The sequence below is a fragment of the Panthera leo genome, chromosome C1, assembly GCF_018350215.1.
Source record: "Panthera leo isolate Ple1 chromosome C1, P.leo_Ple1_pat1.1, whole genome shotgun sequence".
Classification (NCBI taxonomy): Eukaryota; Metazoa; Chordata; class Mammalia; order Carnivora; family Felidae; genus Panthera; species Panthera leo.
The window spans coordinates 19,470,361-19,534,255 of record NC_056686.1 but is presented as its reverse complement, the minus strand read 5'-3'; the positions used below and the strand labels follow the sequence as shown (position 1 = coordinate 19,534,255).

Genomic DNA, 63,895 nt, shown 5'->3' with positions numbered 1-63,895 from the left:
CAAATGATTACCAACAGGGTTCAGTGGATTTAGGCTTAGATATTCCACTTTGGGGAATTATTTAGTAACCCACTCATGCATTCTTTCAACAAAGGTTTCCCACTGTCCCGACAGTCCCTCCCATGGGGGTGAGAGATGGAGTACAGGGATGAAACGTACTCTAGTTCAATGTGGACCCCACTCATCTCCTCTCACTTATTACCTGCCTGACCCTAACCCCCTACTCTAAGTCATTTCTGTCTAGTCTCAGGTTCTGACAAAGTGTAAAGCTCTAACTGTAAGTACCAACAACCCCCAATGACAACTCTGCTGTGTACTGCTGAGGAATCTGAGACTCTAACTGGGTAACTGACTTTTCCCAAGTCACACAGAGATGAGCAGAGATAGGATCCAAGACCAGCACCAGTCAGAACCCAGTGTGCACCCCCCCAGACCCTGGTGCACCAGCCAGAATTTCATACCAATCTCTGTGTACCAATCTGCCAAACACGTGCTGCTGGAGGCATTGAACTCAAACCACATAGAAAAAAAGATTGAACTCCAGGAAACATTCTGACAGGATTCCCATGGTTGCATCAAGATTGGGCAAGAGGGCTGACCCTTTGTTGAAGCAGGGCCTCACAATGGTGTGATGATGAGTCTTCTGCCTCTAATAAGAACGGACTTACTAAGATAGGCTTTTCCATGAGGGTCGGAGTTTTGGAGGACTGTTATGAAAGGAGAGACTGTTCCAGACCAGCAAGGAAGATACACAAAAGTAGGCTGGCACAAAGGACAAACAGACTACAAGAAGAGTGAGCTGGTGTGGCGGGAAAGGTGGGAGTGGGAGGAGAGGAGTAGAAACTGAATGAGAACATGATCCGTGAGGAGAGGGGACCCTTCCTGAGCAGAGGAGAAGCTGAAGAGGATATAGGTTTGGGGAGGATATGGACCTGGATTAAGAGAGGAATGTGAGGACATGAAGGTAGGAGGGGTCTCAGAGCAGGTCAGTGGGATGCTTTGCAAGAGGAGTCAGAGAGGCCCCGAAATGACCCAGTTACCGCTAATCCGGATGGGCTCCGAACACCACCCAGCCAGCGCCGGTCTTCAAGCGCCCTTGCATCGGAATCTCCCAGGCTCGATTTCTCCCAGGCGAACTCTTCTGCCTACTGGTCGGCGGGGGACATGCAAGCCTGAGGGTAGCGAGGTCCCTCCCCGCCCCAGCAAGGGCGGGCATTTGCGCGAGACTCCGGGGAGCCAGGTGTGTTCCCCCAAATCCCGCCCCTTAGGTCAACCACTGGTCCCTTGCAACACAAGCCCCGCCTCCGGTTCCTGCCCCCGGCAGGATAGGCCAATCCCCAACACCACCATCCTCCAGGCCCCGCCTTAGTCCCGCCCCCAGGATGGCAGCATTGGTATTGCTACGTGTCTGGCTCCAGTGGGCCGCCTCCACCGGCGCCAGGCGTAGGCTAAGGAAACTGCCAGGATCCCCCAGGGCTGCCAGCTCACCGGCTGGCAGGGGTGTCCCTCCCGCTTGTCTCACAGGGTCACTCGGCTGCGTAAGTAGAACGTGTCGCTGGTCACGAAGTGGAACAGGTTGAAGGCCCGAGTCACCTGCAGAGAGGCCCCGTTGACCCGCAGGCCTCCTAGCAGCCGGTTGCTGACTGGGCAGCTGTGGAAAGAGGCTGCAGTCATTGACTGTTAGGAGTCCTGGCTTGGGCCAGCGGTGTGGACGGACAAATACTGATTTCCCCCTTTTCGCTTGTGCTGTTTGTGAACGCTGCGTGTCGTACTGAGAACTTTACGTGCATTATTTGATTTCATCTTCACATCAATCCTATATACTTTATATACTTTTGCCTCTTCCCCTTTCTCTCCTCCGACTCCTTTCTTCCCTCCATTTCTTTCTTCCCTTTCTTTTCCTTCCTTCTTTCTTTCTTTCTTTCTTTCCATCTTTTCATTCCTACTATGTTTTTATTTCTTCTCCTTCCCTTCTCTTCATCATTATTTTGATGGTGTGTTAGGGGTGATTCATGGAAAGATGATCTTTTAGTTTTCGTTGTCTTAGTTTTGTTTTTCTAAGGCTCTCTCCTTTCAATAATTTTTTGCTTGACTGGGCATAGTTTATCAGTGATCACTTATTTAGCAATAATTGTTCCAAGTTGAAAAAAGAAACTTCAGTTATTGATGGCAATGTAGGGATTAGTGGCAAACTCTGATAGACATAGAAAATTCTGAGCTAAGGGATTAGGAGCCAATGGTCTGAACTGTCCATGCTATTGTCATGGTGACTTTTTTGAGGTGACAATAACCTAAATGTAAATGCTTCACTATAACTAGTAATATTTGGATCGGCCTGTGCTATAGACTCCATGGTGGAAGGAAATTCTTACTATATACAGGTTCTGTTCTAGGTCCTAGTTCCTTGGGAGAATTAGGGAACATGAGTGAACAAAACAGACCAAAACCTCCTATTCTCTTCTGGTTAAGGGAAGACAGACAGTAAATAATTTAATTTTTTAAAAAGCAAATTATCTCATGTAATATAACATATAATTAGGAGGTGATACACAGAAGAAAGAAACTGATCTAGAATGGATGAGGGGAGAGTAGTTGCAATTTTAAATAGCATGGGCCAATAGGCTTCCTTGAAATGGTAACATTTTATCAAAGACTTGAAGGAGATGACAGTTTTCCCTATGGGTATCTCAGTTGAGGGTTTGTAGGAAGAGAAACCAGCCAATGCAAAAGCCTAAGGGACAGCAAATTACTTACCCACTGAGTTACCTGTCCACACAGATGCTACCTCCTTTGGGCATTAGGGAGTCACCTGTCTGATCTCTGTCTCTTGTACTCCTCAAAGCTCATTTAGTCTTTTTACTCCATGGTCTTTATTCTGGGGCTCAAGCTCACCATCAATAAGTCCATTCTAGGTACCACCTTGACAGACCCTTTCCTTTTTAAGGAGATAAGGAAACTGAGGTTCAGAAAGGTTAATTAGGTTGCTCAAGTTTCTTCAGGGAGCAGCCTGGCTGCTGTGCCCGCCCATACCTTTAATCACTAGGTTCTATTTCCTCCTGACAAAGGAAGAATTACATGCTAGGACAGATTTGGTGGTATTTCAGAACCCGGACTCTAAAGTGTGAATAGACCAACGGTGTGCCCTTGGTCAGGTAATTTCAACTCTCTGAACCCACTCTAATCCCCTCATCTGTAAAGCAGGGGGAAATAATACTTCCTAGGTCTATTTTCAGGAATCAGTGAGTTAATGAATGATTCACTGTGCTCTGTGAAGATCTGTTAATATTAATGAAATACAACCTAGAAGTCAGGAGACTCAGCTTGTTCTTCTGACCACAAGCTGTTAAAGGTAAAGGACCTGGCCTTCCCAGCACCGAGAAAGGTCTACCAGTTGTGTGAACTGAGCCTCAGTTTCTCCATCTATAAAATGGGAATAAAAATGCAACTATCTTATACAGTGTGTTGTGAGGCTTAAAGGAATTAATATACGTGAAGTAATTTGAACATGCCTGGCATGGGGTAAATGCTGTGTCAGTATTAGCTATTAAATGTAATGCATGTCAGGTATATTGCATAGTGTGTAGCACTTTGAAATGTCAGTTTGGGTTTTGGTTTTTTACATTTATCATTGTAGGCCCTTAATATTTGAAGAAAAAGTAAAAGGAATGAATGTTATTGGCTGTAATCTTGGACAGGCTTTAATCTCCTTGTGCCCTAGTTTACTCATCTGCAAAATGGGAATGACAATACTTGCATTCATTCAACAAACATTCACCCAGTACTTTACTTTCTCCCAGTGTTTATGTACCCAGGATATAGACGAAAGAGACAGGATCTGTGCTCATGGGAACAAACACACTCAGCACAAGCCATAGACCAAGAGCTAGTGTGGCATTGGTAGGAAGTTACTGTGGCCTGACAGACACCTCTCCTTCACAAAGTGGTAGATGGACTTAATAGTACCAGTCCTGGAGATCATCATCTGGCAAAGGCCTCATTGGCCACCAGGGCAAATCTGTCTGGATCAATGCTTATGACTCTGAAAACCATATAGAGACGTTTGCCAAGAGGAAATGGTCTGTTCTCAAGTACAGATGAGAGCTGAGGGTCCATGAAGATGCCCAGGATGATGATGACATCCCCAGTGCACAGAACAGGGATGGTGGCATATCTGGAGAGTGACCAGAGTGAGACTCTCACCATGAAACTGCAGAGGGAGGGACAGTCACTCACCTTCTGCCTTGCACCCAAGGTCACTGAACACTGGTAGCCATAGTAAATAAGGGGACAGGAGGAGCAAATCTGCTAACGTTCCTCCTGGACTTCTGAAAAATGAGGGGCCACCTAGGACCATTGAAGCCATCCAAGGCAACCTACCTCATGGTAATTTACATAAAGGACCCATAATGCATTACTTCATGGGAGCATTTTCTTTCTTTTTTTTGTTTTGTGATCTCATATATTTCAACCTAGACTTTATATTGTTATATTACGTACTTTCATTTAATTAATTAAAATATAATTTATTGTCAAATTGGCTAATATACAGTGTGTAAAGTGTGCTCTTGGTTTTTGGGGTAGATTCCCATGGTTCATCGCTTGCATACCACACCCAGTGCTCATCATTGGAGCATTTTCTTTCTTCCACAAATGCTTTGAGTTTCAATCTAAGAGGTGCCTATGATTGGTGGTTGGGCATAGGGGGCCAACATCTTCAGAGTATTGACTCCTTTTGCCTGGATTAGAGGTAGCAATGAGAACTCAGGAAGCTTTGCAGAGCCCAGCCCAAGAGGCAGTTGACAGAAAAGAACTCACGGGAAGATCTCTGGGTTGGACTGAAGCTGAGCATTGTGGAGGCAGTATTGATGAAGGCAGGGTGAACCTGCAGAAGAGGCATCTCCAGAGAATAAAGGTTGGTCTAGGAAGAAACAGGGAGGCGGCCATTACCTTCAAATCTCCAGGGGAGACACCTCCCATCTTCATTGGCTGCAAGTTGTTTATTGAACTAAAAGTAATGGGCCAAGTTTACTGAGCATGAGCTGTACGTCAGGCACTGGGACCTGACCACAACTCTCTGAGGAGGGTTATTAGTTATTAGTTCCTATTTTACAGAAGAGCAAACCGAGGATTAGAAAGTTAAAAGACTAGCCCAAAGCAAGTAACAGAGCCAGAATGTAACATCTCTCTGATCCCAGAGCCCATGTTCTTAACCTCTGTGCCAGTGGTTCTTAAATTTCAGTGTACATTTTCTCTTGGAAAATATACGGTAAGGAATCACTGGAGTCCGTGGTTAAAATTGCCAACTCCTGGTCCCTATCCCAAGATTTGGATATCTTTTTGGTATTTTATTGTTTTCTCTAAGAAAATCAAAATGATGTTTTTTGTTGCTATGAACAGGCAGTTTATTAAAAAGAACACCGATAGAGAGTTCTGGGGGCAGAGCAGTGGACTTAAGTTATTGTACACTGAAACTGCCAATTCTGTCCATGACCTTAAGCAAGACACCCCATGACTCTCTGGGTGGCAGAACTAGACATAATGGTAGACGCTGAGAAGAACTAAATGATCCCTTTAGGACAAACTCTGGTTTTCAAACTGATTCCAGGAGCCCCAGAACCTCCCTTGAAGGGACAGGAAGCCCGTCTACACACTGGGGAGCTGGTTTAGCAGAAGTCACCCTTCCTCCTCCCCTATTCAATCAGAGCTCTCCTGTTTTTATATTTGGCTTTTATGTAAGATCTCTTCCAAAGAAAGGAGGTGACAGCATCAGTGAGCAGTTAGGAGCACAAACCAGCCCTGTTAGTAACTAATTGTGTGACTTGGGAAAAATCCCTCTACTTCTCGGAGCCTTAGATTGTTCATCCGTAAAATGGGAACTTCACAGGATTATCGTGAAGCTTTAAGGATAGGGCATAAAAAAAGATTTTGACCCACAGCACATGGCAAGAAACCAATAAATATTGGTTGTGATTGCAGTTGCTCTTGTTTTAAAGGGTTTTTGTGGCTGTCAAGTTTGGAAACCAATATCTCAATCCATCAAACATGGCGTCATTTATAAGGACATTCCCAGTCTGATGGGGGACAACATGGTCTTTTCCCCAAAAAAGACTGGTCTGATAGCTAAGACTTGACTCCATTCCAGAGAATTATTCCTCAGTCAGATGGACATAAAGTCACAACTGGTGCCCAATCACCCATTTCTCAGTCCTCCCTGCACCCCACTCCTCCCCTAGACACTCCCCCATTCTTAACAGGTAGCCCGTCCCAGCTTGCTTACAGAGAAGCAGAGTCCACAAGTACCCTCCTTCTTCTCCAGCACGAAGACCTGCACACGGTGATCCTCCTCTATCTTGCTGACACTGGGACATCCTGAGAAGGTGCCTTCCCTAAGGATCCGGCGGTAAGTCTTCAGGAAGCAGCTGCTCAGAACCACCTCAACTGTCTGTGGCTGGCAGTGCAGGGCCACCAACACTAGGGACAGTTCTGCAGGAGGACAAGAGCCAGTGCAAGGGCTCCTGGGATGATGCCATAGGAAAGGGTACTAGTTCTAATCTGGGTAGAAGAGACATTGTGGGTGTATTAGCCTAACCCACAATGACTCCCTTAAACAAAGACTCCCCTCACGGGAGGTGAGACCCTTATACCATGATGGCCCTGGGGGACCCTGATCCCTGGCCTCAACTGATCCACTCACAGTCTCTTTCCCAGGAACTGAGCCTAAAAGAAGGTGATATAAAGCTTGAGATTCTGAGACAGCAGTTCTCGGTCATGCGTGCTAAGAGGCAGGGGAGCCAGTGTGTGGAGAAAGGAACAAAGTAGGTGTAGGTGCAGAATGAGACGAGAGGCAACTCCCTGGTTCCTGCCACTTTGACAGTCCCAAGTCCTAGACCCTGGAGAACCTGCTTGGAGCCTATCCGTGGCCTCCAGGAGACACCTTATAATAAATTCTCCTGTCTTCCCTGAGCAGCCCAACCAAACAGTTGGTTTCTGTCACTTGTCTTGCAAGATTATTTTTAGAGATGCTAATTTGTTTTGTTCTTTGATTTCCCTCACATTCCAACAGGTAGCCTGGGCCTTGGGGATTTTGAAGGGCTTACACTGCTTGAATCAAGGCTCCTGTCTTATAAAGGTCGAATCTGAAGAGACAACACTGGGGTGCTTGGCTGGCTCAGTCGGTGGAACATGTGACTTGATCTCGGAGTTGTGAGTTCGAGCCCCATGTTGAGTGTAGAGATTACTTAAAAATGAAATCTTTTTGGGGTGCCTGGGTGGCTCAGTTGGTTAAGCGTCTGACAGTTGATTTCAGCTTAGGTCGTGATCTCACAGTTCCTGAGATCAAGCCACAGGTCAGGCTCCACACTGACAGGGCGGAACCTGCCTGGGGTATATCTCTCTCCCTCTTTCTCTGCCCCTCCCCTGCTTGTGAGCCTGCTCTCTCACTCTCTCTCAAAACAAATAACCTTAAAAAAAAAAACTTTAAATTTTTTCTTATTTTAGAGAGAAACAGAGCTGGGGAAGGGGCAGAGGGAGGGAGGGAGGGAGGGAGAGAGAGAGAGAGAGAGAGAGAGAGAGAGAGAGAGAATCTCAAGCAGGCTCTGTGCTCAGCACAGAGACGACATAGGGCTTGATCCCATGACCCTGGGATCATCACCTGAGCTGAATTCAAGAGTCAGATACTCAACTGACTGAGCCTCCCAGGTGCCTTCCCGAAAAAAAAATCTTAAAAAAAAAAAATGAAGAGACAACCCTGAGGGAGGGGAGGAAGTGCCTTTGGGAGCCAGGAGCAGGAGGCTGGGGTGTTTTCAAGCCCTCTTCAGGACTTTTTAGTCTCATGAGCCAACAAATTCTGTTTTATTTCATGGTTTCAATTTTATTTATTATTTATTTTGCTCAAGCCAATTGGGAATAGGTTTTCTGCCACTTGCAACACACTGTGTCCTGATACCTTTTTTTGGGTGATGAATGAGAAGCTGATACTCAACCCTTCCCTCCTTTCTGTACCTGCTCTTTCCACACTTTCTACTGAATTTGAGATGACCTGTTTAAAAGTCATTAAAAAGCAAAATGTAATGGAAATATCAGTGTAAAATATTTCTGGACTTGTTTTATTATTTTGAATTTAAAGACTTTACCCCCTTTGCTTTTTTTTTTTTTTTAACATTTATTTATTGTTGAGAGATGGAGAGACACAGAGCGTGAGCAGGGGAGGGGTAGACACAGAATCGGAAGCAGGCTCCAGGCTCCGAGCTGTCAGCACAGAGCCCGACGTGGGGCTTGAACTCACAAACTGAGAGATCATGACCTGAGCTGCAGTCGGCCGCCCAACCAACTGAGCCACCCAGGCGCCCCACCCCCTTTCCTTTTTAAATAAGTTCACTGTTTCTGTTTTGGCAGGCATATTTGGTCAGAGGGATGGGTTACAATTTAAGGGCAGGTGTGTGAGACGGGGCAAGGTGGGGGTTAAGTCAGCCACATAACTTTCTGCTATTGCAATCAATAGTATATTGTGATACAGAATGCCAAATAATAATATTGATAACAGCTAACCCTCAAACATGAATGCTATGCAGTAAATGTGCTCTTAACCCCGGCAGAAGAAAATGAGGCACAGTTCAAACCCAGACAGTCTATCTTGCCGACTTTATGTTCTTAGTAACCTGGAAAAAAATTAACACAAAAAGAAAAGCTGTCTCATCCTTAGTGCATGAAAACACAATAATATGCTTCATAACTTCTGTGGAGGGATACACACAGTATTTCACAAGTGAGCACACTATCCTGGTCTCACCAAGACAATTTGTTGACACGGGACAACCTTCTAATGAGCCAGCACCTACTCGGGGCTTGGCTAAAACCCCCTGGGTTGGACTTGTCACCCCAGTCACTTCTGCCTGCCCAGCACTGCTCTACTCTCATCTGAATTCCTCTCCTCTGTAGCCAGGTGTATTCCAAGGTGCTGCATAAATGTTCCTCAGAATGAGGATTCTGGGGACAGATAATCTTGGGAAATGCATACTATAATCTGCTTTCAAAATCTGATTTTTTTGTTTAATTTTTTTTTTTTAACGTTTATTTATTTTTGAGACAGAGAGAGACAGAGCATGAATGGGGGAGGGTCAGAGAGAGGGAGACACAGAATCTGAAACAGGCTCCGGGCTCCGAGCTGTCAGCACAGGGGCCCGATGCGGGGCTCGAACTCACGGACCGCGAGATCGTGACCTGAGCCGAAGTCGGCGCTCAACCGACTGAGCCACCACCCAGGCGGCCCTCAAAATCTGATTTTTAAGGGAGTCATGGTAGATGGTGCAATATTAAAGGCTCTAAAAAGTCCCGAGTCAAGAAACCATTTTGTTTAATCCACTATTTCCTCCAATATATTTAACAACAGAACACCACCCTTTTTTTGTGTAATGTCTATTGAAATCCCAAAGCACTGGTGTCCCACAAAACACAGTCTGAGAAATACTGGCCTGTAAGTTAAACACTGCCTAGCTGTGAATGTAATGGAAACTTCATCCCAAGGCTAGATTATCCAGAGACCAGAAGAGGAATGCTAAAGAAGTATTTTTTGAAGGAATTTGATATTTGGAATTTTTTAATGTTAATTTATTTTTGAAAGAGAGAGAGAGAGAGAGAGAGAGAGAGAGAGAGAATGAGTGGGGAGGGGCAGAGAGAAGGAAACACAGAATACCAAGCAGGCTCCAGGCTCCCAGCTGTCAGCACAGAGCCTGACGCCGGGCTTGAACTCACGAGCCATGAGATCATGACCTGAGTCAAAGTTGGACCTTTAACCGACTAAGCCACCCAGGTGCCCCTGAGTTTGAGATTTTAAAAAGCAGAGTAGTCATTTTAGGAAAATAAGAATTTTATAAAATTGAAAGGTTTGGGAGTTAGAATTATTTTGACTATGGGGGACATAGATTTGGGGGATACCATCATCTTTTTGATTCCTAGGACCCAGCTTCTGCCCTGCCAGAGGGTGAGTCTGGGAGTTAGTTGTGCCACGTGAGGGAGGCCCTGTGAACTCAGCCTCTCTGTAGTATCTGTCACACTGGTCTTGTCCCAACAACTATCTAGCCCCTCCTGGCTTCTTCTGGGGGCTACAGCCTTTGTCTTTCATGGATCATCAGTTCCTTCCTCTGGGAAGATTCATTCTCTGGACAGTATTGGGGTCCTGGGAGCTGATGAATTATCCATTCTATCTCTGATACGGAGTGAATTTTTATGCTTCCCCCCCCCCCAGCAATCCATATGTTAAATCCTAACACCTAATACAACGGTATTAGGAGGGGAGGCTTTGGGGGTGATTATATCATGCACATGGAGCCTTTATGGATGGGATTAGTGCCCCTATAAAAGAGACCCCAGGGGACACCTGGGTGGCTCAGTCAGTTAAGCAGCTGACTCTTGATTTACATGCAGGTCATGATCTCATGATTTGTGAAATCGAGCCCCACATCAGGCTCCACCCTGACATCAGAAAGCCTGTTTGGGATTCTCCTTCTCTCTCTCTCTCTCTCTCTCTCTCTCTCTCTCTCTCTCTCTCCCCTCTCTCAAAATAAAATAAATAAAAAATATTAAAGAAAATATTTTCTCTCTCCCTCCCTTTCTCTCTACCCTCCCCGCCCAACCCAGAAAAGAGACCTCACAGAACTCCCTTGCCCCTTGCACTATAGAGAAGATAGCTGTCTATGAACCAGGAAGTGGGCTCTTATCAGATACTTAATCTGCCCGTGCCTTGACCTTGGACTGTGAGCCTCCAGAACTGTGAGAAGTAAAATTCTGTTGTTTGTAAGCCACCGGGTCTGGTATTTTGTTACAGCAGCCTGAACTTACTACAACAACCTCATGTGCTCAGCTACCTAGCCTCTTACTAGAAATCACCTCTACCCCAGTGGACTCTTTAGAGGCCAATGTCTGACCAAATCTCACTGGCCCTCCCATGGCCTTTGGACACTCATTTGTCTGGGACTTCACAGAGTTCTGATGTCCACTCTGCCCCCACCTCTTCTTTGCTGTACAGACACGAGTTGTTCAGACTCACCCGAGTAGGCATAGTAGCTGTCATCAGCTACTCCCCCTTCAGCTGGGTACTTGTCTGTTGTCTCTCCCATTGCTGGATAGAGCTGAGGTTGTCAATGAGGATACTGTAGGTCCCTTAGGCAGAGAGACTTTTGTGGAGTCTGCTGTATTTGATTCAACCCCCTGGGTTGTAATAATGCCTGTAAACGAAGAAACAAACAAAAAGAATCCAATGCACCTATTCTCTCCACCAATCCAGAGTTCTTTTCAAATGTTCTCACTTAACCAAGTATCTTTTTTAAAAAAAATTGTTAATGTTTATTTTTGAGAGAGAGAGAAAGAGAGAGCATGAGCAGGGGAGGAGAGGGAGACAGAATCTGAAGCAGGCTCCAGGCTCCAAGCTGTCAGCACACAGCCCGATGTGGGGCTCAAACTTATGAATCATGAGATCTGACCTGAGCCAAAGTCGGATGCTTAACCGACTGAGCCACCCAGGTGCCTCTTAACCAAGTGTCTTTATTAGAAGATTCAATAAAGGGGCACCTAGGTGGCTTAGTCGGTTAAGCGTCTGACTTTGGCTCAGGTCATGATGTCACTGCTCGTGAGTTCAAGCCCCATGTCAGGCTCTGTGCTAACAGCTCAGAGCCTAGAGCCTGTTTCAGATTCTGTCTCCGTCTCTCCGCACCTCCCCTGATCTCTCTGTCTCTCTCTCTCAGATATAGCATAAAAAAAATTAAAAAAAGAAGATTCAATAAAAATAATATCAGCACCAACTACATTATTACTGCCTCACATTCATTTATGTGCCAGCTCTGTGCTAACACATAGTAACTGATGCATGATCTTAATTCATCTTATTTTTTAAATGTTTTATTTTTATTTTTGAGAGAGAGAGAGAGCAAGTGGGGGAGGGGCAGAGAGAAGAGGGAGACACAGAATCCAAAGCAGGCTCCAGGCTCTGAGTTGACAACATAGAGCCTGACGCAGGGCTCAAACTCACGAACCGTGAAATCATGACCTTAGCCAAAGTCAGATGCTTAACTGACTGAGCACCCAGGCACCCCGTCTTAACTCACGAATTTAACTAGTGCTGGCAACTATGTCTTCTGCTCAATAACCACTCTAATTTTTTTTTTCTTAACATTTCTTTTTGAGAGACAGAGACAGAGCATGAGCGGAAGAGGGGCAGAGAGAGAGGAGGACATAGAATCGGGAGCAGGCTCCAGGCTCTGAGCTGTACACATAGAGCTTGACGCAGGGCTCAAACTCACAACCATGAGATCATGACCTGAGCCAAAGTCAGACTCTCAACCGACTGAGCCACCCAGGCGCCCCTCAGTGACTCCTCTAGAGATAGCAAAAGGCAGAAATCTGCCATTGCATTTTGTCTTTGGTATCTGGCTGCCTTTTTTGGTGTGAGTTTCCTACTGCATTGAATATGGTTCTAATATTGAAAGATATATGTTATTTTTTAAGAAGGCTCCAACATCCAGTGCAGAGCCCAACACAGGGCTTGAACTCATGACCCTGAGATCAAGAGTCAGATGCTTAACCAACTGAGCCAACCAGGCACCCCAACAATATTTTGGTATAATGTGAACCCTAACTGCAAACCAAGTGCTTTATTTAGTGCAATAGCAGTCCAGGAGTCCAGGATAGTTTTGACATCATTCAATTTCACCTTGTCCAAGTAAGGCCCTGCTTCAATGCACGAGCATTGGTATGGTGAATCCTGACAAAGAACCTGAGGTAAGGATTATTATTTCTTAAAAAAATTTTTTTTAATGTCTATTTACTTTGAGAGAGAGAGAGAGAGAGAGAGAGAGAGAGAGAGAGAGCAGGTGGGGGATGGTCAGAGAGAGGGAGACAGAGAATCCCAAGCAGGCTGGGCACTGTTAGCGCAGAGCCTGATGTGGGGCTTGGACTCACAAACTATGAGATCATGACCTAAGCCAAAATCAGGAGTTGGATGCTTAACCAGCTGAGCCACCTAGGCGCCCCAAGGGTTATTATTTCTATTTATCAGATGAAGAAACTGAGGCTCAGACAAGTGAAGAGGTTTGTGCAAGGTCACACAGCCAGGAAGTGGTGACACTGCATTTGAAACAAGGTCCATCAGATTCGGGAGCCCGGTGTCTCCCCTAACACACTGTACCAACTTGCAAAAACACAGCTTCCTTCTCATGGTTGAGCCAAACCACTCTCTCTAGAGAGAAAGGCCCAAATCAGCTATCCTGAGCTGGATCCCTTGGAAATCTTCCTCTTTCCCCTGGGCGAAGGGCAGAAATAGGTCCTTGACCTGATGCTCTGTCATTGCATCCTTGGCACAGTAGCCAAAGGACTAACTCAGAAAACTAGAAGTTGACTCAGCACAGGTAGCAGGCTCGTCCATCCCACAATCTAGGTCTGAAGAGGCACTGACCCTTGTGTTCAATTCTGCCCCCACACAGCACCTGCTCCTTCCACACTCCACTTTATTCTAGCTCTGTGCAGAGCTGAGGGGTCACAGTAGGGCAGGAGAGCTGGCCAGAATGCATGAAAGAGTAGACCAAGGCTCTAGACCTGGCTCTGTTACTGACTTGCTGTGTCATCTTGAGGAAGACCCAAACCTCTTGGTACTTCCATGTCCCCTCAAAACGGTGAGGAACAGAGAAGTCCTTTAAACTCTAGTGATCTGTGGGTTTGCAACATAAATCCTGGCTGTAATGAAGAGATGTCTTGCCACAGGCGTCTCAAGGTTTTATTTGCAGGGAGAGATGTTTCCATCGGATCTGATTTTGTTTTTCCCGCATCTGGTTAACCAGTTGTTCCTGCTGCCTTATGGAAAAGTCCATCCTTTCCCCAGTGATTTGTCACGCTGTCATTATGTATCCAGACCAACTTCCATGCTCTTTCATCCCATTGGTCTGCTTGTCTATCACTGTACCGGCACCATGTTACTTTCATGTAAATCTCAGGATCTGGTAGAGTGAGTCTCCCATCTTGCTCTTCAAAATTATCTTGGCTTTTGTTTGCCTTTGGTTCTTCCATATATGTTAGAATCTCCTTATCAAGTTCTACACAAACCCTGTTGGGATCTTGTTTGGAAGTGTGATACTTAGTAAGAGCTGATAATTTCATGATACTGAGGTTCCCTGACCACAGCATTTTTTTTGAGAAGCAGTGGAGTGTAGACTGGCCTCTGAAGTCAGACCTGGCATAGAATCCCAGCTCTGTGATAGGGGACAGATCACTTCACGTCCATGAGTCTCAGTATCCTCAACTCTACAACAGGGATGATAATGGTCACTGATGGTCATGGGGGTTAAATGAGATAACACCTGTAAAGCACTTAGCATGGTTCTTAGCATATAGTAGGTGCTCAATGAATAGAACCTGTTGTTGGTAATGACTGTCCCCTTCTCCTCTCGCCAAGATTGGTATCTACTTCCTGAGTGCTTTGCCAAGGATACTTCCCCTTGCAAAAGCTATGGACTTGTGGGAGTGGTGAGATGTGCAATGTCCTGCCCTTTCCCAATATCTACCTTCATACTGTCCTAGGAGCTCAGTGTCCAGGGCTGTACTCCTTCTTCAGGCTCGGTGAGGCATTGGAGGTGGCAGTTGTTCTTTGTTGGGGGAGGGCAGGGGATGGCAGCAGGGGTCCAAGATCTTGGGTCCCCAGTTCTGGGCCATCTTGGAGGGAACTAGTTTGCTGGAACCCCAAGCTCTTGGCCAGGCCCAGATGGGAAGGATAGACAGCAAGGGAGACACAGCTGGGATGATAGACAAGATGGAGTAGACAAAGACAACATCCTGGAAGAGGATAGAGGGGCAAAGCCAGAAGTCCCTTGAAGGTTATCCTGTCATGCTCCTGCCTCCAAACTCATCGGTGCCTCAAGCCTTTCAGACAATTTAGGATTGGGGCTAGTGATGGCTGTGCTCACATTGCAAGATTTTCCTGGGTACACTACCTTCTGTCTCTTCTTCTCTTGTCACCTTCTTCCCTTCTCTGGCCAGCCAGAAGAGAGGCTATGAGAGCCCCCCAGAAGAGGATAGATAGAAAGGGTATATGGGGGTACTCACCAGGAAGACTGAAGGCTCCATCCCCAGTAAATAGCAGTTAGCAGTAAAAGCCACTGGATGCCCATGGCTCTGCCCATGTTGATGGTCCTGGAAAGCACGGATAAGGAGTCTCAGCTTGAACAGGGGAACAGACAGCAGCTCCAAGACAGTGAGGCACTGCTGGCACTGGTGCCATCTCTCATCTGCCTGCTGAGTTACCACCCCACCCCCAGCTGTCCAGACTCCTTCCCAGCTGGCCCCAGGGGGGGCTTTACGGGGCTGGAACCAATGCAGACCAGAGGGGGATAGAGGGTGGATTTTCTCATTAGTTGCAATCAGTGGGCCTCTGGGGACTCCCATTCCAACTGGTGAATATCCCTAAGGCCCCTAACTGTTAGCCTTTGTTGAACAGCTGGACAGAACTCTCAGCCTTCCAGGCTTCTCCCCAACCCAACCCAAGGGAATCTGAGTCTCAGGGACGTGGATGATCTTACTGGTCTCCCAACTCTTGAGCTAAAAGTTGGCCATTTGATTTTAGAGCTGGAGAGCAATCTCACCCTCGCCCCACTGCACAGGTGGGAAAAATAAGGCCCAGTGACTTACCCAAGGATGAGAATCCAGTCCTCCAAGGCAGTTCTTCCTATTGCCCATGACTTCCACAGCTCTCTCAGACTCTCTGCATTACCCAGCTCAGGAATTTGCTGTGGCTGTCAATGGTCTTTAGTGTGAAGGTCCCAAGACCTCACAGGTCCTAGGTTCCCCACTAGACCTCATTCACTGGACCCACAGACTCCTCCTGCTATCTTCCAGCAAGTTCCAGTGCCCCTCTCCTCCGAAAAGCCTACCAGGACCCATGCTTTGCCAGTCACTCTCCATTGCCCCAGGATAAAACTGCTTGTATTTGCACGACTTGATCAATGGTGACCTCAACAGACTAGGGCTCCCCAGAATAAGGACCAGTCTTCTCTACCTTCAGAGAGGGAGGGTAGGGCTGTCTCCATCAGACCAGGCTCCTAACCATGAGGACCAAATTCCCACCCACTGCCACCCCCCCAACCAAAAAAAAAAAAAAATTAGAACAGTAAGGGCAGAGATTATATCCCTACCATTAAGTCACACATTTTCAGGGTGCAGATTCTCTCTCCCATTAGATTAGAAGCTCTAGAGGGCTGTCAGTAACTCTCCCACCAGACAAACAGGCTTTTGGCAAGAATTGCCCCAAGGGGTTTGTAGAGTCACCATTCAGACATATTGATCCCAACGCAAAATTTTATTGTCAATACGCAGATGCCTGGCCCCACTGGCCTCACCTTTCTCCTCTTGGTGCTTAAGCCCACTTAGGCCCCATCTAGCTCTGGCCTAATGCAGAGGACCAGGGATGCCCATCCTTAGGACAAACCCTGGCTGCCTTAGCCAGCACCCCCGCTAGGTGCTCATCCTTGCTGTGGGGCTCCCTCTCTCATCCAGCATCCTTGTCCATCTGAATTCCTCTGAACCTGGGGCTCACAGGTACAAGCCCTGGACATGCCACCCCCTTCTCAGCCCCAGGCATCTGCCGAGGTGTAAGGGAGAGGATGGGCTCAGACCAGGCTGTGCCAAGTCACACTAGAGGTGCAGGAAGATGCAGCAGCTGGGTGTGTGTGCGCAGGTCCCTTGGCTCCCGTCCTGCCTCTCAGCGGCTGGCCTTGTGTTTATTAAGGAGCAGGTTTGTGTTGGATTCCTGAACCTGCAAACCAAGGGGTTTTCTTGTCGATCCCTCACCTTCACATGGCAAACACTGCCTTGCTCCCCTCCCCTCCTGGCAGCTACCCTGCCAGGCCTCCCAGGGAAGTCCTTCATATGTCTGACTCTAGCTGCCTTAGTATCCACTCTGAGCTTGGGAGCCCAGGCTGTGGACATTCACAAGGTTCCAGGCCATTCTAGCCCAGTCAGGTGGTTTGGGAAGTGGAGAAAGGAAATTAAGTTATGTGGGTGTGTGCCTTTTTCTCCCTAAAAGCTTCCTCCCTCAGGAGGAGGCTGTGTGTGTGTGTGTGTGTGTGTGTGTGTGTGTGTGTGTAAAAAAAAAAAAAAAAAAATATATATATATATATATATTTTTTTTTTTTTTTTAAGAGAGAGAGAAAGGGAGCACAAGCAGGGGTAGTGGGGCAGAGGGAGAGAGAGAATCTTAAGCAGGCTCTATGCTTATCCCAGAGCACAACACAGGGCTCAATCCCATAGCCCTGGGATCATGACCTGAGCCCAAATCAAGAGTCAGACCCTCAACTGACTGAGCCACCCAGGTGCCCCAAGAGGAGGCCATTCTTATGCACCCTGGAGAGAACCCAGGGGCCCTCTGCCCCCAGTGGGCCTAGGTATCTGCCACTAAGCAGAAACTGAGCTGGCTCAAGCCACCCTAGGAAGGGGTAGGTTTGAAGGCATTAGAAACATAAGTGGCTCCATGGGAGGAGCCTGAAGGGAGCCGGCAGAGGCTCTCTGAGGAGGAAAGGGTGGAACCTAACTGATCAGCTGTGGCTGAGGGAGTGCAGTCCGTGCACAGAAGTCTAGAAGGTAGACCTGTCTTGAAATCGACAGAAAGTTTGACTAATGGGGCAGAGGCTGAGCTGGGTGGGGTGGCTGGACGAGCACTTATTGGGTAGGAGAGGGAAGCTGCATGCACCTTATCCCTGTTGATGAGCGCAGTGATCAAGTCTTGCTGGCAAGTCATGTCGTGGATGTCCAGGGAGGACCCACTCGCCACCGACAGGCTCAGGGACACATGCTTGTGCATCAGCTCCTCCTCCTGCTCCTGGTTGAAGCGGATGGAGCGCACCTCCTCTACTATCCTGGGGGCAGAGGGGTGAGTACTTTCCGAGGGCTGAGGGAGTTTGGAGGGGAAGGAGAAAAAGGGGGGCAGACCCCACATCTCTTCCCTGGCATCCACCCCGCTTTGCCCTCCCCCCTCACTCCTATGGAGATCCAGCCAAAGTTGTGCGCTCACTTGGGATGGAAGAACAGGGAGGTCTGGGGATTCTAGCTCCTGCACCCACAGACCCTGGTCAAGTAGGGCTCCAGGGCCCGTGTTATAGAATGGTGATGGCCCCGAGGTCTGCGCTCAGCCCAGACTTCTGGGACTCGGGGTACCCCCAATACCCGGCCTACATGTTAAGCTCATCTCGGATCTCCTTGTACTGCATCAAGTTCTCCTGTATTGCCTCGAGCACCAGGTAAAAGTTGTCACAGGTGTTTTCCGAGAGGTTAGACAGGTTGCCCCCCGTAAGTGGTTCCTGGGGGAGGCCAGACATCTCCAAACGGGCGACCGCACAGTGCACCAGTGGCAGGTAGTTACTTCCATCCTCCTCCTCCTTGCCTGTCTGGGAAGAGGGAAACGGGGAAGGGACAGAGCTCAGCCGACACCCCTCCCCCAGTCCCTTCCTGCTTGGCTTTGGGGAGGATGAGTCTCCCAGGATACCAGGGTTCTAATGCCCCTCATTGAGCTCCAACAGATCTTAGCCTCCCTACGCTGTTGGTGGGAGGCTTCAGATGCATAAGCCCTTTCCCTACCTCTTTGAAAATTCTTAGCCCCTTTTCAAAATTTAGCACCCAGTTTCCCTCCTGATAAATCCTACCCGGCCAACTTCTAAAGCCCTGTCTACTCTGAAGTCATAGCCCACAGCCGTCAACATTGTGGAAGTACTCCACCCTCCACCCCCACCGACCTTTTGGAGGTTCTACCCCTGAATGAGTAGCACTGCAGCTAACATTTAATGAGTTGTATGTGTGTGCCAACTACTGTTCATTTATCTCCATAATTCTCATGATAGTCCTATGAGAAAAGAACTATTATTATTCCCATTTTGCAGAAGAAATTGAGGCTTAAATTGGTTATCTGCCCAAAGGTCACCCAGCCACTCAGTTTTGAGTTGCCATAGACATAAGGCATCTAGGGGGCGCCTGAGTGGCTCAGTCAGTTAAGTGTCAGCTCTGGTCATGATCTCAGGGTTCATGGGTTCAGGTCCCACATTGAGCTCTGTGCTGGCAGTGTGAAGCCTGCTTGGGATCCTCTCTCTCTAGCTCTCTCTCTCTCTCTCTCTCTCTGCCCCTCCCCCGTTGTGCACGCGCATGCTCTCTCTCTCAAAATGAAAAAACTTTAAAAATCTAGGAAATCCATACCCCTCAGATGTCACTCAAGGTAGGGCATGCTGCCCCCAGGTCTCAGGCTTGACTTTCCCCAGGCCCTCAAGTGTGGAAGCATGTGCATGTGCGCTCACATACACACATACACACACATATGTGCACATATACACAGTCAAGTCAGTACATTCTGCGCCCTCCTCCCTTCTGCCCTCCCATCCCACTCACCTCACGGAAGGTTGTCTGATGCAGTTGTCCGTGCTCGCCTGCCTTCATCATTTGCTCCAGATTGGTGGTCACCACAACGACCAACAGGTTGATGCCAATGAAGGCACCGATGGTGATGAAGACGGCGAAGTAGACAGCACCCCCAATCTCCATTGCGTACTCTCTTGTCTCCATCCTGGAGATGGCAGACAGGGGCCCTTTGAGCCTCGATTTCCCCATCTAGGAAACGGGGACACTACCTCAAGGCCCACTGGGTCTTCTGCTACCTCACTGCTGTTGTGCTGATCGAATGCCTGTTCCTGACTGTCATAGCAGCTGCTCTTTGTTGAGCACACAGGGCCTCAAGCCAGCCCTCTAAGGTGGGGATGTGTCCATCGGCATTATCAAGTTTAATCTACTGGCTACACTCTTTATTCACGATTTTCTTATTTTAAAAAATAACTCAAGCTCATAATAGGAGAATTAGAAGGAAGATATATAGGAAAAAAACCCATCTACTATTAATACCTTGTTATGAATCTCCTATAAGATATTTTCCTAAAGAATAGGTCTTTCTTTCTCTCTTTCCATACACACACACACACACACACACACACACACACGCACACACGCACGCGCGCGCATATAGAGATACTCTGTGCCAGGCTCTATGCTAAGAGATTTAAATAGATTTTCTCTGTTGATCCTTACAGCAATTCAGACACAGTTAATTACAATAATCCCCAATCAGCAGGTGAGGAAGCTGAGGCTCAGAAGAGAGATGAAGGAATTTGTCCAAGGTTGCATGGCTAGTGTGATGGAGCAAAGACTCAAAAGCCCAGCCTCCAGTATACCTTTATTTACACTCTATGATTTTCCCACTACCTACATCATAGTGGGTGGTGCCCACAGAAACCCTTTCCCAGCTGTGCTTCTAGTCTCACAAGAGATAAAAAGAAATCAGTCAGGAGGACCCACTTCCTAGAGTGCACTGGTAACAAATAGGGTAATGGAAAAGAACAGAACCTGGTGGCCATCTATGGCCCCAAATGGCCTTGGGCAGCAGGTGTAAGAAAGAATGAAATGAGGCTCTGAGTTCCCAGGAATCCAGGCAGCTTGGTGGGCTCAGATGTGGGCTGGGAGGCTGTCCTGAAACCACAGAGCTGCTCTCTTGCTCATGACCTACCCAGTTGTTTAGCATGACAGGAGAAATGATGAACAGGCCTGCAGTAGGACTTTGAACAGGTGGAATTTCAAGGGGAACAAGGCTTTAAGCAGGCCACAAACCCAGAGGCCCCAGTCTCAGGGGTCTCCCTTTCCCCAGTTTGAAGTTCCAGGCACCCCCTCCTGCTGGGCACACCCTCATCCCAAGCTCTGGACCACCCACTCCCACTGCCTCGCCCCACTGGGTTGGGGGCCCGGAAGCCCCACAGACACTCACTGAAAGTCCCTGTAGATGTCCACCCAGCCATCTTGGGTGATGCAGATGAAAAGGGTGTACAGGGCAACCTGCATGTTCTGGAAATGCATGGGCACAAACGCACCAAAGAGAGTGACCCCGAACACGGAGAACACCTGCCAGAGAAACCAGAGAAGATGCCTGGACTTCACCCAGGGACCTTGGGGACAGGACATGCACATGCCATGCAAATGAACACCGCCAAGGGAATGACAGGGATTCAGGCCCATAGGCCTCTCCTCTTCTTCCAGACACCCCTGTATCCCCAGTGACCCAGGGGCCCTGCTCAGGGAAGGGGAGGATTGAGGGCAAGGGAGGGCACTGACCAGCATGAAGAAGAGGATGAGGGTCATGATATTGGCCATGTCAGGCACCGACTGCAGGATGACACGGATGATCCGGGCCAGAGGCTCCACCGCCATGCACACGTGCACCAGACGAAGCGCCCTGTGGCACAGCCTCTCAGGGGTGCCCCCTGGCCCCTCCCAGACCCCTCCTCCCCCCCGCCCCCTGACCTGCCCAGACAGGCAGAACTGATCCCCACCTCATCTCCTTCCCGGGGTCCAGACAGTTCCCCTTCTTCTCCCGAGTTCCCAGCTCACCTGAGGGTATAGGTGATGGAAATGGAACTGAGTTCATTAATGAAGAACCCCAGGAGCAAGATAAAGATGATCAGGAAGTTGAGGATGTTCCAGCCGTCCTGGGGGGGTTGGGGGGGCCAGCCCCAGTGGGGTCTATCAGGCCCAGCCTGTGGGGACATCCTGGGCCTGCCCTCCCACTGCCCCAAGATTGGGAGGCTCAGTGTTCCTCTCAGAGCAGGGCCAGTCATCTGCCACCCACTGCTGTTACTTATCTGCATTCCCCAAACGTGCCACAAAACACACAGGCACTCCCTGTCTCGTACGTGTGTCCACGGCCAAGTGCAGTCTCAGAGACACACAGTGGAGACTCTCACGTATACACAGCTAGTTCCTAAGCTGAGCAGCCACCTGGGCTAGCGCACTGCTGAAAATGGCCTTGCCCTACGGTTAGGTGACAGGAGAGCGTTCGGATGCTCCAGGCTTTGTGTGGCTCACACTATAATTAATAATACAATAAAAGTAAATACTAATAAAAACATTCAAGAACACTACTTCAGTAGCCAGTTCAGAAGTACACTAGCCCTCACTGTATGAGAGAGAGAGAGAGAGAGAGAGAGAGAGAGGAAATTTTTACAAGCCCTCTGTCCAGTAAGGCACAAAGTTACATAGGGGTGGGGACTGAGGAAGGAGCCTCATGTATGAAAAGTTCAAGCACAGCCACGAAAGGGGGAATTTATCTAACAAACAGTGGATACATTTATGTTTCAGCCAGTGATCCCACTACTCAAATCTGACCCACGGAAACTCTGGTTCAAGTACAAAATGACACCTGTGTAAGGTTGAAAACAACTAAAGTGTCCAGCAATGAGACACCGATTGAATAAACCACGGAGCATTTATTCAATGGAGTGCTGTGTAGCAAAAAAGACAAATGGGAAATATCTCCATGTACTGATACAGAAAGGTTGCCAGGATCCATTAAGTGACAAAAGCAAAGTGCAAGGGAAGGGAGGAGGGAGGCAAAGGCAAAGGAAGGGAGGGAGAGGAGGAATGGAGGACAAAGGCAAAGGAAAACTAAAGTATACACATATTAGCTTATGATCGCAAAATACACACTGATAGGCTATAAATCTAAAAAGATTACCTGGGGTGGAGGGGAAGAGATGAAGGGAGGGAGTGGAAGGAAGAATTCTCTGTGTACCTTTCAAAGTTTTTTTTGTTTTGTTTTGTTTTTTTTTGTTTGTTTGTTTTTTTATTTTTGGGACAGAGAGAGACAGAGCATGAATGGGGGAGGGGCAGAGAGAGAGGGAGACACAGAATCGGAAACAGGCTCCAGGCTCCGAGCCATCAGCCCAGAGCCTGACGCGGGGCTCGAACTCACGGACCGCGAGATCGTGACCTGGCTGAAGTCGGACGCTTAACCGACTGCGCCACCCAGGCGCCCCTCTGTGTACCTTTCAATATAGTTTTCGACCAATCTATATCTGCATTAAATATTCAAAAAGAAAACTTTTTCTTTTTTTTTTTTTTTTTTAACGTTTTATTTATTTTTGAGACAGGGAGAGACAGAGCATGAACAGGGGAGGGTCAGAGAGAGGGAGACACAGAATCTGAAACAGGTTCCAGGCTCTGAGCTGTCAGCACAGAGCCCGACGCGGGGCTGGAACTCACGGACTGCGAGATCATGACCTGAGCCGAAGTCGGCCGCCCAACCGACTGAGCCACCCAGGCACCCCAAGAAAACTTTTTCTAATGGGAAAAAAAAGTTCTTAAACGTATCAGGTAGAACAGTGAACACAAGCCCTCCTGGAATCCCACATTCGGCGTGCCTGTGCCTACACGTACATCAGGAGACGCAAGTCAGCCTGGCCACAGATCCAGCGCTCTAACCAGCCAGTATTAAGCTCCTACTATACGCCAGACCCTGCACCGGATCCTGAGGATACAAGGAGATTTCTGCCCTGCAGGGCACACAATTTCCAGGAAGACAGACTGACAGTAAATTGAAACTCCATGTGAGAGAGATTGTCAGGGAGACATAGTAACACCTAACCTGGCCTGGGAGAGGTGGGAGGACTTCCTGGAAGAGAAGATCTCTGAAAGAGTCTGAAGCTGTAAGCAGGAGTAGAGCAAATGAATAAAGTGGCAGGGATCTTTCATAGACGAGAGGTCAGCTTGGACAAAGGCATGGAGGCGAGAAGCAGCAGTGTGTGCGGATGCGTGAGGGTGCGTGTGCATGCGTGTGCGGATGCGTGCGTGTGCAGGTGCGTGTGGGTATGCGCTGGGGAGTGCAGCTGCAAGCAGTCTGGTAGCCGGAACTTCAAGGGCAAGGCAGGGAAAGATGAGGCTGCAGAAATAAGCAAGGGCCACATCGTGGAAGGCCTTAAGCACTATAAAGCCTTTCGACCTGATCTATAAACAACAGGGAGCCAGGGCAGGATTTTAAGGATACTTTGGCCTGTGCCTTGGGGAGATTACTTTGATGGGGGGGGGGGGGGGGGGGTGGGGAGGGGTATCCTGGAGGCTAAAGCAACATCCTAGTGGGAGAAGACCAGGCAAGAGCTAGAGAGGGGTAGCAAAGAGGCAGAAGTGGCAAGACATTTGAGAAATCGTTAGGCGGTGAAACTGATTAATAGGCTGTGGGGGTAAGGAGGAAAAAGGAATCCACAAGAGTAGAAGAAAAGGAAGAGCTGGGGACAAAACTTTGGGGATTCCTACGTGGTGGGGTCATATTTTGAGATATTAATTTACAGGCTTTCCACTTTCCTGCATTTCCTCTTTCCCTCCCCCAGTCTCCCCCCTCCACAACAGCCAGGGGGGTGAGGGAGAAGGAGGCAGAAACAATCTCTAACAAACCCCGGTTTTCACCCTGGTCCCTGATGAAGGTTAGGGTTTAGGACATGAGTTCTCAGCCAGGGATGATTTTGCCCTCCAAGGGACATTTGGCAATGTCTGGGGACATTCTTGGTTGTCACAACTAGGAAGGTGCTAAGTGGCATCTAGTGGGGAGAGGCCAGGAATGCTTCAGAACACCCTCCAGTGCACAGGACAGCCCCCACAACAAAGGATCGTCCAGGCCAAAAGGTCTATAGTGCTGAGGTTGAGAACCCTGGGTTTAAGGGACAAGCAGAGTGACTGGGAGGAGCACAAGATTCTCAGGCTTGCTTCAGTTCCCTTGTCCTAGTGAGAGCCTGGGGGTTAACCTTGAAAGTGCAGGCCCCCTGGGGTGCCTGGTTGCTCAGCCCATAGAGCGTGTGACTTGCGATCTCAGGGTCCTTTGTTGAGTTCAAGCCCCACACTGGGCGTGGAGCTTACTTAAACAAAAATTAAAAAAATTAAAGAAGCATTGCTAAGAAAGTGCAGACCCCCTACTGCTGCTGAAAAAAAAAAAAAAATCTCAAGAAGATACAAAGGAAGAAATGTTTTCTCTTATGGAACAGATGTCTGCCTGCCTCCAGGGCTAATTCTGATAAAGTGGACCATTGAAATGTTCACACAAAGCACCGTACCTACTCCCCTCCCCTCGAGTGAGGAAACACTAAGGGTGTGCACCATGCCTTCGATTTTCTGTTAATGAACATCCTTGCAAATGTTATTTGCACAAAGCAGTCTTTAAGACGCCCAGACTTCAGCAATGTTGTTCTGGGTTCAACTACACCGTGTTCTGTGAACCTCTGACCCCTGGAAAGCTTAGAATTCTAACTGGTTGTCCTGGTAATGGTATTAAAAAAATTTTTTTTAATGTTTATTTATTTTGAGAGAGAGAGAGTCAGACTGTGAGCGGGGGAGGTGCAGAGAGAGAGGGAGACACAGAATCCAAAGCAGGCTCCAGGCTCTGAGCTGGCAGCACAGAGCCCGACTCGGGGCTCAAACCCACAAACCGTGAGATCATGACCTGAGCCGTGAGATCATGACCTGAGCCAAAGTCGGCCGCTCAAATGACAGTCACCCAGGCGCCCCCTGGTAACTGTATTTAAATGATACTTCCTTTTTTGAAAGGTATAAAGACTTGATAGTCTTGTTGTTGTTGTTTTCTTAATATTTTATTTTAGGGGTGCCTGGGTGGCTCAGTTGGTTAAGCAGCTGACTTTGGCTCAGGTCATGATCTCGTGGTTCATGACTCGAGCCCCATGTTGGGCTCTGTGCTGATCGCAGGAGCCTGCTTTGGATTTTGTGTCGCCCTCTCTCTCTGCCCCTCCCCTACTCATGCTCTGTCTCTGTCTCTCTCAGAAATAAACATTAAAAAAACTGTTTTATATGCTTGAAAAAAAAAGATTTTATTTTAAGTAGTCTCTATACCCAACATGGGCTTGAACTCACAACCCTGAGATCAAGGGTTGCATGCTCCACTGAGTGAGCCAGCCAGGCGCCCCTAATAGGTTTTCTTAAAGCCTCTTCTCAAACATGGCCAAAGGCAAAATAAATCCCTGGACTTCAGAAATGACTTGACCATAGGGGTTTGCACAAGTGCTCACAGAGGAGGGGCAAAGAGAGAGGGGTAGAGAGAGAATCCCAAGCAGGCTCCATGTGGTCAGCTTAAAGCCCAATGAGGGGTTCGACCTGGGGCTCAAACTCACGAACCATGAGATCATGACCTGAGCCAAAATCAAGAGTCAGACACTTAACTGACTGAGCCACCCAGGTGCCCCAGTACAAATTACTTTCTGCTGCATCACAGACATCTCAGAAGTGGTTGGTCTCTCTCTCCACACAACACACACACACACACACACACACACACACACACACAGACCCTCGGCTCGTAGGACCAGAAGCCCAGGGGTGGGGTGCAGTCCCTAAGGAGTTGGGGTGATGGCAGAAAGGACCCAGGATCTCACCTTCCAGAAAATCCAGAAGCCATTTAACCAGCCGAGGAGGACCTCACAGATAAGGATGGTCAGCACAATGTCATCTATGGTAGAGAACAACTCATAGTGTTTCTATATGAAAGACAGAGAAAAAGAGAGGGGCAGAGAGGTCAGTGGCACAGAGCCTGGGCAAGGCTGGGCAGGGCGGCATCTGTCGGGGGAAGGGCAGGCCCGTACTCCTGCTGCTCTTCATCAGCAACTTTGCAGCTGCCTTTAGTACACATTGTCCATGTACATGCCAGGCACCGTGCTAAGGCCCCACATGTGTCATTCATGTCAGCATCACCATCGTCCTCCAAAGCGGGCTTTATTCCCGTCTCACAGATGAGGAATCAGAGAGGTGCCTGAGGCCACAGAGTTCGCAATAAAGACTGTTGTCTGACTATAGGGGCGCCTGGGTGGCTCAGTCGGCTGGGCGTCCGACTTTAGCTCAGGTCATGATCTCGTGGTCCGTGAGTTCGAGCCCCGCGTCAGGCTCTGTGCGGACAGCTCAGAGCCTGGAGCCTGCTTCCGATTCTGTGTCTCCCTCTCTCTGGCCCTCCCCCACTCACACTCTGTCTCACTCTCTCTCTCAAACATAAGTAAACATTAAAAAAAAAATTAAGAAAAAAAAAAAGACTGTTGTCTGACTATAAACCTTTGCTCCTAACCTCTGGAGCAGGGGTACTTGAGAAAGGGAGGTGGCTGAGAGGCAGAACAGGCTCCAGGATTGGAAGGAAAGGCCCTGGCCGCTGAGACAGAGGGCACCAAGCCTCATCCTTCCTTCTCTGGTTGTCCCAGCGACTCCTGCTGCTTTGTCTCCCAAATCTCCCAGACAAGGCCTGACCGACTTCCTGCATATGCCACCCCCGGCCCCCCCCACCCCGCCGCCGGCCTACTCACGGGTCCAGTTCCCTGGGTGGATGGACTCATGGATGGATGACCATGACCTTGAATTCTGTTTAAAATCCAACTCACTGGGGCGCCTGGGTGGCTCAGTCAGTTAAGCATCCAACTCTTGATTTCGGCTCGGGTCATGACCTCCCAGTTCGTGGGACTGAACCCCACATTGGGCTTGGCACTGACAGCATGGAGCCTGCTTGGGAATCTCTCTCTCCCACTCTCCCTGCCCCACTCCAGCTCTCTCTCAGTCTCTCTCAACATAAATAAATAAACATTAAAAAAAAAAAATCCAACTCACTTTCCCCCAATCTCCCATGAAGCTGTAACCCTACTATAGTTTGTGACCCTGTTAACAGCTCCCAGCCTCCAACTCCACCCTGGCAGTTACCAAAGTCCCTTGGACTCCTCTCTTTCTCCACTTCCATGGCCAACAGACTCAGTGCCTCAAGGTTCACTACCACACGCAGAGGCCTCCTGGTACCCACAACCTTGCCATCACCCATATCCACCGGCCAATGAGAGGCTGGGCAGAGTTTCTTAAACCCGGATGGGAGATTAAGGTTTTGGGCTCCCTGCCTGTTCCAAATTCCCTAAGGGTGTCATGGGCCAGGGATGTCGGTCTATAACAAGGAAGACCTTTCTGTCCCCTCAGCTCCACCCCGCTGACTCCCGGAGGCAATAAACTCTCTGCACTATTTGCTGCAAGAGCTTCCTAAATACTCCATCCGCCTTCTCCAAGTCATGAGCATCCATGGCTAAATCAGAGTTGCTTCCTCCACCCACAAGCCTGCTATGGCTCCTAATGGCATAGGGACAAGGTTCAAAACCAGTCTGGTATTCACAGGCCATGACTTTCATGGACACATATCCTACACCAGAGGTTTTAGCTAGCATTTTTTGACTGGGACCTATAGTAAGAGGTGAATTTTGTATTTCACATCCTCCCTCTTTCCCCCTCCCTCACTCTCTCTCGCGTGCACACACGTACAATTTCTATTTCATTCTTTTTCATTCTACTTCATTCTGTATCAGAATGCTGGTATCTGCAGTCTGAACTGATTTCACGATCCGTTGAGGGGTTGAAGCTGCCTTGTAGTTCTACTCGTGCTGCAATCTTGGCTGTTGGGTGTCTGCCTCCACCGCATGGGAGGCAGCTCCTGTCAAGGCCACAGGAACTAAATCCAGGGGATGCTCCATGATCCTTCCCTGGCCTCCTCTCTTGCCATTTCTGGCCCCAGACCAGACAGCACACTCTCCTGGGTCCTCCCCACTCTACTGGTCACTCCTCCTCAGTCTCCTTTCATGCACCTCCTCCATTCTCTGTCGTTCAGTTGGAGACTCTCCTCAGAGCTCTGTCCTGGCGTTCTTCCCTTCTCACTGGATATGCTCTTCCCAGGTGACCTCGTGTACTCCTTTAGCTTCTGGCAACCATCCACCCAGACGCTGGCAGCCCTCACGTTGGAGTCTCCACCCCCCAAGCTCTCAGCAGGATCTCAGAGTTGAGCTCTAACCTCTCACTAGACATCTCTATGTGGATATTGCATGGGCGCCTCAAATGCTACTCAATTCAAAGTGACCTCGGCATTCTCCCCAAACCTACTCATTGTCCTATGTCCCCACGTCCCAACAAACAGCACCGTCCCCACACAGTTACTCAAGCCAGAAGTGTAACTTCTTGCTCTCTCCTTCCCTACACGTGTGAGATGATGATGTATGTTAAAAAAGGTGGCACACATAGGAAGTGCTTATGAAGTGTTTGCTATAAAGAAAAGCAGTCGGGAGGCCCATGGATTCAACTCCTAGAGAATTTCAAATGCACGTGACCTCTTTTACCAACGGCCATGGCCCTGGTCCAAGACTCACCATCTTTCACTAAACACCACAACACGGTCTTGCCAGACCATCTTGTCCCATTCTTGGCACCCTCCCTCCCGTGGTCCACACTGTAGCAGCCAGTGTACGTTTTCTGAAACACACGTCTGGTTATGTCACTTTCGCGCTTTAAACCCTTCCCTGACTTTCCAACGACATAGGATAGAGGCCATCCTCCTTAAGATAACTTAAAAACCCCGCACCATCTAGCTGTTGACCATCTCTCTGAAATCATCAGCCACCACGTTGGACATTTTTAAAACACTGACTTCAAATAGCATAATTCACGTATGTAGTATACGCCTTGTAAAGAAATTAAAACATGGATAAGACCAAAGTCATACTGGACTTCCAGACCGACACACAGAACTCGCTCACAAGCTGTTTTGCCCACCCTAAACACTCTTTCCCACCGCTCTTTGCCTGGCTAACTCCTACTCACTCTTCGTTCTCAGCGGAAGCATCCTTTTCTCCAGGAAGGCTTCCCTGACCCTACCGGGATGCTTACTCTGAGCTCCCATGTACTCTGACACTCAGGCATTTGTAATGACGTGCACGAGTCTGAGACAGGATTGGGTCTGCTATGATCATCCCCGGAACCCCAGCACAGAGTGACCCTCACTTTGTGACTATTTGTTTAAATGGGATACCCTTGGTGTGCCTGGGTGGCTCAGTCGGTTAAGCCTCCAACTTGGGCTCAGGTCATGATCTCACGGTTCATGGATTCGAGTCCCACATTGGGCTGTCAGTGCAGAGCCTGCTTGGGATTCTCTCTCTCTCTCCCTTGCCCTCTATGCCTCTCCCTCACTTGTGTTTTCTCTCTCTCTCAAAAATAAATAAACTTAAAAATGTGTGTGTGTATGTACATATATGTGTGTGTGTACACACACACACACACACATAATGGGATACCCTTCCCAACCAGGCACCCATTTGTCTGCCTCTGCTCACACCATTTTTCTCCTGCCCTTCCTCTTTACAAATCCAATGCCTTCCTCAAATCTGGGCCCCCTCCACCACGAGGTCTTCCTTGATCTCTAGTTCCCTGGAACGTCAGAGCTGACAGGCCCTTGAAGAACATTCAATCCAATCACCATGAACACATGAGGAGTCTGGGGCCCCGAGAGAAAAGTGCCTCACCCAGCCCTTGCCCCATTAGATCAGTGGGGGCAGAGGTCAGGCTGGAGTCCCACCTGGCCAAGGAAGGAGTTGGTGCGCAGAGCAATGGTGATGGCGTTGACCACCAGCAGCAAGGCCAGCAGCAGCTGGAAGGCTGGGTGACGAAGCAGCTGCTTGATGTACATGCGAGTGATGAACTCCTGCATGTCCCAGGTATCCTGGGAGAGGGCGGGGGACCTTCCTTCAGGCAGGTGTCACGGTGGGAGGCCTCTGCCTGGACGTTTGTTCTCAGTGAATGGGGTCCTGGGTGGGGGGGCCACTCTAAGGGGAGAAGTTGCCTGAGAGGGGTCATGAAATGGGGGCATCAGTGTAGGGGTCACTACTTATACGGCCACTAAAAGCGGGTGACTGCTGGGGGATCTTTGTGGGGATCATTGGAAGGGAGACTTCTGGGGTCTCTGCTGGTGACTGTCATCATATAAGGGTTCCTGTAGGGAGCACTGCCTGGCGGTTACTAACATGCCATGAGGGGGCCAACACAGGGATCACTGTTGGGGAGGGTCCTCAGGGGGGTTGTTTAGAAAATAGAAGGGGGCAGACTTATTCTGATGGCCTGTTGCCCCCTGGGCACAGCTGCAGAAGGGTGACTGTGGGGTGGGGGTTGCTGCCGGCTGCAGCCCAGGCCTCCTCCTTACCCTCGCGCTAGTGATGTCTCTGCGGTTGATCAGTACTTGCTCCTCTGTCCGGGTGTAGGGCTCGTGAGTGGCCCTCTGTGAGGGTGAGGAGAAGGCCCATCAGTGCGGCCATTGCCCCTGGGGACCCAGTGCGGTGTCCTGTGCCCCACCCTACGCTGGTATGCCCAGCTTGGGTGGGCCGAGGCAGGGGCCACCTACCATGACGTTCAAAGGTTTGATATTGATGTCGGTCCACTGCTGCCACCAAGTCCTTCGGTTTTCCATCATAGCTGCTCGTCTCCTCCCACTTACCAAAGAAACTTCATTCCAAGTGGCCTTGCTCCCCCTCGTGGTGAGATCATAGAGGACTCTGTGACCTCCAGCTGTCTGCATTCCACCAAGGAATTCTGACTGTAAGAGAAGCTCCTCCCGCTGACTCCCCTTGGTCCCCAGGGAGGAAGCCAGGGACACTAAGGGGCTGGGCTGCGGTCAGCGGTCAGAGGCTGATGGGAACAGGTCAGGTCTCTTGTGCGGCCTGGATGGAGAGACACAGGGGCATGTCCCTGCTCTGGGTCCAGGAGCTGGAGGTGAGACTTGGAGGAGAGAAGAGCAGTGCTTGGCCCAGAGGCCCTCCTCCCAGCAAACCTCAACCTGTGCTCCTCCCCGTGGGCTAAACCATCCACCGCCCCAGTCTCCAGGCCCGCCCATCCTGCCCTTCCATGCAAGATGGGTTTCTCTATCTAGAGTAAAAGGCTGGTTTCTGTTTCTCTTTGAGCCCCCGGGGATGGGGCAGGAGAGCACCCTCTGGTCTCCAAAGGGCTGGGGGAGAGATGGGCATGAGTGGAAGCCCTCACTAACACGGATCAGCAGCCCATCATCCTGGCAGGCATGGAGCTCCGGGAATAGGGCCCAGGCCAGTGTGAACGCATGGCAGACTAGTTACCAAGAGCATTCGTGCCCTTCTGACATCTTTCCAGCCCTGTCCCCTCTGGGGACAGATTCCTGGTTCTAATATGGAAGTCAAAGGCACATGTGGATTCATTTTAGATAAACTGATTTTATTCTGTTGAAAGTGTCTCTTGTGTGAAATGAACACCTACACAGGCTGGCTTGGGGGAGGGAGAAGTGCACAGTCTTACGCCCCTGTAGGTCGGAGGGGGAGAGAGAATTCCTGAGCCCCGCTTCTCCTTAATTGGCAAGAGAGGATGGCACAGAGCTCACTTCACCTTAGCCCACTCTGAGGGACAGAGGAACAGAAATGGTGGACGCTGAGGCAAAGGGGGGCACCTTGGGGTGATACATGGACTAGCGCTACCTTCAACTTTGAATAGAACCCGGGGATGCTCTGTCCTGGGCATGTCAGAGGCTGCAGGCTGAGGTGGTCCTCAAGGCCACGGGTCAGGAGCCAGGGTACTAGCCAGGGTCAGAGGTCAGGAGGTCCGCGGTTGCTCTCTGGGGTCAGGGGGCAGAGATGGGACTGTTCCTCCGGTTCAGAGGGCAGGGGGTGGGAAGACTGTTCTCTGGAGTCAGAGATCAGGACTTGGGAGTGGCTTTCAGCCTGCACCAAGCCCCAGGCTCCCAGGCTCTCTGAGTAGAGCTCCTGGTTCCGCTCCTTCCACCGCCGGAACTTCTCTCCAGTCAGCTCAGGGTCGCCTAGCACTTCCTCCAAGGCCTGCAGCTCCTGCAGCTTTGCCTGTGAAGAGGGTGGGGGCTAAGGGGTCATGATCACCCAGGGAGAAGGGCAGAGCCCAAGCCCAGAGCTAACTCTGGAGTCCGGTGCTTAGAACCCAGCACCTGGCCCGGTCTAGCACTGATCGATCCTTAAATTGAGAGTCTGGCTCTGGGAACCTAGAACTTGGCCCAGCCCACAGCTGAGCCCAGAGCTCAAGGCCAGGAACCAGAGCCGAAAGCCCAGAGCCCAGTCCTTCACCACGCCCAGTGCCCTCCAGCTGACCTTGAGTGTGCTCTGTAGCGCGCGCACACGGTGCACTCGTTCATTGAGCTGGGGGTCTCGGTTGCGCCGCATAAAAGAGCTCCGCCATTGTTCATGAGTGAGAGGCTGTGGCTGGCCCAGGAGGGACACGCCACCCTGCCTCAGCCCCCACACCATTCCTTCCAGTGCCCCTTCACTGTTGTCTGTGGGGGGGGGGAGCAGATGAGGATGTGCCCATCCCAGCCCCCACCCCCCACCCCCACCCCCACCATCCATCCCAGCTCCCAGCCCCAGCACAGCACCTGTTGGTGGGCCAAAGGAAGTCCGTGGGCCACCCTGCATGGGGGTGGCTGCAGGTAATGTGTCTCCATGGAGTGGACTCCAAGCTCGGGCTTGGCTGGGCTGTGGGCAGGGTAGAAGGAGAGAAGGGTGGCATTCCGACCCCCATGGTCTGCCATTTGCCCCCTACCAGTCTCCTACTCACCGAGCCCGAGCGGGACCCAGCCTCATCGTCAGGATCTTCTGCTTCTGTCTCACTGTAGCAGTCTGGGGGGGAGGACAGGAGCAGTTGGGGAGCCCACTCAGCATCACAGGGTTTCGGGAGGCCAGGGAGTGGGCTAGAGCATTAGAGTTCCCAGCCCCCATTCCAGGAAAGACAGAGGCTCAGCTGAGACCTGGTGAGACACCCACCTTCCTCTCGGGGCAGGGAGGCCCGGCCTGGAGACTGGTACTTGGAAATGCAGGTGATGAGATGGCGGACCCACCTGTGGAGGGGCAAACGGGTCTCAGGGAGTTGCCATTTACTATATGTCTGGGCTTTTCACCTATATCGTCTTCTGATTTAATCTCCAGAGCACTTCTGAGAGGTAGGAACCCTTTTATTTTATTTCATTTTATTTCATCTCATTTCATTTCATTTCATTTCATTTCATTTCATTTCATTTCATTTCATTTCATTTCATTTCACGCAGGCTCCATGCCCAGTGTGGAGCCCAACACGGGGCTTGAACTCGCGATCCTGAGATCAAGACCTGAGCTGAGATCAAAAGGCAGACACTTAACCAACTGAGCCACGCAGTCACCCAGTCCGGCCACGCAGGAACTTTTATTAACCCATTTTATAGATGATGGAACTGAGGCTCAGAGAAGTGAATGCCTTGACTAGCTACTATCTGAGAGCTGGGATTTGAATCCAGGTTTCCAAGCACCCAAGCACTCATGTGGAAGCTGGGAGGTCAGGGGGGTGGCACTCACATGCTCAGATCCTCCAGGGTATCAGCAGCAAAAATGAAGGGTTTGTACACGTCATGGGTGAGCTGGAACACACTGCCAGGGAGCACAGGGCCTGGGTCAGCCTGGCTGTGCCCATCCAGAACTGGACTGGGAATCCCAGCTACCTGCTGCCCCCGCTTCCCCGCTCTCCCTTTCTTGCCCGACCCCCCCAGCTTATCACAGTCCAGGACTTAACTACTTTTTCTTCTGATCCTGTCCACTTTCCAGACTGTAGTTGGAAACATTGATGAGGCCCTCAGCCTTCTCATCCTGGGGGGGAATCATAGCGTGAGGGTCAGCTTGAAGGCCCAACACCCTCGAGGCCCAGTCAGGTTCTTGGAGCGGGGGAGGGGAGAGGGTGTGTTCTGGGCTCTCCAACCACAAATCTCCCCTTGCCTAGAGCTCAGGGCAGGAATCTGGGGTGGGGGCAGGGTTATGACCAAGGGGCACCTTTGAGACAGCAAAGGGGAACCAAAGATATCCAGGCAAACAGCCAGAGAGAAAAGACTGCTTATACATTTGTTCTGTCGTTAGACACACACAAAGCTGCTTCATACCCCTGAGCTTTGCAAACGCTGCTCTCCGTTCCTGGTTTTTTCTCCTTTCCATCCAACTAACCCCCAGGCGTTGATTTCTCAGGGGGCCTTCTCCACTCTTCAGGCTGGACTGTCTACCTCTGCTGGGCTGCTCCCTATCCCTGGGCTTTTCCTTCATCACGGCCTGTGTCCCCTGAACTGTCCTTGAGTGTGTGTACATCCTCCCCCCGCCAGCCTAGAGGAGCAGGAACTGCCCAAGTCTTCCCTGTGTCCCTAGTACCCGGCTAAGAGCTGGGTACACGGTAGGCACCTGAATGTTTGTTGAATGAATAAACAGTTGAACAAATGGCCCATCACTAGGACAGACAGAGTAACAGAAGAGGAAGGAGAGGTGGGCAGAATAAACGTGATTCTTTCTGCACTGCCCGCGATACCTTTCCCAGACTGCTTTTCCACACACATTCACTCATTTCTCTCCAAAAAGCATCCTCGTTTTACAGATAGGGCTCGGGGGGCAGGGGGGGGGTCTGCGGCCTGCCTGTGACCACAGATGGAGTGGATGGTGGAATAAGGACAAGAACCACGGCTCTGACTCACATGCTGACCTGTGTTGGGGTGGGGGGTGGTGCTCACCTGGGGCTGGCGGTACCAGTAGAGCGTGTGTCTCTTGAGCACGAACCAGCAGCGGCGCCAGCGCGGACCCATGAAGCCACCAGCCACCTTGCGCAGCAGGAGCCAGCCGTCACAGTCTGGCTGGCCCAGCTCCCGGCATGACACCCGCCGGCGACTCAGCCGCGTTGCCACACCTGCAGCACAGCACCGGCCTGGGGGATCAGGGACCGGCAAGGCATCCTGGACCCCCAAACCTGCTCCCCACTCCCCCACCAGCGTTCCCCGGTGATATGGCTGAACCCAGACTCTACGCCTGAAATGTTACAGGTGTCTCCCTGAGGTAGGGCTGGCTCTTCCCGTTTTATTTATTTATGTATTTATTTATTTTTGAGAGAGTGCAAGTGGGGGAGGGGCAGAGAGAGAAGGGACAGAGGATCTGAGGCGGGCTGTGTGCCGACAGCAGTGAGCCCGATGCGGGGCTCGAACTCACAAACCACGAGATCGTGACCTGAGCCGAAGTCGGCCACTCAACCGACTGAGCCACCCAGGCGCCCCCGACCCTTCCCATTTTAGAGACGAGGAGATGAAAAATCAGAGGATAAGCCATTGGCCCAAAGTCACAGAGCAGGTGAGAGGGCCAGGCTGGGAGCACAGGTCTGTCTGACCCCAGAAACAGCTGTTCAAGAGAAGCTGTGTGTGAAATGTGAGGGGTGGTCTTGCCAAGCACTGTAAACACTTCTAAGAGTTCATATCAGGGGACCTCCACCCAGTCAGGTACATCTTTTACCTTTTGACTTCTTCTGACGAGGGACAGGACTCTGAAAAGACCATAAGGGGTTAGAGAAGGATCTGGGGCCAGAGCCACACACCCCTCCTCGCTGAGCCCTCACCTTACCTTGTCAGGGTGCTCCTGGGGTTCCTGAGTCATTGCTACCCCTGCTGGGAGTGTGGCTGGGGGTGCAGGGAAAATGGGTAGGGATTCAGGGTCAAGGGAGGTAGACTCTGTCAGGGAGGAAGGAGAGAGAGGAGGGCCCGTGAGCCTAGCCCCAGGCTGGGCAGTAGGGTGAGGGTGTTAGAGTCTGGGGATCAGAGCCAGGCATCCCACATGCCTTGCCTGGGGCATCTACCACCTGGTGGGAGTTTGAAACTACCTGTCCAGGCAGCGCTGGGTCCAGGACTTGGGTTTGAAGTCAGGTCGAAGGCAAAGACGTCTTCGGGTGGGGCCCTGGGGAGAACAAGGGGAGATGAAAGGAGTGAGCCCGTGGCTCCCCCTCCTCCCCTTGCACCCGCAGCAGAGCCATTACCTGGGAGACTGTGGGGTGAGAGCCAGCGAGGAGATCGTCAGCTGTGGGGAGCCCAGGGCCCGAGGAGGGGTCTGGGGAACAACCAGAAATGGTGACAGAGCTGATGACGATGGGGGTCTGAAAGCAGTCTGTGGGCAGGGCTGAGGGACACTTACCTGTGGGGGGGTCTTTGGTACTGGAACCTTCTTCAGCACTAAGCTGACCCCGGCTGGCTCTCGAAGCAGCTCCCTCACCACGTTCTTATGGGGCCAGCCCACCTGGGGGACAGGGCAGGGGGAAGGACAGGGACTCTGGGATGATGGAGCTGGCCAGGAAGCTCTGGAGTAAGCCAACAGCCCTCGCCCTTGGCCTCCTGCCACTCCTCCTCCAGGAGGCCTCCATCAGCCCCTATACCTTGCCTCTGCCAAGGCCACTCTGACCTGTGGGAGCTGGCTCATTTCACGGGAGGCAGCTCCCACAGCCCTGGTCTCCCCAAGGGACCCTCCCCACCCACCAGCCCTGGGCTCTACTCAGTAGCCCCTTCACCTCCCGCCGTGTCCCTCTCTTCCTCACTCACCACCACCTGCTCGTTGACCTGGACAATCTCGTCTCCAGGCAGGATCTGCAGCCGGGAGTCCGCAGGGACCTGGTATGGGGGGTGGGGCTCATAGGGTGTGCTTTCCATGGGCCTGAAGCCGGCTCAGCCGGAGGGTAAGACGGCAGCTGAGAAGAGCGTGGGATTCTCACCTGAGTGCCCACGCGGGACACGAAGTGCAGGCAGTTACTGGTGGTGTGGATTTCCAGACCCTGCCAAAGCAGAGGCTGCAGTCACTGAGAGTATGAGGGAACTGGGATTCTTGGGTCGGGGGAATGGGGGAGAGAGCTGGCCCCAGGTTGGCACTGCCCACCTCGCTGTGAGACCTAGGGCCTGCCACTCCTCTCTGGGCCCCTGCCTCCTCGTCCAGTAAGGGCCAGAGGGAAGCTGGTCCCCTGACTAACGAAGTAGGAGATTCCCAGCAGCCCTCCTGAAGGGACAAGCAGGGATGGGGCAGGGACGGGGCAGGGACGGGGCAGGGACGGGGCAGGGACAGGGCAGGGCTGGAGGCTCCTGTTTTCCTAACTAGTCAAAGATTAAGGCAGAAAAGCCCATGTCCTTTCCCCAGTCCCCTAACCTGCCAGGTCTGTGTCCAGGGCTGGAATGTGTCACCTGAGACCATACCAGCTAAAGCCCCTCAAGACTGGAGAGAGTGCTGAATGACAGTGTGTCCCCGGGAAAGTTCTCTGGGCCTTTTTTAACAGCTGTACAGAAAAGGCCTTCCAGCCGTAACAGTACAGGGTTCTGTGGGATGCTATAGCCAAATCCGAGGGCCGGACAAGGCCACCAAGGGGTCAGCGCTCACCAAAGGATCGTCCAGCTGCACACGCTCCAGCACAGCCGTCTGCTCTAGAAGCTCCTGGGGGCTGCAGCTCAGGATGGCATGGCAGATCTCTACCACGTGGCTGCACTGGGGGAGGGGGAGCAGGATGTCTAGCCTGAGCCCCCATCCCACCGCCACCCCTACTCCCCACTCAACCCCACACTCACAATGCTCAGGACTTTGCTCTCCTTCTCAGCTGCCGGACTGTTCTGGAAGCAGAGAGGACAGTTTTCTCTGAGTCAGGGGCACTGCCTTCTCAGAGGACAGGGTGGGCTTCCCCAAAGTCCCTCCCTGCGTCCTGCATGCTGGTCTCCTCCCAGAACTACGGGGCCTCAGAGCTTTGGCTCCAAGGTCTCGTCCCCTGATGCCAGGCCCCAGAAGTCACCACACATGCCCTCCCCCACCCCACCCTCTCCTGAGAGTCAAACTTTCTGAGCTGCCCCTGCCAGCTAGGAGACCCCAGGCCCCCACTGCCCCCTACCCAGCGGCCAGGCCTCTCTTCTTCCTGCCTCTGCCTCTTCCCAACCCCCACAGCCCATCCTGTGCTGATTCACAGGTTATAAAAAGCTCTAGCCTGACTTGGTCCCTACAAACTGGGCCAAGCCTGGCCCCTGGTTCTTCTACCTCCTGCAAGGCCTGGCCCAGCTCCGCGCACAACTCCCCAATCTTCTGGCAGGCCGAGAAGTCGTTTAAGTGAGAGAAGAGGTACCTGACGGGGGAAGTATGGAGCAGTGGTTAGGAGGCTGTGCTGACCGGTCAAGTCATGGAACCGCTCAGAGCCAACGACTCATTTGGGGATAGATAACGCTTACTCTGACGGTTTTGATGGGGGCAAAGAAGATGATGGATAAATCTAAAGAGCTTAGCACCAGACTTATTTGTCAAGTGCCTGATATGTCCCAAGCCCTGTTCTAGGAACATGATTACAGCAATAATGATATAACTTCAGCGGCTGTGAGGTGTCTGGAGCTCTAAGAACACCCAACAGGGAAGGCTTCCCAGAGGAGGTGACATTTGAACTGGGACCTGTGGGACAAGCAGCAGCACTGAAGAGTGGAGAAGCTCTCTATGCAGTGCTATGAATGAGTGGGAACCCAGGCATCCCGGTGCCCCTGCACTGACCAAATAACCTCTTTGCCCTGCTCCACAGTATCTGAACAAGAGCCAAGCTCTGTTCTTCTCTCCCACGCCCCGGAGGACGCCAGGGATGAGAAGGGTCCCTTCACCAGTCAGCCCAACCAGGGTCCTGGGAGGAGCCCGAGGTACCTGTTGAGCCAGAAGAGGAGGGCACGGGCCTCATGCACCAGTTCCACAGCCGCGCTAAGGACATCAGCAGGGGGCTCAGCACGGCCTTCCAGGTGGCCTCCGACTAAGCTCTGGAAGGCCTGGGTCACCTCCAGCAATCCCTCCGTCAGGCTCTGCAGATTCTCTGTCTGTCGCCCAGAGCTCTGCGCCAGAGTAAAGGCAGGTTATCTCCTGACAGTGGCCAGCCCCCCATCAGCAACCCCCCAGGTGGATGGAAGCTGCAGCCAGTGTGGCCACCATTCACTCACCAAGGCCCGGAGCTGTTCCACCCCCTCCAGGATGAGCTCCTGGTGGCCCAGAGGCCATACGGTCAGAGCCTCAAGGCTTTGGGGACAGAGCTGGAGCAGGTACTTGCCAGGCAGCTCCCAGTCCTCAAAGCAATAGTCCTGCAGGGAGTCATCGAGGCCTGGAGGGAGAACAGGGGCCAGCATGGAGGGAGCCGGGAGTGCCAGGGCCTTTCGGGCCACTTTTTCACCCCCACAAAGCCCCTTTCCCTCCTATCTGTTCCTAGCATCAATCTGGGGACCCATTTCACAGAGGGAAACTCTGAGTTGCCCTCAGCTACTGAGTTGAGTAGAAGAGTAGAGGATAATGGCTCTCAAAGGGTCTCCAGAGCACCTGCAGTGACAGCCTCACTGGAGAACTTGTTAGAAATACACAAATTCTCGGGGCGCCTGGGTGGCTCAGTGGGTTAAGTGTCCGACTTTCGGTTTTGGCTCAGGCCAGGATCTTGCGTTTTGTGAATTCAAGCCCCGCATGGGGCTCGGCGCTGGCAGCACGGAGCCTGCTTGGGATCCCCTTTCCCCTCTCTCTCTGCCCCTCCTCCACCCGCAGTGTCCCTGTTTCTCTCAAAAACAAATAAATGAACTTAAAAAACCCCCACAAATTCTCAGCCTCACCCCCTGAACCAGAACTCCGAGTAGGCCCAGCATTTTGCGTTTTAACCAAATCTCTAGGTGCTTTACTCAAGTCTGAGAACCGTGGGGATGGTGATAAGAGCACAAGACCTTGGAGTCAGGGAGACCTGAGGGCTAGTACGTGAGCAAGGAACTTAACTGCTCTATGCCTCAGTTTCCTCACCTGTGAAATGGCAATAATAAAAGCACCTACCTTCTAATCCTGTGGGTATTAAGTGACATGACTGAGATATGTCAAACACTTGGCCTATTCCCAGGTTCATGGTAGACAGTAACAGCCACCACAGTATTATCACCAGACTCTTTAGCCTGGTCTGCAAGGTCCTGTATGATCCGGGCACTAAGTCCCTGTAGTGTAACTCCTGAGATGCTTTTCTGCCTCAGGGTCCTGGCATGTCTTATTTCTTCTGCCCAGACTGTTCTAGCTCCCTCACTCCCCTTTTTAATTCAACTGCCTCCAGGAAGCCTTCCATGACTTCCCAGGGTAAGTCGGAGGGCTCTCCTGCTCCCTCTGCCCCGTGCCTCCGCTAACACCTGCACTTGAGCATCACCTGCACTTGAGCATCGACCTCTCCCACTTGGTCACCCCCTCAGGCTCTGGGCCATAACTAACTGTTCATCTCTAACTCCAGCCCATGTCTGGCACAACGCGGGCCTAAAATAGGGAAAATGTCTATTGAAGGCTTATTATGTGCTGAGCGAAATGTTAAGGGCTTTACACATATTAACACAATCGGTTCTCACTGAACATAGGAGTTAAAGATTATTGTTATCCCCATTTTATAGGTGGGAAAATTGATAAAAATAGAGATTAAGTAGCTTGCTCACTCTTTGAAGGAATTCCTTCCATTCCAAGCCAGGCTCCATCATTGGGGAATGTGAGTGTCACTGACAGCTCTCCTTCATCCCCTTGTTTGACATTAAGAACACTGGACTAAGAGTTCATGGACCTGTTATTCCATGAGCAGCTCTTCTGCCATGTACAGTGACCCTGTTGTGCTGCCTTCCTCCCAAAAGGCTCCTACATTGAGCCACACATACGAGGCACCTGCCATGAATGTCTCGTTTTGTCTACTTCATGAGATCATTGTTGACTTTCTCATCATGTGGATAGAGAAACTGAGACCTCTGGTCACAGAGCTGGTGAGTGGAGGGGCGCGGCCTGGAACCCAGCCTGGGAGTCTGACTCCAGCCCCGAATCCCGCTTTTCAGGGGCTGGTGGCCCGGAGCCTGCCAGCAGCCTGCCAGCAGCGCACTCTGCTCCCATCAGGAGGGGGACTCCCCTCCCCTCTCCCAGCTGCACTCCTGGCCCGTTTCCCACCCACCGGGGCTCACTGCCTCTGGCCAGCATCTCCTCCCCTGAGGCCCCCAGGCTGGGGTTGTGCCAACCCCTTCGGTGTGACTGGCGCTTCTGCTTCTCTCACTGGGAGCCTCAAGGTGAGAAGGGAAAGGACAGGAGGACCGGCCATATTCCAAAGCCCGAGAAAGTCACTTCCTGGCTCAGTGCGTCAGTTTCCGCTCCTGGAAAATGGGTTTAATAACAGCCCACTGAGCCCTGGGGCGGAGGGGAGATGAAGGAGATTGAGTGGGCGTGGGCCACCCCCCTGTTTTCATTACACAACCACCGCCTCCCCACGGCCACCTTGGCAGCCCCTTGCGATGCTGGGGCGATGAGTGACCCCCTTCTGAGTTCTCGGAACCCCCGGGGTCATCTCGCCTATCCTGCCTAGCACAGTCCCGGGTGGGTAAAAGGCAGACACTCTATAAATTGTTGACTAACCGACAGACCTGGAATGTCCTTTTCCCCTTTCCTCTCCCCGTCCCCGGACCCCTCAGGCCCAACTCTGCCCAGGCCCCACCCACCTCTCAGCCAAGCTGCCACCTTCGCGGGGGTCCAGGTCGCCACTGGCTCCATGGCCGAGACCGGCCCGCTGGGATCCGCTCCCGCCCGGTCCCGCCCGCGCAGGAATTTCCGCTCCCGGAGTCTGGCCTGGGGAGAGGCGGGGGCCGGGGCGGGGCTCTGGGCGGAGCCACCAGCTTACCTGGGCCCACGTGGACGGCCAGGTGAGGCGCGGCGACAGCCATTGGCCCCCCCGGCCTGTCCGCCTCCTGCCCCGCCCTTCAGGCGTCCTTAGGCAGCGGGGCCGCCGGACCCGGAGGCGGTGTCACTGGTGACTCAGGCGACTTTAGAGCGCGCCTGGGATCCCGCCCCAAGCTGGATTGTCCTTTCGGTTCCGCAGGAACAAAACAAAACAAAACAAACACAAAACTGCATAAAGGTGAGCAGTGAGCTCAGCAGCAAAGTACAGAAGTTCGAGAGCCAGAGCTCTGGCTGCAAATGCCAGCTGTGCGGCTAGTTAGCTATGTGCCCCTACCTACCATATGTCAGTTTCTCTGTTAAATGGGTTGCGGTGCAGAGTACCTGCGTTAATAGCTCTAAAACTTCTCGAACAGGGATTTTTAGCACCCCCCCCCGCCCCGTTTCTGCACACAGACGCTTTTTGGCTATGGACCCTTTCTCAGAATAGTGCTTTTGGAAGCATTAAAAAATGCTGGAGATTACAAGGAAGAGAATTATAACCAAAATATACTTAAAGACACAAATTTATGATTGGGGCGCCCGGCTGGCTCAGTCGGTAAAACATGCAACTCTTGATCTCCAGGTTGTGAGTTTGAGCCCCTTGTTGGGTGTAGAAATTACTTGAAAAAATAAAATCTTAACCGCCCCCCCCCCCAACATTTATGATATAGTAATGGGTTTATTAGCATGAAAATAACAAGACTGGAAGTTAAAGTTAAAATTTCCTTTTCTTTCATGCTTATTTTTATTTTTGAGAGAGAGAGGGAGGGAGGGGGGGGGGGGGGGGGGGACAAAGGATCCAAAACAAGCTCTCTGCTGACAGCAGCAAGCCTGCTGTGGGGCTCTAACTCACAAACCATGAATTCATGTCCTGAGTCGAAGTTGGACACTCAACTGATTGAGCCACCCAGGTGCCCCTAAATTTTCCTTTTCTAATGATATCAGCTAAACTGTGGGGTGGTCTTTGACTCACCTTTTCACATGTATTTATCAGTTAACCACTAAATATAAGGAATCAGAAGAATAATGGAGAAGCCTGGGTTACTGGTGTGAGAACAAGTGGATTTACCATTTGGTCACTGACCTTCTACTGGGCTCAGAGGTGCCCAATCAATGGCAGCTATGTCGCAGGAGTGTCTGAAGGAGTGTGATTTAATGGTGGGCTAATAACTATCACGATTCTGAAACAGTTATGAGCATATATAATGTTGAGACACTTGCAATAACTACAATTTGAATGAAAAAATCTGTGATTTAGAGGCGCCTGGGTGGCTCAGTCAGTTGAGCGGCTGACTTTGGCTCAGGTCATGACCTCACGGTTCATGAGTTCAAGCCCCACGTCGGGCTCTGTGCTGACAGCTCAGGGCCTGGAGCCTGCTTTGGATTCTGTGTCTCCCTCTCTCTCTGCCCCTCCCTCTCTCAAAAATAAACATTAAAAAAAATAAATAAATATTAAAAAAAAATTTTTTTTTTAAATCTGTGATTTCAATTGGTGACAAAGCCACAGATACTGCTAATACTTCAATCCATATAGAAGGAAGTGGTAAATTTTGGTTACAGTTTAGTGAAAATATATCACTTTTTTTCCCATCCAAGTTTATCGGCCCTCTGTATTCTGAATCCCAGTTAAGAGCTTTTCTCTTAGAACAACAATCTGTGACATACGATTTGTAGCTATCACCACCACCACCACCACCATCCCAGGCCAGGAGACTCCCAGGACTTTGGAATCAGACAGAATCACTTCCATTTGCTGTGTGACTGCGCCCAATTTCAACACCTCTCTGAACTGTTCCTTCCTGTCTAAAACAGAGACACTTAGACCTTAGTGCTGTGAAGATTTCCTTGAAGTATGTTGAAATCTGTCAAATGGGATGGCTCTGAGCTATGATTATTGCTTTAGTTCTATGGAGAGGGGCCTGGGAAGGCTTCCCAGGGCCTGCCCCTCTGACTGTATCACTTTGGAATCCCTACCAGTGCCCCAGCACCCAGCCTTCAAAGCCTGACATGATCTTGCCCCCAAATCCAAATTCTGCACTTGGCCTACAGATGGCCCATATAATGGGTGTGTGTTAGTTGCCATCATTTAATAATTTCACATAGAAATTGAGTTCTCTGGAACTTGGCCCGCTCCCCTGGCTCCCTCCTACCATTACATGCGGCATCAAACAAGAATGCAGATTGTTATCTGCATCTTTCAGGGTCCCCGCAGGTACCTGCAGGCTTGGCTCCCTCGCTGGTGAACCAGCAGGCTCCACTGTGCAACACAGCCCTCCCCTCTCTGGCTTTGTCCTTGGCCCCATTCATGCATCCTCATACCCTGAGCTGCACGTGTCCTTTCATCACTCCTCCGTTTTGCCCTCTTCCTTCAACAGCCTCCCTGCGGCACTCTGGGGAAGCCCAGTAAACACACACCTGTCTCCACCACCCTGATTTCATCAAACACCTACCCTGAGCCAGCCTGAACACACAGTCCTGTAGGGCAGAAACAGACAGGAACTCACCACTCACATGCACCCCTAAAAGGATTGGGGGCCTGACGTCCACAACATTGCCTTTATTTTTAAAAAATATTTATTTAAGAGGTCATCTCTACACCCGACGTGGGACTTGAGCTCACAACCCCAAGATCAAGAGTCGCATGCTCTTCCGACTGAGGCAGCCAGGCGCCCCACATAACCTTGCCTTTATTTTCTGCCCCTAGCACCTGGCAGGGCTAGGCAGTTAAGGGCAGAGTAAATGGTAGCTTCTATGTTAAAGGTAGTTTTCTGAGTTTATAAAAGTTCCTTCTGCATCTTTGTTGTAAAATATTCAAAGGTTAGCAGTAGGTCATTATACCTCTATTCTAGGCCCAAGTGGGGACCACTGTAAAGTTTCCATTTTCTGCATATGCAGGTACTCTGTATACTATTCTGAAAACATGTTGTTGTTGTTGTTCATATTATAAGATAACCAATACCAAATGAATTCATACATGTTAAGTGCTTATAATACTGCCTGGCACAGTCAGCTGTTTTTTAGCATGCCACGGACAGCTCTCTTAATCAGTATATGCTAATCTCCTTTTATTATTGTCCCCAAGCCAAGAATAGGAAAGTCCCTGCGGGAACTTCATCTTGCAGAAAGAAGTGATATGTGCCCTCCCCCTCCCAAGGTAATGGGCGTTGATGTAACAGAAACCAAGTGAAAAGGCTCACCAATGTTCAGGGGGACCGGGGAGGGCTAATAAGGCACCCTGCCCCTCCTTTGCTGAGGGCTGACTGGTGATATCCGACCATCTGAGGAGTAGGGATAGAGCCAGGACCCGGGCTGGGGAGACCCTCCCAGTACCTGGTCCAGGTCTAAGACTCCTGAGCGCTGCCAGGCAAGGCCTTTCCTGCCCTACCCAGCCTGGCTTCCCTGGTGAGTGGGGGAGGTGCTGCTCAGGCCTGATGCTGATCTCTCTTGACAGCTGCTCCTGAAGCTGGCAGGATGGGCAGGCGGGGGAAGGGACCAGATTTAAAGGTTCAGCTGCCCCGCCCCCTGCCAGACCTGGGAGGGCAGACGCTGGTGAGCATCCTCTGAGGTATGGCTCCCATGGATATGAGAGGTCAGACACCTCTATGCCCTGATTTCCACTCCTTGGTATTATGAACACCACTAATCCTCATTCCTGCTTCCACCCCACAGGCCGCCAAGGAAGACTAGTGGCACCCACCATGAGATTTCGACGCCTGACCCCTGGCTACTTCCGGGTGCTACAGGTAAGTACCTCTAACCTACGGCTTCAGCCACGGACCCCCTCTTTCCCCTACCATAGCTGGGCTAACACCCCCAGCATCCAGGCTGTCACGTTTCCTGCCGCCTGAGCGGCCAGGGCCCAGATGGGCAGTGAAGCGAGAGGGATTGGGGTGGAATCTCCCTGGGGCAGCAATGGCATCCATATCTCCTTCACCCAGCCGTACCCTCTCAGCTCCTTCCCACCCCCCACCTTCCCAGAAGTCTCAACTGACCCCTCAGATGGACCCTCTGTGTACCTCCAGATGCAGATAGCTGGGGAGCTCAAAGCAGAGCCCCGGAGTCCACTGGCCGGGGTAGTGGCTACACTGCTGGCTGTCCTTGGACTGGGTGGCTCCTGCTATGCTGTCTGGAAGATGGTGGGGCAGCGGCGGCCGCCACAGGCCTGATGATAAAGTAGGCAGCCTCACGCCCGGGTCCTGGGGGAGGTGACTCAGTGGGGGCTGCAATCTCGGGAGCCCACTTCTTTTCCGAGGGTCAGTCCCTGATCTTCCCTCTCCCCTTCACTGACCTGGGCTCCATCTTGGGGCTCCAGCTCAGATGCCAGGACCCCTGAGGGAAAGCAAGGCTGTAGGTTCCAAAGCCGGACCAAGTGGGGAATGGACACCCTCGGCCCTGTAAACAAGAGTAACAGAGAAACCCCTACAGGGCGGGAGTTTGGAGGAGTGGCCTGGAGGTTAGAGAGTCAGAGACAAGTCATCTTCATCCAGTTCCTTTATTGGGAGTGAGGGCACCCAGAAGAGGCCATCCACTCCCCAAACCCAGGGCCAAAATAGGTTGGCACAGTCTTTGCCAGCCTAGCCCTTGCACCACTGTCCATGGGCAGTTCCCCTGCCCTACATCCTCGGGCCATGTCAGGGAGATGTGTCCATCTCGGGGGCCTCAGTGGATACTTCTGTGGGCACGGCCAGCCGCTGGGGGGGCACATAAGAGCCCATACCCGCTGCCCTTTCGGCCTCCTCCTGACTGTAGGGCTCCACGCTCAGCTGCTTTAGCCTGGTTGAAAGAAGAGAGAGAGTTGGGAGCTGACCAGATGCAAGCCCTGTCTGCCCAGCACCCGTCCACCAGTCCTCTCCTTACTCCTTCATACCTCTTCTTGTGGTCTTTGGATCGGAAGTGGGTCTTCAGGGTGGTGGAATCGACGAAGTACCTCCTGTAGGGATGGGAGGTGGGTAAGGAGGAGAGTGAGGTGATGCATCTCAGGTATGCCTATCTCCCTGACGCGGGGCTCTGAGCCTGAAGTGATGGGAGGTCAGCAGACCCCGCGCGTCCTGGGACCCGGACCTCACGCCCCCGTCCCGTCCCGCGTACCCTTCTCCTCCCCAGGCCAGGCCCGGCCGGGACTCACGCGCAGGCCAGACAGCGATGCAGGCCGCCCCCTGGCAGGTCGGGGTCGGGCTCGGAGCCCAGGTCTGGACGAGACCGTGCGGGAACCTGGGGCCGCAGCTCGCGGTGAATTTCGTCCAGGTCCGGCTGCCGCCGCTTCGCCTTCATCTGGCGGGCCAGGGAGTGGGCTCGGTGAGCACCCGTCCGACGGGAGCGACCCATGGCCAGTGACTGCGGGGCCAGGGGGCCCAGAACCGGGAGCCGGGTCAGGGGCACACGTGCGGGCGCTTCCGGATTGCTGGATGACGTCAAGGACGCCCGGGGGCGGAGCAGGTTCGTCCAGACTGCCTCAGATGACGTCACTCGCGCAGGCTGCTCCTTGAGCGCCCCCAGGCGGCGGTCGACGTCAGAGACGGAGCGCCGGGCGGGGCCCAAAGCTGCGGCTTCCGCTCAGGGCGAGGCTTTGGCCCGGGAGCGCCTGGGTGGTGCGGGCCCCCGGGGGATTCCGCCCCCTGACCTCCGGTCCCTTCTGGCCGGACTTGTCTCTACTCCATCCCTTGGCATTATCACCTCATGCTTGTTCCCAGATCGTAGACTCCACGGTCAGCGGGGGGAGGGAATATGCCTTGAGCATCTCTGGGAGGCACTGAAAAATGTCTGTGATGTGAATAAATGAATTAATGAGTGCGAGTGAGTAAGTTTGGGATCTGGCCCCCACAGGGACTCCTGAGATACCTCCAGTTCCTGACAAAGCGCTCACCACTTCTCACCGTTCCCCAGTTATTCCCTTGGGTCTCCGTCCTTCGTGCACCCCCAGTCAAATCCGTGAGCAAGGAGTGTTCTGCTCAGGCATCTCCTCAGACTGCACGGGGTCAGCAACTCTCACAAGAAGTGGAAGGGCTGGCAGAAGCACCTCTTATCTTTGCCCCCTTTCTCTGAGCCCTGGACTCCCTGGTGTGGGCTGGCGGCAAAGGCAGAGATACAGCCTAGGTATTTTGTGCTCAGAGTGGGGAGAAGGCCAGAGAGCCTTCCTCCGTTCATTGGAGCCTGGTGCCTTCCTGGCTGACCAGAGGAGCTCAGCAATAATTCAGGGGCTCCAGCTCTTTGGAACCTGTTGCCAGGAAACAGGGAGACATGCACGTGCATCCCCGGGGAGAGGAATCGGTTTCCAGCCCAGACAAAGCAGAGAAATGTAAGCCCAGGGTGTCAACCAGGGGCTTTGAGACCTCCCCACTCCAGTTCACAGTTGAGTGGGGACATAGGGCAGGCCCTGCTGAAGGCACAACTGGTATGGCTACAGTCACAGGGGCACCAGTGTGGGTCTTGGGCCCAAGGACTTTATAAATGGACTTTGTGAATGCAAGCAGATTTTTTTTGGAGCCATTCCAAGAGATCAAATTCAAGTACCCGTAGGGCCAGGAAGTGGGCCTCCGTGCAGAGAGATGTCTCCATTATTCTTGGCCAATATGGGTCAAGATGAGGGGCTGAGGCCACAGAAGCCAGCTCTGTCCTGTCTCCACCCCAGACTCCTCTGGATCAGTTCACCTGCCTGACAGTGTGCCAGCTGGGGAGGCTGGTGCATCTTTAATGAAGTCACCTGATCCCTGGGACAGGCTCTTGGCCTCACCAAGTTCCTGGAGCCAGACCCGCTGGGTGCCCACTGAGTCACTGCCTTCCTGAGCTTGGGTGCCAGGCCTGTTTTCCCTGCAGCCATGAACCAGACCTTCTGGAAAACCTACAAGTCCAAAGTGTTACAGACCCTCAGTGGGGAATCTGAGGAAGACCTGGCAGAGGAGGTGGGTACCATCCATGTTTGCTGGGTGGGTCATGGGCGGAGAGAGCAGGAGTGAGATACAATGAAGAGCAAGGGGCAGGCTCTGTGAGGGGAGGCACATTTGTGCAGAAACAATCGGCACCTTCAAGGGTGACAAATGGCCTGGTGCCGAAAGCCAGGATATTTCAGGAAACTGAGGAAGAAGATTGGGGGGCCACGGGAAAAATGGTCATTGTCTCCCACGACGGACTCCATCTCCAAAGATGGCAGCCAAGGGCTGCCACATGGAAGAGACCAGGGGGCAGTAGCCACATGGGGCACATGCAGCTTGACACAACTTCCTAATGGGCAGAGCTAAGCAGGGATAGCTTGCCTGGAGAGGAAGTGAGGCCTATGGTCCTAGAAGTCGTGCTTGCCCTTAGAGGGTCACTGTTGCAGCATCAGATCAGAGCCAGACTTGGAGCATGTTTATTCTGACATTTAAAAAAAAAATCAAAAAGGCTCTGAAACTGGGAACGGTCTTACATCTAGAGGCTGTAATAAGTAGCAGTTCGTGCAAACAGATGTGGCAGGGGCAGGAACTAGTTCTATAGGGTGTGTGTGTGTGTGTGTGTGTGTGTGTGTGCATCTCCACCTTTGTGTCTGTGGATGGGTGGAGAGGTTTAGTGTGCTGTAGATGGACCTCTGTGCCGCTGCCTGCATTTCTGTAAGTTCACGGGTGTGAATGGTATAACAGTGTACGTGTCCTTGTATAGGTGCCTCACAGCACGTACAGCTATGTACAGGCGAAGAGGCATAGCCCTGTGGAGGCATGCTCATGTACAGGTGTGTGTCTACATCAGCATGCATGCCGTTGTCCACACATTTTTGGGTGTGTGTGGATACGTCCATGGGTGGGCAGGTATGTGGGCTCGAGGGTGTCTGCAGGGGTTTCCTATACAGGTAAGGTATGTGACTGGTGACTTTGGGTAGAGGTACACTTGTATTACTTATGGAGGGTGTGAGGGGACCAGATGGGTGTTTAGTTGTGGGGGGTTGGGGTGCCGGGGTGTGCGTACCAGGCTAGCAGCGGGGGAGGGAAGTCCCATTCCTCTGGGACCTCTCTCATGCTGGGAGGGGTCTTGTGTCCCAGAGAGGGAACCCAGCGTTAGTGGACTCTGAACCGGCAGAACCTACCGAAGAGGCTTTCCATCCCATGTCCCAGTTGGCCCGCCGGGTGAGTTCTTCCTTCTTTACCCCAGCCCTGGGGAGTCTGGAGGAGGCTGCTGTGGAATCCTGGGAGGTGGTGCTATGACCCTTCCCTGACTCCCAGCCCCTTCCTCCTAGGTTCAGGGGGTCGGGGTGAAAGGTTGGCTGACAATGTCGTCTCTGTTTAACAAAGAAGATGAGGACAAGCTGCTGCCACCGGAGCCCTGTGCCGACCAGTACGTGTGTGTTGGTGGGGGCTGGGAGGGGCCTGGGGTCTCCCTTCTCCCACGTCCTTTCCTTCTGGTCTATTTGTCTTTCTGACCAAGGAGGGAGGGGGAGAGGCAGCCACGGGCTGTTTCAGTTTCTCTCAGCAGGAAAGAGGCCAAATCATCATATCTGGAGATTAGGTTAGATCTCAGGAGGACTTTAAGGGCTGTTGGGATTGAGGTGCTAGGAGGTATTTTAGGCTCTTTTTCCCCATCCACATGGCGGGGGGGGTCATCTCCGTACAATCAGGGAACAGAAGACAGAAACTTTAGGTGCTTGGAACTGAGGGTGGTCCAGATCAGTGTTTCCCAATACCCTCATCCTCCTAGGCAATTTCTGCCAGACCCTCCTTCAAAGATTCTGATTCAGCAGGTGCAGGATGAGGCCTGAGGTCTATATTTGCAGCCAGGCTCCTGAAGACCTGAGGCAGGCTAGTCTAGGGACCGCTGTCTTGCTGGGGATTAGGGGATGGTACCCGGGCCAGCTCCTTTCTCCTAGCTCTATTTTGGCACACACTGCCTCCCTGCCCTTTCCTTCAGCCCAGTCCTGCCTCCTTCCTCTGACATTCCCTTATTCCTTTCTCCCCTCCAGTCCCCCTGACCCACCCATCTCTCCAGCTCCGGGGTTTCCTTTCTGTCCCCTGGCGCTCATCTCTTGTCCCTCCCAGAGCTCCAAGGACCCTTCCTTAGACCTGAGGCTCCCACCTCAAGCCTCATCACCGTTCCTTGACTGCCCTTCCCCTCCATGCCACCTCCCCAGTCCTCCTCCCCGCTAAGCCTCTGATCTAGGCGTTTCTCATTCCTCTGGGTCTCCTCACCTGTCCTTCTCTCCAGGGTTCCCTCACTTTCCTAGTCCCCCTTTCCCTCCACCCCAGAACATTGCCCCTGCCCCCGCCCCCGCCCTGCCTCTTTCCCCAGCGCTGCAACCCCGGCTTCAAAGACCCTTTCTCGAAGAGTCTGACCTCGCCCCTTCCCCCGGATGGGAACCTGCGCGGGGGTCTCACTCCTCCCGCTAGCACCGCTGGGCCCCGCCACTCTCTCCGGTCCCCTCCCACAGCTTTCCGACCCGGCGCCTCAGGCTTCCCTTCTCTGGCCTTGCCCCTCTCCCCGAGTTCCTTCCCTAAACCCCCGACCCCTACTCTCTCCCCAGGGATCTTGGTCTCGGCCCCCTCTTCTCAGACCCCTCCCCTAATCCCCTGACCCTGTCCCACTCCGGCCTCCTTTCCCAGTGCCTCTGAACCCTCCCCTGGCCTCCAGGTCCTGACCTGCGTCCAGTCTCCCGGCACGCCCCCCCCCCCCCCCCCCCCCCCCGTCATCTGACCTCACCCTGGCTTCCCCGGCCCCACTCTTAGCGTCTGCACCCCGTCTCCCCTCTTCGTCCTCTCCTCCCGCCTCTCGGCCGGCTCGTGACCCGTCCCTCTCCCGCAGCCCGCTGGCGGCGAAGTCCCCCTCGCAGGCGGTGGCCGCGGCGGCGGAGGCGGAGCCGCGAGGGCCCGGATTCTGGGACACGTTCGCCAGCAGGTGGCAGCAGCAGCAGGCGGCCGCGGCGTCAATACTGCGCGGCGCTGAACCCACCCGGGAGCCGGACCCCGAAGCCGGGGACGAGGCCGCGGAGGAGGCCGCCGAGCGCCCGGAGCCTGGGGAGGCCGACACCGTGGCCGGCTTCAAGTGGGGCTTCCTCACCCACAAACTGGCCGAGATGAGGGTGAAGGCTGCGCCCAAGGGTGACTAGCCGGCCGGTCCAACAAGGCGCCCGCTCTTCCCCTCGCCGCCCCCCCCCCCCCCCCCGCCACCCCCCGCCCATAAAAGCCCTGACCCTGACCCGACACCCCGTGTGACCGCGTGCTTTTGTCCGGACCTCAGGGATGACTTTTCTGGGTGGGCAACCTCAAGGCGGGGTCCACCTCGAAGCGTCCTCGCCCTCTCCCCCCACAAACGTACAGGGAGAAAATGACCAGACAGTCCTGGTGTCAGGAAAGGTTGTGTCCGATTTAGACTACAACTTTCCAGGAAGCTGAGGAGCCCCAGAGGACAGGGCCCGACGCCCTGTTCGGCCTCTTTTCATTCGACAAACGTTGCCTGTGGCCCTGTTATGCGCACAGTCCCTGTACTCGGGGAAGGAAGGTCAGAGACAAAGGAAAGAACTCAAACTACCAGCGGGTCCCACACAAAGTGACAAGTTGAGACATAAAAATAAGGCTGTACTTGGGAGCTCGGAGGAGATGAGGCCGATTGGGAAATTCAGGAATTTCTGAGGGAGAATGAATAAATGTAATCTTAGAAGGATGAGTGGAAAAAAAGGGGAAGGTAACTCAGGCAAAGGGAGGATGACCGTAAACAAAGACTTGGACGTGTGGACGTGTGTGAGGCAAACAGGGGACCCTGTGTGTCTCTGACGGAAAGGAAGACAGTGGCAGGATGTGAGGCTCCTGGTTGGCAAAATCCTCATTTGAAGAGTCCCTTCCTTTACTGTTCTCAATTCTGGATTCTTCACATCTCAGCCCATTCACAGCTAGTAACCAAAAGGGGGCAGCAAATCTCCAGGAATGCGGGCAGCCTTTCCGGGCCGGGGGATCCCAGGTTTTTGGGGCAGACCCCTCGCCAGAACTCCCCAAACGCGCTATTCCAGGCTCCCAGCTTTAGTTTGGACCGACCTCAGGTCAGGATCAGTGGGGAAGATGATCATAATAGAGTTACTACCAATTCAGTAGCGGTCTTAGCGGCTGTCGTTTACTGAACATTTCCTATACGCCAGTCACTTGGCCATGAGCTTTAGGACCCTTTCAAAAATACTTTGATCACCGAGGGGTGCAACTGTGATTCGGAGAGGTTAAGTGTTTGCCTAGGGTCACGCAGTGAGCCTGGAACCCACACTCCAAACCCACGCACCTAACCCCGCAAGTCCGCCCCGCCTCTTTCCTCAATATGGACTCTCTAATCCAACATCACGACTCCTTTAAATAACATTGTGGCTTTATTCAGCAGATTCTCTGATCTCCCACCCCAGACCTCTCTCCCCAGACCCGGCCTCCACAGGGGCCACATCGCTGCCCCCTCCCCCTCCGCCGTCTGCGCTGGGAAGGGCCTTTGGGAATCATTTTGTCCCAGCCTCCCAAGGTTCACAAGGGGAAGCCCAGATCCAGAGGGAAGGTCTCGCCCCACGGCACCCGGCGCGTCAAAGGCAGGGCGTCCCTTCCGGTGCCCGGGTCCAGCCCCGCGCCCACCCCTTAACCCTGCCCGGACCCCGGACTTCCCGGAAGCCCGCTCCCGAGCGGCCGCAATCACACCTCGGACTCGCGCGGCGGGTCGCGGGCGCGCTGGCAGCCGTACAGCCACTGGATGACGCGCGCGTTGCGCTCCACCACGGACACCGGGGGGCGCCCGTCCCGCGCCGAGCCCGCGGCCTCCGAGCCGCCGCCGCCGCCGCCCCCGCCGCCGCCAGCACCGTCCGGGCGATCCGTGTCGCTGGACGTCCAGTCGCTGGTGTCCCCGGAGCCGGGCGGCGGCGGCGCCCCGGGCTGGGGGCTGGCGTCGGCGCCCCAGCTCTGCGGAGAGAAGCGCTCAGCGCCCAGCACCTCCACCAGCGCGCGCTCCAGGCCGCAGTAGTTGAAGAAGCGCTCCTTCTCCGACAAGGGCAGTGAGCATGTGGGGCACAGCGCCCGCTTTCCTGACGCTTCCGGGGCATCTTGGGGAGCGGCCCAAACCCCAGGAGCCGCTGGTCGCTCGGTTGGGCCGGGACTGCTCGAGGTGGCGTCGCGGGGGGCCCCCAGGAAGAGGCGCCGCACCAGCCCCTGGCCCTTGGCGTTCTCTTTGTTCACCGAAGCCTTGCAGTCCCGCTTCTGGCGGTAGAAGATGAGGGAGTCAGGCCTTGGCAGCCGCCTGCCGCTGCTCCGGCGGGCGGGCCTGGGCGTCCTGGGCGATCCAGGGGGTCCCAACTCATTGTAGGGGTGCGGGGAGAGCGGTCCGGGACCCCCACGCAGGGCTGGCTCCTGACGTCGTGCTATCACTTGGTGTGTCTTGACATACTTGGCTTTGTCGGCCTCCAACCTCTCCACGGCGCTGGGGGTCCGTCCCCTGGACGAGGTGGAGGGAGAGGCCAGGATCATCTTAGCAGAGCTGGGCAGGATAGTACCCCATAAGCCACTGGAGGGAGGAAGCCAGTTGAGGAGCCAAGAGCAATTGGTCGGGACTCCCTGGTACCTACAGGGAAGGAGGAATGGTCAGTGGGAAAGAGTAGATGGCCCTGCACCTCTCCTGTAGGCATTCCTGGGAATAGGATCAGCCAGCCACCCCTCCCCCATCCAAATCAACCAGTGCCGTGTCCAGGGGGCAGAAGCTCAGGCCACCTCTTCCCCTGCTCTCCTATCCCTCAAAGAGGTTGAGCAGGGGCTCCCTGGCTGCCCAGAAAAAAATGCCCCTTTGGGGCACCTGGGTGGCTCAGTCGGTTAAGCGTCCGACTTCGGCTCGGGTCGTGATCTCACAGTCTGTGAGTTCGGGCCCCGCGTCAGGCTCTGTGCTAACAGCTCAGAGCCTGGAGCCTGCTTTGGATTCTGTGTCTCCCTCTCTCTCTGCCCCTCCCCTGCTCATGCTCTGTCTCTCTGTCTCAAAAATAATAAATAAAAACATTAAAAAAATTTTTTTAATGCCCCTTTGAGGGTGCCCTAATCTGGCCACGGAGCCATGCCAAGCAAGCATCAGCAAGCAGGACACTTGGAAAAGGAAGTGGGGCTGGTCCCAGCTCAGTTCCCGCAAGTGGCCTCAACCGGAAAAAATACCTCTTCCCAACCCAGCAACTTTGAATCCTAGACAAGAAGGCTCCCCAGCCGCAGGCTGGCTCTGGCGGGGCCCACCCTTCCCTCCCTGAAGCACTGGGGGTCAGGGATATAACTACAGGGTAGGAACCTCCAGTAATTGCAGCCAATTGCCCTGCCCAGTCCCAGCAGGGCCACGGGGAAGGACAGAGAGCTGGTCACGAGGTCAGATCAGCCAGCTACCTGCCACCTCTGTACCTCTGCCAAGGAAATTCCCCAATGCCCAACTGTAAACATCACCTCTGCGTTTCCATTTCACGGAGAAGGAAACTGATAGAGAGCAAGGGGATTAATCAGGTCTTACTGAGAGTTAGGAGACGGGTCTCTAACCTCGCACTGCAGAACTAGTCCAGCTGGCGCCTCTCCTTGCCTATCAGAACTTCCCTCTTGTGTTTTGCTTCTATTCCTGCTGCCATAAAACCAAGCAGTTTCCAAGAGATGTGGGCCCTTTGCCTCACTCAAAAGTTCCCTCCGCAAATTCTTCCCCACAACCGGCCAGCATTCCCAGAAATCTGCCCTCGGGGTCCCTGCCCTCTTCTCATCCTGAGACCCTGTGACCCTTGTCCGCCACCTCCCCTCGGCCACTGGGGAAGAGGACCTGGAGCGGTTGTAAATCAAGAGCTGACAGTTCCGCTGGCAGTAACAGAGGGGGCCACCCACGTGGCTCAGCAAACCCCATGCCACCCCTGCTCCCTGAATCCTCCATTCAGTTGAAAGGGAGACATAAGTTCTGGGGGCTGAGGGGACCTGACCTCCAGTCTAGAGGCAACAAAAGAACAGAACTTGCCAGGGATAGAGGGAGGGTTCCCACCCCCAGAGGCCTTGGCACAGAGACCCTGCCAAACCCCCCAGCCCAGCATAGCCAGTTCAGCTTTACTGGCTCTGTCTCTGTCTCTCTCTGTGTCTCTCTGCCTCTGTCTCTGTCTCTCTCTGTCTCTCTGTCTCTCTGTCTGTCTCTCTCTCTCTCTCTCTCTCTCTCTCTCTCTCACACACACACACACACACACACACACACACACACCTATCTAGTGTTTAGTAAGTCAGTCCATAGGTAGTTGGTGGCTGGGAACTCAGGCAGCAAGGAGAGCCTGGAAGTGTCCTCCCTCCGAGCTCTCAAGAAATAACACCAGGCAATGGGTCAGATTCCAAGGTCCCAGGAGGGCACTGTGCTTGTCTGACCTCATGGTTATCCTCCCATCCCCTTCTCCTCTTCCCAGCCCAGAGGAGCAAGGCTATAAAAAGTCCTTAAACACAGGGACCAAAATAATCTGCCGTCCGCTGTCTCTTCCCTGCCTCCTGGGTTGGCCCTGATGCTCGACCACAGATGTTCCACCCTAGAAGCCTGGCAGACATTAGGGTGCCCTCCGTCTGTTTGCCCACCTTCTCCCAGTCCTGTGGTTAGTGGTCTGAACTTTGCTCGTGGCTTCAGCTCTGGACGTGGGCTGGGGGGTTTGTTCGCTGGCTTCGTGTCAGCCTCCCAGCTCTAGGGTCCCTGAGTGCCTGCCCACCCCAGCCTGGGCTCAGGATGCACTCACCTCTGAGTATGGAGGCTGAATGCAGGGGTCCCTGGGAAGGACCACAGGAGGCCAGGAGGGACAGCAAGGACTGGAAGTAACTTTGGTAGCAGCCAAACCTCACTCTCCACAGGAAAAGGCGAGAGAGCCTCCACCCCCCCACCCCCTCCAGATTAACCCCTGCCTTCCTGACCAGGAGCCTGGTCTCCAGTTAACTCCTTCCTGGTCACAGTCTCAGTGCTGGAGAGGACCCTTGGACCAGGTCCAGCTCCTTTATTTTACAGCTGGCCACACAGGCCCTGACAGGTTAAGTGATTTGTATGGAGGCACAGTGAGCTTGGGACACTGCCAGGACCCTAGATAAGGTCTCCTGATTCCCTAGCTTCCTCCAGAGGCCTGGGGTAGGGACATTCTATTCATGTGGGGCCAGTCCCCTCTGCTAGGCGTTTGCAGAACCTCTTGGTTAAATGGGAAGGCAGAGCAGGGTCCTAACTGACTGTGCTGTTTCCTCTGTAGCAGGTTTAGGCCTGTCCTGATTGGGGTGTGTGGATGGTGTCAGGCCTGCTCTCCCTAGGGGTGAGGCCAGGAATCTGCAGCCTAAGGGTGGGGGCATGGGTGCCGCAGATGTGCGGGGTGAGCCTGTCCCAGCAAGTCTTGGGAAGACAGCCACCCTGGAGCCCATTGGAGGTGCCTCTGCCCATGGTCCTCTTATGGCCAATGAGATTGGCTGGGAAGAGGTGGTGAAGGAAGGATTCTGGGGCCAAGCCTGGGTCCTTTGGTCTCCTTTCTCCCTTGCCCCACCAGGGACTTCTAGAGCTGACATCTCATGTCTCAAGGGGGAGCCCTGTCTCCGCAGTGCTTGGTGCCAGGAGACCTCTTTCCTTCTCCCCAGTAAACTGCAGCACCCAGAACAAAAAAGTCAATGTCCCTGCCAAGGGGCCCCTGCCCCCCTTCAACTGACCACTTTCCACAAATCCCTTTCCCTCTCTTGTAGAACTTTCAATGTCTGCAAAGCACATTCACACCTGTGCTCTTGGATCTCCTTTGTCTATCCTAAAAACCCTAGGGGGTGCCCCCCCACCCCCCAGCAGAGGTGACCATCCCACTTGATGGATGAAGAAACAGGATCTTGCCAAAACCCAACTCCAAAACCACTCTCCACTGTACCCTCTGTCTGTAAAGTAAGGTAATGAGACTGAAAAAATCAGAGGCCCATTTGCTGGTAAGAGATTTTTATCACCTAGTTAAAGGAAGTTTTTTGTTTTTTGGGTTTTTTTTTTTGGTCCATGATAGTTCCATATTGTATTATTACGGCTCTTTGAGAAGTGCTTTCATCTACATGATCACAGTTCATCCCTCGGACAATCTTTGGGGAGTAGTAGGTTTTAGTTTCCCCATTTGACAGTTGAGAATAATACGAGACTCAGAGATGTGAAATGACAGATCCAAGCTCACACAAGGCAAAGAACTTTTACTGGGAGATTAATATATGCTGGACACTGTTCTGTGTGTGCTTCACGCCATGACTAATACGTTTAATTCTCCAAACAACCCAGTGAAATGGGTACTTTCATTCTCCTAATTTTATAGATGCAGGTTGGAGTCTTGGCCCATAGCGCTGAGATCTGGTCGCGAAGGGGTTAAGCGTGGAGGCTGGGCAGGGCCCAGCTGGGATGCTGTCAATGGCAGGAAACCTGGCCCGTGAAGGAGGGGGAGGATGGGGCTGTTGTGTCTGACAACCCCCATCCCTTTGGTCTTAAAGGAGCATCCGGGTTGGGAAGGGCAGGTGGGGTGGGGTGGGGTGGGGAGTGGGCTTCTCAGCTCTTTTCTAGGACAGATGCTGGACTGCAGAATGAGGGATTCAGAGTGGAACGCAGGGGCTGCCCTGGGGCAGCCCCTGGTCTGATGAGGGTGACTAGAAGGGACTCTGCTTGTAGGAGCCCTCCATCAGATGGGGGAGGCAGCCCCAGCCCTCAGAGCGCCCAGTCAGAGGGGGGAGACAGAGCTCTGGAGTCCGAGGTGGGGGATGGTCAAGTAGCCTTGCTCTCACCAGCGCACAGTCTGAGGGGTGACAATACCGTGTCCCAGGATGCCAGTGGAAACAGACCCTCTACTGTGCTGGCGGAGCAGGCTCATGGAGGGGAGGTCAAACTGGATTGGCCTTCTGGGTAAGAGAGCCCTGCAAGTCAGCGAGAGAGTGAGGAGTGGGGAGATCATGAGGTGGAGCTCCAGCTGCCTGCCCCCGCCCCGTCTCTGGGTCACACTTGCCATGAACGGATCATCTGTCTTTCTGATAATGGATCCCTAGGGACATCCTTAAAGTGGCTCCTTCCGGTGCTAGAGGCAGGACCCTGGGCCTGTGGGAGGCCAAATCTGAGAGATATTTCCTTCCTATTTCCAAGCTCATTCCCGGATCACCTTGATGATCAGTTGGAAATGGGCTGAGTCAGAACTGGCTCCTTCCGGAGAAGGGGGGGGGGGAGGCTGGGGGAGCAGCTCTGGTCAGTGTCGGGAATAATGAGAAGGCTCTGGGAGGCCTTCAGATCCAGCCTCAGACCCCCGACCCACACTGTCACCTCCCTTAGCAGCCAGCTACAGGCCCCCCACCACAGCCACACACACCTCAGCCCTGCCTTTGATTCTAACCCTGGTGTAACCGCTCACTGGCTGTGTGGCCTGGAGCAAGAACTCAACCTCTCTGAGTTTCCTTCTGTGTAAAATCGGAATGAGAAGACCCAGGTCTTGAGTGGCACAAAGAAGTGGCAGCTGAGAAAGCCCCTGGTGCCTCAAGGTGCTCATGAATGTTAGATGGATCTGCCTCTTAGCCCCTGCCCTGCAATGACACCTCCGGCCTAAATGGTTTCTAACCCCCCAGTCTCAGCTGCTGTCAACAAATCATTCTGAACTCTGCTCTGCGCTGTGGGGTCAGCAGCAGGGTCAGACCGGTTTCTGCCCTCAGGGAGCTCAGCCTGCTTAGGGTGGATTGGGGGGCAGGGGCATGACAGACTGATCACGACTTCAGCCAGAGCAGTGCTTCTTTCTGTGACGGAGATGAACAAAGCAGGGGAGAGGGGAGGACGTGTGTTCTGCCAGAGAAGAGGGGGGTACGTTTTTCAAAGAGGGGGTATCTGGGCCTGGAAGGGATTTCTGGCAGGGGTGGGATGTCTGGTGGGGTCTGGAGGAGGGGGGTGTTGGGGGAGGGATGGTGAAAGCTACAGGCCCCAAAACAGCAGGAGCCAGGGTGTCAGGGAGGGGACTGCAGGGGGTGTGGAGAGGGGAGGGGAGGAGAGGGAGAGAGGGACAGAGGGAGGGAGAGGCTCAGGAGGGCTGAGAGACAAGATGGGGGTGCCGAGAAGGGAGGAGATGCGTGAGGTGGTGGGGGGTCCTGAGAAAAGGCGGCTCGGCGGAGAGGGCTCCGGGAGGGGTCAGGAGCTGCCAGCAGGAGGGGCCCACAGCGCCGGTGAGGCCCCAGCACCACAGGAGGGGCCCCCTGCGCCATGTGCGCCCCCACGGAGATCAGAGCAGCTATCCCGTAATTCGGGACCTTCCGTTTAGGAAAGAATCTCAGCCACAACAATAGCCTGGCTCCCGCTCTGCCTCCGAGGGGTGCGGCCTCTGGGCAGAGCCGTTGCCCCGCACCCACCGGGGGAGGGAAGGGCAGCGGGGTCGCGGAGAGGAAGGTGTCATGGCACGCTGTTGGTGGAGCCCCTCCGCGTTGCCAGTGAACACAGTGAGTAAGAGAGAGGCTGTCCGCTCGCACAGCGCTTCCAGCCCAGGGTTAGAATAAGGAAACCAACGCCATTTACTGTCCGCTGTGCGCGAGGCGCTCCGCTCCTTGCGACACCTGCTTCTTATCAAACCCTAGGGGGTGCGGGGAGGGAGCGGGCAGAGGCGGAGAAGTGACTCGGCCAGGGTCACACGGCTTGGAGGCGGCAGAGCCGGGCCTGCAGAGCGGACTCGCACCCACAGGGCAGCACCCGCGGCCCGGGCTCTTGGGCAGATCTGCTCTCCCTCGAGGTGGAGCCCGGAGTCTTCCGGACGCACGCACGGGCGGGCACGAGGGCAGCCCCGGGTGGCAGCGCTTCCCCACCTGCTGGCACCTCCTCCGCCCCCACGCCTTTCTCTGGTCACCCTCACTTTCCTCCGCTGGCCTCAGCGAGGGCGCCTCTTGATCCAGTGCAAGGAACCCAAACCATCCAGTCTCCGCTTAGCCGAGTAGGGAACACACACATGGGAGAGCAGTCGGGGGCAGGGTTCGCGTGGAACGCGGCGGCAAGAAATGTACCCTCCTGCAAACATTGACAAATATGCATTCATAATGACAAGTTGAAAAATATGTTTTGGTGTTTCTTTTTAACACAGAGAAAGCCATGAAAATATCAAACATGACTGAATTTAATTATTATTGCACACGTATGGGTATTTTGGTCAAGGGCCAACAATACTGGATGAGTAAGAAAATAAACATGTGAGTAATTCACAAATTGTTCTAGCTTTATTCCGTAAAATCTATTTTTCTTGTCTTGATTTAAGCAAAGTTACTAAATATGTTACTATAGTGAAAAGCTTCAGGGGTTCCTGGCTCGTTCAGTCATTAGAGCATGTGACTCTTAATCTCAGGGTGATGAGTTCTAGACCCAGGTTGGGTGTAGAGATTGCTTAAAAAAAAAGTTTCATATCACTCCCGTTTTACTGGCAGTAATGCCCTGCTAGCCTCTCTGCAGTTGTTTTCTTGTTAGTTTTTTTTTTTAACATTTCTATTTGGTGAAAGTTTGATCTGTTGACATAGTAGGAAATAGAATTGAACATAAAAATTTTAGTGTTTTTAATGTTTATTTATTTAAAAACATTTTTAATGTTTATTTCTTTTTGAGAGAGACAGAGGGTGAGGGGGGAGGTGAGGGGCAGAGAGAGAGAGAGAGAGAGAGAGACTGTGCATGAGAGAGAGAGAGAGAGAGCGCGAGCGCATGAGCGGGGGAGGGACAGAGACAGAGAGAGGGAGACACAGAATCCAAAGCAGGCTCTAGGCTCTGAGCTGTCAGCACAGAGCACAACGCAGGGCTCCAACTCAGGAACTGTGAAATCATGACCTGAGCCAAAGTCAGACACTTAACCCACTGAGCCACCCAGGCGCCCCTCAAGCATTTATTTTATTTTTTTTATTTTTTCAGCTTTATTTATTTATTTTAAGCAATCTCTACATCCAATGTGGGGCTTGAACCCAGGTGCCCCCAACATAAAAATCTTAAAGCAACACTTAAATTTAGAGATGAACTATTGCATTTATTTTTAAGAATGTTTATTTATTTTCGAGAGTGAGCAAGCAGGGGAGGGGCAGAGAGAGAGAGAGAGAGAGAGAGAGAGAGAGAATCCCTAGCAGGCTCTGCGCTGTCAGCACAGAGCCTGATGGGGGACTCCAACCCACGAACCATGAGATCATGACCTGAGCTGAAGTCAGATGCTTAACCCACTGAGCCACCCAGGTGCCCCAAGGTGATTTTGATATCGGGACCCCTTTGAAGAGCAGGGATCCCTCTAGTCAGTTCTAAGGGTGGCACAGAGCTGTGGCCAGGAAGGTGTTGTGTCACATTGAACACACCCAATGGTGGGGACCTAGCCTTCTGTATGTGAGGAGGGTAATTCCTGGAAAAGGTGGAGGTTGAGAGCTGGGCAGATACCCAAAAAAGTGAGTATTACAACCATCATCCCTAATATCATCACAGCATCGTAACTAACACCTTAATACTGTCACGGGTTTATAATCGTCACCTTCTTCACAGTCATTGCCAGCTTCTCCATCGTTTCCAGCACCATGAACCTCTGTGGTTTTGGCCACTCAGCAATTACCCTCACCCTACCCTGACCTTGGCCACCTGTGCTCTCAGAATGGAGAAACTTGACTCAGGGTGGGGTGCTTGACCTAGGCTTGGGTCAAAAAGCCTATCACATTTCTCTGGCCCCAGTTCTTCATTTAAAGATGGGCATGTAACTCAATTACAGCCAAGGGGAATTTTGCCGAGACCGTTGAGATAAATCTCTCTCCTCTTTGCTGTGCAAGAACCTGGGAAGACAGAGCCCAGAGAGTCCAGCCTGCCTGAAGACTGCGTCAGCAGAGAGGAAGCAGTATTGAGAGTCAGAGACAGTGAAAATGGACCTTGATGAGTGGGGCCTTTGTATCTAATCATGTCTGAAGCAAACCTCTACGTGGTCTTCACAGTTGGGGAAGCCAATACCTTTCCCTTTGGCTTAACCCTGCTGGGTTGATTTTTCAGTCACCTACGTCCAAAATAAACTGGAAGGAAACATCATTCTCTCCAAAACCAGGGTCATCATCAGAGTGCCTGCAGCATTGAACATGAGAAGCCTTCGTTTGCTTACCATTCTAACCCATCTCTGCACTAATTTCTCAGGAATGTTGAACAAATGCTTCCAGGTTTGTTGTGAAGCAGACTCAAGAGAACAGAAGTTCTCATGAAGGAGTCAGGAGACCAAAGTTCTGGTCCTGACTTTGACATGAACTCACTCTTGGTCTGGAGCAAGTCGCTCTCTCTTGAGCATCAGATTCAGATCTATTAAAAGGAGGAACGTGAATTATACCAGTGGCTCCCCAGTGCTATTCCTTGGTGGATTCCAGTCGGCTACATAAAATTTACCTGGGGAGCTTGCTAACAAGACAGATGCCAGACCTCTGTCCTTGGAGAACCTAATTTAATAGATCTGGTGGGGAGTCAAGATGGAAAGACTAGGGGCGCCTGGGTGGCTCAGTCAGTTAAGCGTCCGACTTTGGCTCCGGTCATGATCTCACAGTTCGTGGGTTCAAGCCCCGCATTCGGGCTCTTTGCTGTCAGCATGGAGCCTGCTTTGGATCCTCTGTCCACTCTCTCTCTGCCCCTCCCCTGCTCACGCTGTCTTTCAAAAATAAACATTAAAAAAAAAAAAGAAGGAAAGACTATAACAGTGGCTCAGACTGATTTTATCGATATGAAGTACCTTCCTAGAGATTCTAGATGTAACGTGTTATCTCTTGCAGCTGAAAGTAGCTCTA

At 52.5% G+C, this 63,895-nt stretch overlaps 6 protein-coding genes and 1 long non-coding RNA gene across 9 annotated transcripts; 3 read left to right on the top strand and 4 right to left on the bottom strand.

The window, feature by feature from the left end:
• Positions 1–16,183: 16,183 nt before the first annotated feature.
• CATSPER4 (cation channel sperm associated 4) lies at positions 16,184–31,409 on the bottom strand. Of its 2 annotated transcripts, XM_042952670.1 has the most exons (11): positions 31,058–31,409; positions 30,860–30,934; positions 30,239–30,382; positions 26,262–26,363; positions 21,445–21,542; positions 21,169–21,289; positions 20,825–20,958; positions 19,405–19,579; positions 18,205–18,416; positions 17,723–17,888; positions 16,184–16,789 (listed from the first exon to the last, which is right to left on the bottom strand). In XM_042952670.1, exons 1-11 carry the CDS (start codon positions 31,229–31,231, stop codon positions 16,736–16,738), a joined length of 1,455 nt encoding a protein of 484 aa, XP_042808604.1. In that variant the 5' UTR covers positions 31,232–31,409; the 3' UTR covers positions 16,184–16,735. The 2 variants fall into 2 exon arrangements, with proteins under 2 accessions (XP_042808604.1, XP_042808605.1); XM_042952671.1 differs by lacking the exon at positions 16,184–16,789 and having other exon boundaries at positions 17,798–17,888; positions 18,205–18,412.
• A 325-nt stretch (positions 31,410–31,734) lies between these two features.
• CNKSR1 (connector enhancer of kinase suppressor of Ras 1) lies at positions 31,735–42,038 on the bottom strand. 2 transcript variants are annotated; one of them, XM_042952668.1, is made up of 21 exons: positions 41,978–42,038; positions 39,446–39,603; positions 39,159–39,340; positions 38,517–38,601; positions 38,060–38,101; positions 37,875–37,979; positions 37,222–37,281; positions 37,052–37,120; positions 36,651–36,752; positions 36,496–36,566; positions 36,343–36,416; positions 36,087–36,193; positions 35,979–36,009; positions 35,213–35,385; positions 34,240–34,313; positions 34,026–34,097; positions 33,462–33,535; positions 33,256–33,317; positions 33,074–33,173; positions 32,793–32,974; positions 31,735–32,531 (listed from the first exon to the last, which is right to left on the bottom strand). In XM_042952668.1, the coding sequence occupies exons 1-21, from the start codon at positions 42,027–42,029 to the stop codon at positions 32,262–32,264; spliced, it is 2,145 nt and encodes a 714-aa protein (XP_042808602.1). In that variant the 5' UTR covers positions 42,030–42,038; the 3' UTR covers positions 31,735–32,261. The 2 variants fall into 2 exon arrangements, with proteins under 2 accessions (XP_042808602.1, XP_042808603.1); XM_042952669.1 differs by lacking the exons at positions 38,060–38,101; positions 38,517–38,601 and having other exon boundaries at positions 37,875–37,974.
• A 3,854-nt stretch (positions 42,039–45,892) lies between these two features.
• LOC122227901 (putative transmembrane protein ZNF593OS) lies at positions 45,893–46,360 on the top strand. The gene is made up of 2 exons (XM_042952672.1): positions 45,893–45,937; positions 46,217–46,360. The coding sequence occupies exons 1-2, from the start codon at positions 45,893–45,895 to the stop codon at positions 46,358–46,360; spliced, it is 189 nt and encodes a 62-aa protein (XP_042808606.1).
• A 310-nt stretch (positions 46,361–46,670) lies between these two features.
• ZNF593 (zinc finger protein 593) lies at positions 46,671–47,628 on the bottom strand. The gene is made up of 3 exons (XM_042952067.1): positions 47,320–47,628; positions 47,062–47,124; positions 46,671–46,967 (listed from the first exon to the last, which is right to left on the bottom strand). Exons 1-3 carry the CDS (start codon positions 47,517–47,519, stop codon positions 46,826–46,828), a joined length of 405 nt encoding a protein of 134 aa, XP_042808001.1. The 5' UTR covers positions 47,520–47,628; the 3' UTR covers positions 46,671–46,825.
• A 1,381-nt stretch (positions 47,629–49,009) lies between these two features.
• Positions 49,010–52,257, top strand: CC1H1orf232 (chromosome C1 C1orf232 homolog). Its single transcript, XM_042953867.1, has 4 exons — positions 49,010–49,093; positions 50,204–50,287; positions 50,398–50,495; positions 51,954–52,257. Exons 1-4 carry the CDS (start codon positions 49,010–49,012, stop codon positions 52,255–52,257), a joined length of 570 nt encoding a protein of 189 aa, XP_042809801.1.
• Positions 52,258–53,493: 1,236 nt separating this feature from the next.
• Positions 53,494–56,964, bottom strand: FAM110D (family with sequence similarity 110 member D). Its single transcript, XM_042951828.1, has 2 exons — positions 56,872–56,964; positions 53,494–54,725 (listed from the first exon to the last, which is right to left on the bottom strand). The coding sequence occupies exon 2, from the start codon at positions 54,629–54,631 to the stop codon at positions 53,807–53,809; it is 825 nt and encodes a 274-aa protein (XP_042807762.1). The 5' UTR covers positions 54,632–54,725; positions 56,872–56,964; the 3' UTR covers positions 53,494–53,806.
• Positions 56,965–60,405: 3,441 nt separating this feature from the next.
• On the top strand, positions 60,406–63,642 carry LOC122227542. The gene is made up of 3 exons (XR_006206108.1): positions 60,406–60,580; positions 61,213–61,318; positions 62,909–63,642. It is a non-coding gene; the product is annotated as an uncharacterized LOC122227542 (long non-coding RNA).
• Positions 63,643–63,895: the final 253 nt, after the last annotated feature.

Bases quoted from the DNA above. Each gene is read 5' to 3' on its own strand.
- CATSPER4 (XM_042952670.1), bottom strand. From the start codon at position 31,231: ATGCAGACAGCTGGAGGTCACAGAGTCCTCTATGATCTCACCACGAGG. The intron at 30,935-31,057 runs GTAGGTGGCCCC...TCACCCTCACAG, and splicing joins TCAAACCTTTGAACGTCATG to AGGGCCACTCACGAGCCCTA. The intron at 21,543-26,261 runs GTGAGATCCTGG...CAACCCCCCCAG, and splicing joins GCTTCTGGATTTTCTGGAAG to GACGGCTGGAACATCCTCAA.
- CNKSR1 (XM_042952668.1), bottom strand. From the start codon at position 42,029: ATGGAGCCAGTGGCGACCTGGACCCCCGCGAAGGTGGCAGCTTGGCTG. The intron at 35,386-35,978 runs GTAAAAGATGTA...GCTGTGCTGCAG, and splicing joins TCGTCAGAAGAAGTCAAAAG to GTGTGGCAACGCGGCTGAGT. The intron at 33,174-33,255 runs GTGAGTAGGAGA...CCCTGCCCACAG, and splicing joins CTGGGTCCCGCTCGGGCTCG to CCCAGCCAAGCCCGAGCTTG.
- LOC122227901 (XM_042952672.1), top strand. From the start codon at position 45,893: ATGAGATTTCGACGCCTGACCCCTGGCTACTTCCGGGTGCTACAG. The intron at 45,938-46,216 runs GTAAGTACCTCT...GTGTACCTCCAG, and splicing joins GCTACTTCCGGGTGCTACAG to ATGCAGATAGCTGGGGAGCT.
- ZNF593 (XM_042952067.1), bottom strand. From the start codon at position 47,519: ATGGGTCGCTCCCGTCGGACGGGTGCTCACCGAGCCCACTCCCTGGCC. The intron at 47,125-47,319 runs GTGAGTCCCGGC...CCATCCCTACAG, and splicing joins CATCGCTGTCTGGCCTGCGC to GAGGTACTTCGTCGATTCCA. The intron at 46,968-47,061 runs GTATGAAGGAGT...TCTTTCAACCAG, and splicing joins TCCAAAGACCACAAGAAGAG to GCTAAAGCAGCTGAGCGTGG.
- CC1H1orf232 (XM_042953867.1), top strand. From the start codon at position 49,010: ATGAACCAGACCTTCTGGAAAACCTACAAGTCCAAAGTGTTACAGACC. The intron at 50,288-50,397 runs GTGAGTTCTTCC...CCTTCCTCCTAG, and splicing joins TGTCCCAGTTGGCCCGCCGG to GTTCAGGGGGTCGGGGTGAA. The intron at 50,496-51,953 runs GTACGTGTGTGT...CCTCTCCCGCAG, and splicing joins CCGGAGCCCTGTGCCGACCA to CCCGCTGGCGGCGAAGTCCC.
- FAM110D (XM_042951828.1), bottom strand. From the start codon at position 54,631: ATGATCCTGGCCTCTCCCTCCACCTCGTCCAGGGGACGGACCCCCAGC.